This window comes from Ostrea edulis, chromosome 7, assembly GCF_947568905.1.
Source record: "Ostrea edulis chromosome 7, xbOstEdul1.1, whole genome shotgun sequence".
In the NCBI taxonomy this organism is placed as follows: domain Eukaryota; kingdom Metazoa; phylum Mollusca; class Bivalvia; order Ostreida; family Ostreidae; genus Ostrea; species Ostrea edulis.
This window is the reverse complement of record NC_079170.1, coordinates 66,851,639-66,923,727: the sequence shown is the minus strand read 5'-3', so window position 1 is coordinate 66,923,727 and position 72,089 is coordinate 66,851,639. Positions and strand designations below refer to the sequence as shown.

Sequence of the window (72,089 nt, the reverse complement as noted above, 5' to 3'; positions counted from 1 at the left end):
ACAGAAAAAACAGAGCTTTTTATTTCATTTTTCAGAGGTTTTTATTTTTTCAGAGCTATTAAATCTTGTTTATTTGATAGTGTACTAAGGTCATCAGCATTTTGTCTCATGATGCAATATTTTTCTACCAGCTGTTTTCAGAAAATCGGATTTTCTCATTTTAAAACGCCAGGTGTTGCAGAACGTCGTCACGTGTTGGACGGAGCGCGCGAAAGTTGTTTTCAGAAAATCAGTTTCTCTCTTTGTCTCTCACGCTACAACGCCAGGTGTTCATCGCGTCGTCAATAAATTATGTTCAATTGTTGTTTAGTACATTAACATGGAAGATATATCCTTACCAGAGATTAATATGGAAGAATACGATGAAAATATTTGGGAAAATTTAGTTGTAAGAAGACATCAGATGCGTAGAAAACGTAGATCTTGAAATTAGTGTTTCGAATATGTTTTAGATCGGTGGTCTAAATCGTACCAGCGATTTACTAATATACAATTTATGACTTTCCAGTTCTACACGCTGCTTGATGGAACTCGCAAAGTATCGTGTTTTATTCGACTGAAAAAAACACGTATCAGACGAAGTGTATGGTGTATGTTTTGGGTTGGAGGCCATCAAATGTGTGAAAGCCTCATGGATGTGATATTTCCGTGGACCAGAGCTCGGAAATAAGAAGATATCATCACCTGTGTGAACAACTATTTTAACTTTTACGATGTCAGTGAAACGTACGTATTTAGTGTGGGGAATTATTGAATTACAACGCCAGATGTTCTGTGCATGTCATTGAGCTTGGTAGTTATAAAAGCGGAGCCTAGTTGTCACACCTCATTCTATCTTCTGATATTCGCTAGATAACATGGCACAGATACAAGTCGACTTGAAGAAAGCTAAGGCTGACGATCAGAAGCCTGAAATAGGGAAGGCTTCGAGCTTTTATCTACCGCCTCAGAATCCTAAGGATCAAGGCCTGGGTTTTTTCCCCCGATTCACAGGATGCTACGGGACTGTAGTTGGGATTATACGATAATCCTCCCATTAGTAATGAAGATTCCCCCATGACCAGGGCTGATTTTGCGATGATTACGACCACACTGGACGGAATCGTCAACAGCATCAACGTGCTGGCCGATGAAATCGCCAATCACACCGCGGTGTTGATGAAAAAACTCGAGGAAGTAGTGGCCGCTAAATCCCGTAAGGACCCTACCAACAACGCCTGCTTCACCTGTGGGGAAACGGGGCATTGGTCACCTGATTGCCCGCAGAAAACCACCAAGAAAACTAAAGAACGCAACCCGTGCTACAAGTGTGGGCAAGTTGGGCATTGGATTGCGGACTGTCCAAAACAGCAGGACGTTCCCCGCGTAAACCCTCCACCCACAGAAGAACCACCCAAAACGAAGAGGAAAACCGCCGCTAAGAAATCCAAGTCCGTGTGAAAGACTGTATTAAAGTGTGCTTAAATGTGTGGACTTTATAAATTGTGTTTAATTGTGTGTAAATTGTTCATTTGATAAATGTGTTTATTTGTTCATTTAATAAATGTGTAAACTTCCAACCACTGTTCTTTAATTCTTTATTTGACAAAAAGGAATACACAAGGAATACACCAGGAATATCAACACGTTCACACGCTATCGCCCCATATATTCCCCGCCTACCCAACCTGACCTCCCCACCTGCCCAGCTTGATCGCACCAGGTGGCCTGCTGGCCACCTGCCCAGCTTGACCGCGCCAGGTGGCCTGCTGGCCACCTGCTTGACCCCACACTGACCCCTACACTCCTGTCAATACCGCTCAAATATGCACTCCGCTGAATCCCCTATCGGCCCGTACTCAAAACTGCACTCAGTTGACCCGTCTATCGAGAGGCGTTATACTACTTTGTCTCCATGTCACATTCTCCATTTTATTTTACATGTATATATGTTACCCCTCTTAGGAGGACAATATACATTTGTACACACACATGTACACTCCTGATTGATTTCAAAGAGACTGTTGCAATGTGATGGTGATATATAATCTTAGATAAAAATTACTTGTTCGGGTAGTAATGCAACAGTAATTCAAATGTACATTGATGTCTTACCCGAATGTTTTTATTTTGTTACAATATTCGTTTTTGATAAGAATTTTATGTCACATAGGTAATTTCTGGTGACCGGTCTCCTGAGTAAATTCAGGTAACAATTGAACATTTTGTAAGAAAAACGTATGCATAGTCAGGTAGAGGAAGAAGACCTTTATTAAAAATGTAGATGTCATAATCCATGGGGTAGGGTTTCTGACTCTGGGGCAAGACCAAACTCGGTATACATAGTGCGTATGTGTTAAAGGCATAGGGTTTATCTTTTATCTAAAAAATGACATCACAATATTTTGCAAGAAGAACTCCAAAAAAACAAAAAACAAATTTGTAGTATTAATTATGAGTTATCTATAGCAGCAGCGCTTTGAAATTGAAGTAATTTTAACGTTTTAGTCCTATATAGGATTTTTGTCTGGAGGACAATATATTGAAATAGTGCACCGCTGATTGGTGGCTACACAAAAACATAAGATATGCGAAATCAACAGGGTACCAGTTTAGGCAAATGAGAACAGGAATTTATTTTGTAATTACTATCGTTATCCAATGTGTTTGTAAACATTCTGAAGAACTTTGTGTGATTTTCTAGTTATGATTTTAAATTTCGCCACCTTTTTGGAACATGCAAAATTTCACCAATATCTTAGATCATATGCCTTTCAGGTAATTCCACCCCTCTAGAATTATAGGTTCAATCTTATATTTGATTAATAATTATCTTAGTAACAAATAAAAATGATAAGATAAGAATATTGCAGCATTGATCAAACGATTTATGAATTAGCACCCATATACCTGTTATTGATGTAAGAAAATTACAATTTTACTTAAATGCATTTCATTTTCACAAAAACTTGTTAAAACGATATAATGGTATTCATAACAATTTCATAAAACTGTTTCTTAAAAAAAATATACAATATGTTTGTGAAAAGTAAAGGATGTCTATGCCTTAAAAAATGATGAATAATTTAATGAAAAAAGAGTTTATCCCCTGGACTCGGTATTTCGAAATTCATACGTGACATTTGAAATATCTTATGGTTAACAATATTTTTTACAATAACTATTGAAAAAGACTTCAACAAAATGTACGTTCCCACCATGCATAAATCTTATCAAATCATTGACTTTGCGAAATCTTATGACATCACAGGGCGTGGAGCTACGTTACACAATTATAAAATATCTTTTTTAAGGTTGATATTAACTTGAAACTAAATTAATATGTGGTAGTCCTTCACAAAAATTGTAAATTTCATGATTTCCTGGACAAGGGTTTAGTTTCCAGAATGAGGCCAAAATCATAGTAGCAACCATTGTCTTTATTGTGATATGGTATATAACTAAATGCATGCTTATTAGAAGCAGAAAGGGATATACCGAAGTGGTGATTTACACAACTCCAGGGTTTTGACTGTACACAGCTCCAACGTAGTCATATTATTTAATGTTGTATACATAACGTCTCCATTCTGGTGAAATATTCTCGAGAGGGACGTTAAACAATACACAATCAACTATCTGGACTGTATAGGCACTTTCGGGGCATTTAAGTTTGAAGAACACATCTTGTTTTATTCTGTTTTGTATGTTACGATTTAGTCTAGGTATGCAGAACAGGATTTTTTCTCAAGATTTCCTAATCCCTGGGGCTAGTAAAACTTTTAACTAATTATCATGTACTCAATAAGGCCTGTGGGCCTTTTATTTCATGAAATGCATTAAATTCTGATTGATATGCCTTTTGTAATTTTTCATGAAATGGATAAAAATCCTGTATGTTTTATTAATATTTGACCAGCAACCATACTTGAAAATGATTTGTATGACATGGAAGTTTTTGTTACAACGTAACAATTATATAATGAATACATTTCAAGTTAACTTTTAAATGGTCTTTTATGTACTGTTTTGAAAGTAATTATTTTGTATAACAGTATTCGTGTACAGTGCAGAAGGTGGTTATTTAAATGAATGCGAATAACATGATCAAAGTTAATTAATACTGCTATGAATATTTGTTGGACTCTGTAAAGATTATCAATTAGTCAAAATTGCTACAGAAAAGCTGGTTGAATAGTTAAAGAGATTTATCAGAGGCAAATATTCTACAACGTTTTGTGGAAATTGAATGGATATGCATTGTCAGGTAGAATTTCAGTGATAGCAAACTTGAATAATTAAATCGTATTCCAAGATAGGTTGTCCCAAAAAACAGTACCCACACAAAGGTTATAGATGTTTGGAAAATTGACCGGTATTTCATCTGTGCTGAAAATCAATCACATGCAGTTTTTGCATAATTGTAGTTTAAATGCCGTCTCTCTAAAGTATTCAGCTGGTTTGGAAAATACTGTCCACCTTCTGGTGGAATTGTATAAATTTATATGAATATACAATATCTGCCCAAGGCCTACTGTGCATATGAAATATATTGTCTACCTAACGATGGAATTGTATAAAATTATATACAATGTTTGCCTAAGGACTACTACGGATATTGGAAAACTTAGGCAGACATCATAAATTCTATATATTTCATTCTTGGTATATCATCTTTAATTGATTTGAAAATTATAAATATGGTGATAGCTAAACAAAATGATCGAATGCATGGTGAAAAATGGTGAAGTTTATACATGGACTATATATGTCTGCCTAAGTATGATTTTATGGATGTACCTGCCTAATGCTGAAAGCATATATATATATATATATATATATATATATATATATATATATATAAGCACTAAAGTTCCAACAACACCGATACCTCAAAGTGTCGGATCCACAACATTGATACATGTACAAGGTCAAATACAAAAAATAATAAAAAAAAAACCCCACTAAAATGACCAACGACAAACGAAAAAAAAATAAACAATGTGGCCAATATCAACAGAGAATAATAACAAAAACTACATATAAATACATCTAGCACTACAACTACACTAATCTACAAACATATTTACAACGCAGACTACATGTGTTTGGTCTTTAGGCTTGCCAATCAGTATTAAAAGTGAAGCAAATTAGGACATGCCTTATTTGTTCAAAGAGCTGGTCCAAAATGTACGAAGTGATGAAAATAAACTTAATTAATCTTAAGTAGATAGAGTTAACCCAATTACGTTGACAAATAGTAAAGATAACTCGTACCCAGAGATATTCTATTTTAACTATGCATTAAGAATAAATAATTTATAAAAGATAATAATAAGTAAAAAATATCAACACACACACAAATAAAATAATTAAAAAAAATAAAAATAATGTATGTAAATGACGTAAGAAATGAACAAAATTTGAGAGAAAGATGATGCAAATAACAAGTTTGAATAAGTAAACAAAGTGTACCAGCTCCAAATAAAAACAAAGAATAAGCATCCTAGGAAATTTAATCAACATCAGACATTTCCGTACTGATCATGTCTAGGGTAAACGTGCAAAAACATAGAATCATGGAAACTGATAAAAGGGTTTTACATGTAACTAATCGGTTATGAAGATCAAAGTAATTAAAGGGGTGGGCTGATTGTAAACAGAATTGAAAAGCAAAAAAAATATGTTTAAAAATAGTCATAGTACCACTGTTAGGGACATGCTCAGACGTAGCTGACCTGTTTCTATATTCACATGAAGCAGAGTGTATTCAAAAACTTCTACGCGAGAAAAAAAAATCGCTCGCTGTGCCCTTCAATTCGACATTTAGATATATCCATGACGTTTTGTCTATTAACAATAATAGCTTTCATTCATATGAATTTGATATATCCCTGTGAGCTCGAAATAAAGGAAACCACAGAGTCGTCCACTTCTGCCTGATACTTAGATATTTTATTGAAAGTAAACATTAACGGCAAAGTGACAACTCAACTGTATTACAAACGGGATGATTTCAGCTTCTCCATCGTCAACTTCCCATATTTATGTAGCAATATTCTATTATCACCTGCATATGGTGTTTATATATATCAACTGATTCGATATGCAAGAGCTTTTTCTGCGTATAGTGTTTTTAAAAATCGAGATAAGCTACTGACACACAAGTTGATGGTAGAGGGGTTTCAACAGTCTCGATTGAAGTCAGCATTTCGCAAATTCTATGGTCGTTATAACGATCTAGTTCGTCAATACAACCTCGCATTGGGTCAAATGTAAAACTTATACGGTACCAATTTTGAATGCTGTCTGACGTGTTTCATACCGATTTGTAAGCCGTTCTTGGCATACTGATTTTAACTGCGGATAACTCGGTTTACCTGATCAAGAAATAGGGTTCACAGTAACACACACACAGAGAGGGGTCTGTACTTTCGTCAGATTTATATTAAAGGTGAAGACAACAGTGATCAATCTCTTAACTCCTATAATCAATTCAAAGTAGACAGTTGGACAAATATGTACCCCGGAGATAACAGAGGTGGGACGAGGTGCCTAGGAGAAATAATATGACATAATGTATAATATAGATATGTAATTAAGTGATATTGCAGTTAATCAACTATAAATCGATTGTATATTTTGTAGGCTATTTTGGAGGGATTTGCCATTGACTCGCTTATAAGTCGGTATAATTTTTTTCAAGAATCTCTTGGCAGTTTCAAACCAATGCACTAACATTTTCACTTCTGTTTCAATTAATATTTTGTGGAATGTGCTGATATTTATTAATTTTATGAACAAATCAATTTCAGTAAAATACACTTAAGATGAATAAAATCATTAAAATATGTAAATACTTGTACTTTATGTATATAATTCTAGAATACATGAATAATATAATATGTCCAGTCAACAGTAATCCTGATAATCATCGGAGTACAAAGTTGTTCAAAAATACTGTACATTATGCTGCCCAGAAAAATGTTAATCTTCTTAGGACTCGCCTATTAGTCGGATATAGAGTTTTGGACCAATTTTTAGCTCCCTAAAATCCGACTTATAGGCAAGTATATACGGTACGTGGTGTTTATAACATCTTCCAATCCCAAACCCAAGATTAATTTAGGTCATAATCAAATATCGTTCTGTTTTAATGTTACCTTCAAGTAAACATTTTGTCAACATCATTGTGCTCCAAATCATGATTAAACATTGAATTCCCCTTATTCTCATTTTGTCTGTATTGTAAATAATATGCTCATATTTTGTGTATATATCGAACACACTCCAAAGCCTGTTTGGAGCCTCTTATTACTGTGCTCTAATTGGAACCTCACTTCACTGGACTTTTAAACCGCCAGTCCGTGCTGAATTCAGTTTGCACAAGACAGTCTAGCAGGAAGGACTCCTTTATACTTCTCTGCATATCAGTTTAATATAATCAGCAAACTTTTTCCAGTTCTACACATAGCATATACGTAGTGCTGCATATGGTCCAACTTTTCTGAGGTCCCTCCCTGTGGTCTACTACAATTATCCTGATGTAGCCAGTGCATGCAGGACGTAAGAGTATACGACGTGGTTCTAAGAAGTCTGAATTTAATTAGATTGCGGTGCTTCCATTCGGAAGCTCCCCAGTGCAACATGTGAATCAATTTGCCAATGAAATTGGCTTATTCGGACTAATCAAGGTATCGCTTACCCGTTAATTATGTGTAACACTAATCAGTGGGGAAACAGTTTAAGTTGCCAACTGTATTTTGAACAACTAGATCTATTCTGGATTTCTTTATAAACGGATACTTTTCAAAATATATTTACTAATATGAATACATCATATCATTTCATTTGCTAAAACAATCATAACTACCTTTCGTTGTAAATGATTTTGACTTACCTAATTCTGCACTGGTACATCTCTCTGTCATACATATACGTACGTCATGGCGATCCATCCACAGACGATTGATGATTAATTGAAAATAAAAATGAAAATGGCCATACCCAACGGCCACGACGAAACATGCATACTCATTTCTTTTGAAGATACTATATCTGTAGTTTAATGCTTTTTGTGACCGATGCACGTGACCACATCGAATTTTCTCCTACAAGGTGAATAAAGCTATTAAAATCGTTAATTTTCCGGATTCCGAATATGTTTTAGGAGTACACACCATTACAACATACCTAGATCCGCCGATATGGTTGCATATATGTACACTTGGAATCACCAACTTCATTAATATTCATAAATTGTATTGATGATCAAACTTTATTTTTTAAGCAATTGATAGGGCCTGGTTATAATATCAAACGTTCCTAGCTCTTTCAACATATTCGTTTTACTTTCTCCCACACAGAAAAACCAAACGTCTGGATATGATGTCCTTGAAGTCGTTTACCAAAAGCGTGAAATTCATGGCCCTTTGGTATTAAAGGGGTTCGGTCTCTTGGTTGGGGTCATTATGGTCATATATTACTCTAAATATATATTGAATCTTAGATTTTTTTTCTCTAGTCAGAACTGTGAGACCAAATAAATGCATGGTTATAATGTCCATGAAGATCGCTACCCAAATTGTGAAAATCATAGCCCCTGGAGTAGGAGTTTAAGCCCTAGGTGGAGCAAAATAGCTCTTAGCCTCTTTAGCGAACATGTTTTAAACCTTGATCTATGTATAAGTGTTGATATTAAGGTGAGCGTTAAGCTCTGTGGATCTATTGCTTAAATTGTTGTTTTATTTTGCATACCTTTATATTTTTGTTCTTTCTTTTGTTCTTTGTGTTGTTGACAGATATCAGCACTGTTGAATGAACCTCTTTATGTAGATCATGTTAATAAACCTTGTATCTAAGCAAATTATGATAATTTTCTTGTAAATATTTAGTTTTCAACTGTTGATATTGTTAACCTCCTGATACTATTAAAGTTAATTTCTATTATATATTTCTATCAAAGGCATATGTGCATTATGCAAGCGAGATAAAGACAGCCCTCGTAACTTCTAAACTTTACAAAACTATTTGTAAAACAATAGTCGATGGGTTCAATGTTGAACTGACCATTGTGAATAACCTCTGTTCATCTAACCTAGAAGTTGTTACAAATGGTGTGCCCATAATAGTTATAAAATAGACAAATATGTTTTGTAAGGGAGGATGTCAAAATCCATTCTTCAGAGTAAAGACTTTAAAGACCCAATTTTAAGTTGACACCCCCAAATTGCAAGCTGTCTGTCAATCAAACATTTAACAATAAATCTCAGGTGGAGTGACATCTGCAGACACTGTGGTCTGTGGCTACCCCAGAGAGGTATTTTGATAACAATAACCGCCAGTATCTACAGGCATTCTTTAGATCTTGAGAAAGCCCAGTATACCTGAGTTTTGATAGCATTGACCTACCCACATATGCTATTTTCTTGTAATTCAGTTGTTTTTAAAAAAGCCACTGAACAATGAAATTTCAATATAATTGTAATTGTTTCCCCTCTATATACCTGTACATGTATTATAAATTACACAATCAGAAATCAAACAATAATTTGCACAGTAATTTCTGAAACTTGTAACCTATTGAAATAAGTTATGTCATCAATTTATGATACCTCTATATTTATACCAGAAATTATTTATTGAGTCAATGACAGAGCGAGAGAAAGAGGGGGTGGGTGTAGAATGTGTTTCAGCTACACTTAGGAATACAACCATTGTTCAAACACTATGACCACAGAAACTCTGCAGAGATCCCTGAGACAGGTCATATGTATATCAAAACTATAAAAAAAGCATGGACAGGTAAATTTCTACCATGTTCTGCATCTGTGTATTTCTTTGAGTGCCATGGGATATAGCAATTAACACCTTGGTAGACCCTGGCCGCTCTAGGTAAATAACATCTGTTTAGATTAGGCTCCGCCTACCTTTTCACCGACCGTACGGTCATGAGATGGGTCTTTAAAGACGTCGTACAATATAAATTGAAGCAAATGCAAGATGAACTGCAAAAAAGGTGCCTTAGAATTATTACATTACTCTCAGCAGTAGTTAGTGATAAGGAGCTGTTCGGGGAAGGCAACGGATTCATCCACGTTATGGTATCTGCCGCCATTGCATTGCATGGAAGAAACAAGGAAATGTCCCTTTTTCAGTGCATGACTGTACTTGTGTTAAATCATGGTGGATGAATTCAAAGGGTATGCATATTTAGGATATCAACAGTGTTATACATATACTAGATATTCGGGTTGAGATGCATCACAAATCTTCAGTACTCAATGCGTTTTAGCTAAAAAAGCAAGAGGATCAGATACGCTTTTCTGATCACCTGTTATCTGTTGTCTATCTAACTTCTTTTTTTCATTTTGAACTACTGCAGAACTAGTTGGCCCATTTCAACCAACCTTGATACAGCTTCCCACAATCGTCAGGATGGATATATAATAGCGGTCCACAATTTTAGGCTTTCAATACATTCTTTATAACAGACATTTGTTCCATTCTGACCTAGTGTAGACAATGTGTAAGCCATGCTACTGAAGTGAAATGATATACGTATCAAATGTTTTATAGGACATTCATAACCCCGTTTACCTAAACAGGATATAGGGCTCACGGCGGGTGTGACCGATCGACAGGGGATGCTTACTCCTACTAGGCACCTGATCCCATCTCTGATGTGTCAAGGGGTCCGTGTTTGCCAACTATCTATTTTGTATTGCTTGGAGGAGTTATGAGATTGAGCACTGTTCGTTATCTTCACCTTTCATGACCTTCAAAAACAGTCAAGACATTCGGGCTTTCCGACAGTTCCGTTAATAACTGGTCCAGACGAGAAATTGTAAACCAATTGAGGTGTTTCCTACAGAATTTTAAAAGAAATGGACGGTGGAAATCCCTTTCCGCTAAAGACGGATATGATTTGGAACATTTGCATATTCAATTGTCTGTAACTAAAAACCTTGGTATTTGAGGTGGGCTGTATACATTTTTCGTTTTCTCTTTATTTTCGATTTTTGCTGCACTCGCGCTGGCGAGCTCTTCCTATATTTGTATTCGAGTTTCCGTTTGTAAATAATCCCTGTTAGTTTGAAGAGGGGAATTGAAACATAAATATATTTGTAAAAAATATAGACAACACGTGGATTTATTTTGAATGTCGACATTTATATTTACAGATAATTCTTGATCGGTTGTAACAAGTTATTCGTGCATATCGAAGTTTACCTGTGTACAAATGTACATGTTTAAAGTAGTGAAATCATTTGAAAATTTGCCACACATCGTGTAACACTTCCACGCACCCATCCTTCTTTTAGTATTTTGTATATTCAACGTTGTTAATGATATTAACTTTTTCTACTATTAAATGTTGAATAAAGTGAAGATAAAGATCCATTTGTACATTTGAGTAAATTAGTAAAGCCTTTTGCACTTGCGCAGGAGAGCTGTTCCTATATTTTTGTTTGATTTGTAGTTTATGAATAATTTATGATCCTTTGAAAAGGGGAATTATACGTACTCATTTAAAAGATGATAACAACTCAATTGAATTAAGGCGTCCCATACAAAAATAAAGTAAAACAGATGCGTAAAATGGCCTTTCGTGTTTTATATGGAAAATATTTAATGGAAAATATCCGAGAACGAAACTACGTTTAAATCAATACTCAGTAGGCTTCCATATATTTTCATCGACGCATGTGTTTAACATCACGAGACTATCACGTGACATTATAAATTTAGACCAAACAAAAATTATTGTGATAATTACAAAGGTGCAACGATATCGCTTACATGAAGACCGACCCTTTTAATATTGAAAAACAGAGCCTCCTTTACATTAACTGAAAAGTTTTGGGAGGAAGTTCTCCAATAGAAGAAAGGAAGTTTAAAATGCATCTAATGCAGCATATTTCTTAATTTTCGAGAGTATACAATATCTTATTAGATGCGGAAAGGGGTTTCTTTTTGTGTCAGAAGTTGCTCTCAACAATTTTCTGATATATCAATGTAAAAAAAAATATGAATATATAAACATCAAGCACCACCATACACTGTCCATCGTTGCAGTTTTACATTTACTGCAGCTGGTTGCAATAATTATGTAAATTAAACGCAGTGCTAATCCGAATCAGGAGAATAAGTAGGGGCGATTTCAAGGTAACACTATAAAATGAACATCACCTTCGTGCAAACTAGATATGATAAATGCAAAGTGATTTGATATGAAAAAGAAATAATATATGATGCTTACTCCTCCTAGGCACCTGATCCCACCTCTGGTGTGTCCAGGGATCAGTGTTTGCCCAACTACCGATTTTATATTGCTTACAGGAGTTATGAGATTGATCACTTTTCGTTATCTTCACCTTGCATGATTATCTGATAAGCATTTGACAAGAACATTTTACATGTATACTGCTTATCACTTGATAACAGTAGTAAAAAACGACATACTATTATGACACTTTCCCCGCGATACAACCTTAAGAACTTGTACGTCATGACGTACGTTTTTATTGTGACGTCATATGGTGCGAAGTGCACTGAGGTACATTTATATACAGCACTGTAATTGTTCTCGGGAAGCCTTAACTGAACTAAGAATAGAAGGAACGGCAGTTGAGTTTGCATTAAATAGTGTCATATGCAGGAAAACTCGTCCTTAAAATAACTATTGAAACTAAATTCATATTTTTGTAAAAGAAATGACGCAAATAATATAAGTTTAGAATTTTAATTCTCTGTTAATTTAATAAGTGATGGAAACAGATGAATGCTATATTGACAAGTTTTTGTGCGATTAACAATTGATTAATCATAGAATCCATCTGGAATATCTAACTGGGCAGTGACATAGTCATAAGCTTTATTCATCATTTGCCACAAAGAATAAAGCGCTAAAAAATCTTTCATATCCACTGGTAATACGTCATCAGCATAATTGATCATCGGAAGAATATTTCCCATCGGCATATCCATAAACTCCTTTGCTCCTTCGCAGGTTTCTTTTACCATTCTATTCTTAAATATGGTGTTGATATTTTTAATTCCGAGGCGATCAATTTTATTCAAAAGCAGGAGCTGTGAAATATCTAGAACAAAAAAATGTATTAGTCTGTTAATTTTGTGCAAAATAATATACAAGCAAAATTGGATTATTCAATACAAACTTGCCACACACAAGTTGCTCTCAGTTCACAGTGTTTACGAACACACACACACACACACACACACACGCACGCACGCACGCACGCACGCACGCACACACGCACACACACACACGCACATACACCACAACACACACACAGATATATATATATATATATATATATATATATATATATTTACTATATATACATTCGTGTGTAATGTGTCAAACGGGGACAGGTGTTTCATATGAACAAACCGGGGACTTCTTTATATCTTAATCTATGCTATAGCAAAGTCCAAAATTGCCTTTACAAATGGTTCTTTATCATCAATTTGAATATAATTTGTTAATTTTCTTAATTTTAAGTAACGTAATTTTAACAACGCAAACGGGGGCATACCTTCACATTCATCAATATTCACACATTTTTGGTAAATCATTCTATCCAAATAGGGGCACTATACAATTGCTTTAAAATGAAAAGGTTTATCACTTTTGTACTAAATTAACTCTCATGGAAATTAAACTTGCTAAAATATGTTGATGAAGGGGAAACAATCTAGGGAAAAGCTGTGTAAATCTACCCAAGATATAATGCTTATATAGATAAAATAATTCACGGAAACGAGTAATTACTGTAATTACATGCTGTTGGTGTACTTGTTTGTTTTTATTTGAAAATAAATTAGAAAAAATAAGTATATAACTTAAAAGGATCTTGACTAAATTTATTTGCTGCACAATAATACTCCGTAACTATGCCTTTGAGCAGGTAATATAAAACTTATACGGTACCAAGTTTGATGCACCAGATGTGGATTTCGACAAATAATGTTTCATCAGTGATGCTCAACCTAAATGTTTGAAATCCGAAATAACAATGAAGTTTTAGAGATATTATAGGGAAAAACAGTGTGTCAAAAAGTGGAGTCGAATTCGTCAAAGGATAAGTACTATGCGTGAGGGAGATAATCCTTAAGAGCCATTCTCTGTAACCTCTTTAACATTTTATAAGGGGTCCGGCACGCACTGTCACCGATTTTTTTTTCAAATTTGGCACATCAACTTAATCTGGCATAAGTAATGTAAAACCATCATAATGTGGTTGCTATGCAACTCTGTTGCCATGGTAACAATTGAATACCATTGAGGTCAGTCACAAAAGAGTCAATTTTCACATGAAAGATGACATTTTTTTTTATTCAACTATGCTGGAATAAGCTGTTTGAGTTCTTAATTAATCATTATAAAATGATAATATATGGCATTTTTATTATTTAGCTTCATATTTAGTTAAAAGTTTGAATAATTCTGTTATATTTTCATTCTGTCTGGAAAAGAGGGATGTTTGATACATTCTGAAAAAGCTAATTTAGAGGCAAATTTTAATGATGGATAAAAATTCCCACATTCAGCTTGAAATCTATAAATCCTTGTATGACATACCGTAGATATAGTACTATCATATAACAATGAAACATGTTTGGGAACCTATCCTATAATATGTGTTTCCATGGAGATAAAATTATGCATTTCGTCATGATATGACAGCAGAGATGCATTTTTCAATGCAATTCAAAATACAATTTTCTCTGTATTCAAAGTATATAATCTTAATAACCGACTGCTACTGGTGTTAGATTTTAAATTGTAACAAGCTCAGTATGATAATTCATGTTGGTTGCCATGAAAACGAAAATTGGTATTTCGTTTTGAAATTCGAAATCCATGCAAAATAAATAGATTTTTAGACTCCCCCCCCCCCAAAAAAAAAAAAAAAAACTTTTAAAGACAGATTCAACTGAAATCAATGTTATAGTTGATAAACTAATAATACTGATAGATAATTCATATTACATCGTTGCTATGGTAAAAAAATATCACAAAACAACAAACTTGATGTTCACATTCTTTTCAAGTAAATCTCATTTTGTTATACATCATGCATAATATTCAATCATAAAAACTCTTCATTTGTAAAAGATAATAAATCAATGCATATATTTTTGTTGTTGTTTTTTTTCCAAATGTGCATGATTTCTTTTAGTGTGTTGTTCATGTATCACAAATTACATTGCATATCTTTAGAATTCATCAAAATAACTACCATATTTAAAAAATGCATATTTGAATAGTTCAGTTATTTCAAACTATCATGTACATTTTTTCACCTTGCCAATCGAATTAAGTGTGACATTGAAATTATATCATTGATCTTAAATATTGTTCAAGTTAAATAAACTAAATAGGATACATAAAATTGTAATTTATCATTGATTCATGAGAATCACCTCTCTCTCTCTCTCTCTCTCTCTCTCTCTCTCTCTCTCTCTCTCTCTCTCTCTCTTCTTTCTTTCTCTCTCTCTGCAGTTCAATATTAGCTCTGCTTTCTATGTATGTGCAAGAAATATTTTGCCAGTACATTGTATGAACTCTATTAAACTAACATTTCTTAATAATACTTGGCTTGACAATTTACATAATTACTTATGAGGAAGTATTTTGACCTTAACTCGTGACCTTGGTATTAGATTCAAAACAATTAAGGACCTCAATTTTCTAGGGTCAGGACGTTCATCACTGTCACTCGTGTCTTTTTAAACATAGCTATGTGAATTATATTTCAACATCATAAGAAGACCTTGCTTGTAACTGTCACATACCAATGATGGTCATATTGAGGTCATTTAGTATGCTGTGAAAGTAAATACCTTTAATATCTGACATCATTGGAACCACGGGTTGATTCATTGATTATCATTTAACGTCCCGCCGAAGAATGTTTCACTCATATGGAGACGTGACCAATGTCAGTGAGGGTTACATAATTTAGGCCTATACATGGCGCTTATATTACGGCCTTTGAGCAGTGGGTTCCGATGATGAATATTTCATAATCGTATCCTATTATAAATTGTATACCTTTATTTTAGAATCATATATTACAAAATAGACAAGATAAACACACGATCTTTTTTCTAATTATGTGCATATATAGTCATCATAGGTAATCGTCTTCTCAATGGCACAGAGACAACTAAAATATAATGTGATCTGCTGTCCTGATATAATTTCTTTCCGGTTAAATGAACCACATCCTTTCATATCCTTTGAGGCAACATAAGCATCGAACATACACTGATGCTTCTGACTTGGCCCCCACCAAAATGACAATAGGACACTTCCTACAAAATCAATAAATAATATTCATTTTAAGAGAAATACCAAGATGAATATATGCAAGTATATCAAAATCTTATGTCCCATCTAAAATGTATTACTTGTTCTCCCCATGGCATCTGCATCTACTACTACATGTAGCTGCAATATGTATTCCTTAAATTGTATGTTTGAATGAAATCTTATTCAAACCCTTTTCTTACGGTAGGTAATAACTTACTTACTCTAGATTTGGTTTTATCTAAACTCTAAGGTGATTATATAACCACAATTAATCAACGCATGGGTTAATTATATTATTCAAAACAGTGCGAATTGTTTTGCGGTGTTTTATCACTTGAGGATTTATACGACGTTTCTCAATAATATGTATCAATTGTCATGAATGTGCACTCTGTCTCGTTTCTACATAAAAAAAACATCGGGGTACGTCGTATTACCATGTCTGTTTTAGAGATAGCAAACCGGTACTCAGTATTTTGATAGTTTCTAATTGTTGCAATCAAAAGTTATGTATTACAGAAAGTTGTTTATATAAGGACAGTACAAATATGTTTTAGCAAAGAAGGGATCAAATCCAGGACCTCTGCATTACAAGATAGGTTATCCAATCGCTAAGCTACCCCGGCCGGTATATAAGTACATTAATATTACTACAATATAAAATTTGCATTTATTTCCGAAATCATACAATAGCTCTTTATATCGAGAAGATGGGGAAAAATCCAGAGAAAGTGTCAGAAATGTTGCTTGTATGTCCTCAATAAATACTTTTGTTTTGTTAGTGGCATGTGTAAAATCAAAACAAAATCAAGCTGAACAAACAAGAAAAAGAAATAAGAGTAAATCCCCATGCATAACATGTATAGTATAAGGTGTATCAGTATTGGCATTTCTACAATATTTCAATTCTGTTTAGTTAATTGAATTTATTCATAGAATTGATATTTTTTAAAAGTATCATCAAAAGTAAAGAATAATTATAACATGGATGTATAATAAAACTGAATAGTGTCCCCACCTCAATTCACCTTCTCAGTTGAGTATCCGTACATGGTAACCCCCCACCCCCGAATTAATACAAGTAGAAATTATTGATAAAATTCAATGTTATGACCCATTACTTTATTTCACGAAGGAGAGCTTATTCAATGTTTTGGCATGTATCAATCCAAAAAAAAAAAAAAAAAAAAAAATAGAAAAAAGAAAACAAAACGTATTAAATGGCTTAATCACAACAGGACGTCTCTTTTCTTTTATGTAATTATATGTATAATAACAAAAGGTCATGCATTTTTCAAATCAATAAATCTCTATGATTTTTTTATGATTATATTACTTCATTCTATTATAAAACAAATAATGATAACGATTTTGCATTTATTATCTCAATTTCATCCTAGTCATACGATCCCCTACAGAATAAAATGTGCTGCATTAGGCCTAACTAGATCTGAGTACTGCAATGTGTGACGCCACAGTCTTCATGATGACGTCATATCAATACAAATGAAGCAGCGGCGAGTTGAAGGGTGAATATTTAGCACGCACGTACACCATATGTGCCATGCTATGATAGACCTAGAGAAATTCATAATTGTACACAATGTCTATGAAAACATTTAACATCAAATAATTGTGATATATAATCAATTAATTCTAGGCTTGTGAATGGATTTCAAAGTAAATAGAATAATTACATGTACCTGTATTACTAGAACGCTGGTACTCGGAGATATGTCTCTCACACCTCCTTTCATGTGGGTGAGTCGAGAGAATATTTTGAATGCCACATGTCTTCGTCTAAACTTCTTTCAGCATGCAGTAAGACATTATCCTGCCATATTATTTGCGTTTCAATGTAATTTTACTGCCTTATCACATTGAAGAGTTTCAAAGGGGGATAACGATTGGTTACAAAATGCACCCACCCCCCTAAATCATTCACTTCAAATTGTATGAAATAGCCAGATTCCCAAAAGTTTTAGTTTAGATTTATGTAGAACATAGATTTGTTGTTTTAAAAACGTTTGTCACTTTATTTGAGATAGACACGAACAAAAGTTATTAAGACATAAAAACCATTGAATTTCAATACAATTTTACAGATTTGTTCAATTATAAGAAAACACTTAGGATTGTCCATTATTCATTTTTTTTTCTTTAATGAAAAATATGGGATCTGTTTTATAATCGAATCTGAAAATTAGAATTTTAAGACTATTCATAATGTTTTATATTCAACCTTTGTGCCAAAAACTACAAAATTGTAGAAAATAGCCAAACTTGATAAAATTGTACCTGTTTCCATAGCAACCATGATCACTATCTAATTTTTAAATATTTATTTTTTAAATATGCTATGTAGATGTTTCATTCAGGTGAGTTTCATGAAAATCGGTGACTATGCGTGCAGATTTCTTTTAAGTGGTTACAGAGAATGTCTCTTAATTTTGAAATGGATTTCTAAATTTTATAACAGCAATTAAATATACATCCGTATTTTCAAGCTAGTAACGAAGTACTTAGCTACTGGGCTGTAGAGACCCTCGGGGACTAACAGTCCACCAGCAGAGGCCTCGATCCAGGGGTCATAATGTAAAACTTATATTAGATATAGTAAAACGTTTCGATTTTTATTGCATTATGCAATAAACTGTATTTCTAGAAAAGAAAATGATAAATTTAAATAATTGAAATGTATGCATTTGAATTACCTTCATTTGCTCATATATGAAACTATTCGTTATGAACGTACCTGGACCATATTTCCGCGCATACATTTGATATCATCTTGATTACAGGTAATTAATGTAGATACAGAATATACAATACAATTCCTGTGATAACCCGTGGATATATGGCAGAAGTCTCGAAACCTGACAATTAATGAATCATGCATTGTGCTTTTTATCATCTTAAAGCCCCCAACCTCCCAATAAACTATGTATTTGAAAAAATGGGGTGAACGTAAATCAAAATCTTTAAAGTTTGAGTGTATCATTACTTCAACATCGGTCTATAATTACCGTATACTCAGATATATCTAAGATATATAGCTACGTGTATGAAATTTGCGACCAACTAGCAATTTGATTAAAATCTCGTGTTGAATGTTCATTAACTGTTTTTGAAAACAAACTTTAAACAAATGTTTTTAAGCTTGCATTTAATCTGTAATTTGGTACTTATGGACAATTATTTTTACAACAAAAACAACAAAAAACAACAACCTTATACAATTTTGCCTTTCCATGGTTATAATGTTAATCATTAATCTAAGTTTTAATATTATTTTATGCCCTTTTCTATGTATTCATTGTTCTTTATTTTAGTTTGGTTTATTGTTTTACATGTAAAGCGTTTTAGGGTAATTGGTTTACTTAGTTTAAGGGCTTTATAAATGTGCAATGATAATAATAATTTACAGTATTTCTATGTTGTCGCTACATGAAGTGTCGACAATGGATCGAGGAGCTGATCTCAATCAGATTGGACCAACTAGTGAATCTTGAACTTTAAAATAAATAAGGACTGTACACCTTTTGTCTATATACGTATTTGGTCAGTGTATACATGTTATCGAATTAGACTCCACTTTTTTGGCACGTTGTTTTTCGCTATAATAGCTCTAAAATTTCATTGTTATTTCGGATTTCAAACCTTTCGGTTGAACATCACTGAAGAGATATTATTTGTCGAAATGCGCATCTGATGCATCAAAATTGGTACCGTATAAGTTTTACATTATGACCCCTGGGTCGAGGCCTCTGCTGGTGGAATGTTAGTCCCCAAGGGTCTCTACAGCCCAGTAGCTAAGTACTTCGTTACTAGCTTGAAAATATGGATGGGCATTTAATTGCTGTTATAAAATTTAGAAATTCATTTCAAAATTAAGGATTATCTCCCTCATGCATAGCTCTTATCCTTAGACGAATTTGACTCCACTTTTTGGCACGCTGTTTTTCGCTATAATAGCTCTAAAACTCATTGTTATTTCGGATTTAAAACATTTCGGTTGAGCATCACTGAAGAGACATTATTTGTCGAAATGCGCATATGGCGCATTAAAATTGGTACCGTATCAGTTTTACATTATGACCTCTGGGTCGAGGCCTCTGCTGGTGGACTGTTAGTCCCTAAGGGTCTCTACAGCCCAGTAGCTAAGTACTTCGTTACTAGCTTGAAAATATGGATGTATATTTAATTGCAGTTATAAAATTTAGAAATTCATTTAAAAATTAAGGATTATCTCCCTCATGCATAGCTCTTATCCTTAGACGAATTTGACTCCACTTTTTTGGCACGCTGTTTTTCGCTATAATAGCTCTAAAACTTCATAGTTATTTCGGATTTCAAACATTTCGGTTGAACATCATTGAAGAGACATTATTTGTCGAGATGCGTATCTGGTTCATCAAAATTGGTACCTTATAAGTTTTACATCTGAAGTATACTAATAAGTATGCATCAACATATATACTGAAATCATATGCCAGGTCTAAGTAACACAATTCATCTTATAAAATTACTTTTACACTTTAAGAACAGTACTAAAGGTGATAATATTCCCAGAGAGAGAGAGAGAGAGAGAGAGAGAGAGAGAGAGAGAGAGAGAGAGAGAGAGAGAGAAAAGAGAGTAGAGAGAGAGAGAGAGAGAGAGAGAGAGAGAGAAGAGAAAAAGAGAGAGACTCGGCTCCTTCCCTACTTTTTTGAAATCTTTCCTTTTTTTTTCTTTTTTTTTTTTACATGTTAGAATTCTTTTTGATATGGCTGCAGGTATATTAATATATATTATATTTTACATTAAACAACTGGGAATAGTTTGCATTTCTATTTTACGTAAAAGAAATCGTGGGGACATTGGGTGTGTATATTTTACATAAAACAATACGGACATTTGATGGGTATATTTTACATAAAACAATGCTGACATTTGGTGTGTAGCAAAGACCTAGTACAGGATTTCCAAAATAGGCTGTCCCTGCTGATTCATTTCATTTCTGTATTGTGTATTTTGTATAGAAATATTGTTGCAGTTGAAACCGATTGATATGTAAATGTAATTGCGCTTCCTCAAACAGTGGCACGGTCAGGTTATTATTCTACATGAAACAAAAACGGAAATGCCACCTCTTTATATGTACATATATGGATTGGAACATGTATGACCCAAGTGACAAATTCAATGCTTCGGGCTCCGGTGAAGTGTATTAAATGTGTGTGTTCTTTAAACGTACATACATGATGCAATTTTTAAATTAGATTTTGATGAAGATATGGTAATAATGTATTATATGAGTTGAATAAAACACAAATCTACAGAATGTATACAAAAACCTACTGTTGTGGAGATATAAATGAAACTAGTTAAACATGTATCAATAAGCTTTGAATAATCTGAATTTAGGTTTTCTTTCTAGTCTCAACATGAAGAATTTTCTATGCATACAGAGTTGGGGGGGGGGGGGGGTAGGCCCTGCCTTAATTTGCAAATTCGTGTATAATTTTGATGTCTTTCTTGAGTTTTGACACGAAATTGTTTAAAATCTTTTGTTATAAAAAAACTTCGATAGTTTGTTTGAGTTTATCAACTGCATCCTATCACATCAGCACTGCATAACAATGTTTGTACTATGAAGAATATGCATAAAATGGTACTTGTACTGAAACCCTCGCTCTCTTATCTTTCTACTGATTTCCAGCGTTAGCTGATTAAGAAAAGATTGAATTAGATGAATAATTAACAAAGAGTAAATTAGAGGCCAATTCGATCAAGGATTCACCTATAAGAGATTTCAAATTTTATTCTATTTAAACAAGGACAGTGTATTAGAGTAGGCAATTCAAGAGGTACGGATAAGGGAGGTTGGGAATGCAGTGCATAACAATTATACAATGGACGGCAATTGTAACAATGCAAAAGTTCTAGAGCCCCCCTCTATTTGTTAATGCATACTTAAACGTTCACTCCTTACTAAAAAAATACTGCATTAGCTTCTGATAATGCCTTTTTATATTACAGTTTTGTTTTAATATATATAAGCTGTAAATTAAAAAAAAATCAGTATGACAGCCAGTTCGGTATTTCCTCCTCCCCAACATTATCATCGGACTATCGATCTTCCATTTAAAATAAAATGATGTAGTTCAGTCCGTCAGATAAGTTTTCAGCACTTATTTCTCTGTTCATGGAGATATACATTTGATATTTAGTACATTTAGAAGTATATGACCCTTAGTGATTTTGAGGTAACATGGTCCAAAATCAATACACTCTAGACATAACTCGATATTCCAAGGAACCCTTTGTTTGACAGTCATTAAACTTGGTACATCGAAAGAATTAGATTTTGCTTATTGATTTTGCAACACATTGTGAATTGTCAAATGGGACATAGTGATATATTGTCATATTTATATTTTGAGACTTATTTGCTTGGCAGACATCTAACTTACTATACTTGTACATCCTAAGGAGTACATTATGCTAGTTGATTTTGAGGTCACACGATCAAGGGTTAATCCACTCCGGACATGGTTAGATATTGTCCGCTCAATACGTTTGAATTGCTGTGGCACTACATCACAATTAAATGATACATCTGTGCAACCCTTTTCAATTTTGCGCCATGGGGGCATACATGTTTCTGAATCAGTTCTTGTTTACATTAGTACTGTTTAGCATTTCATATATTGTCAACCACGCTTAAGATTGTTAATGTTATTACGCGGTTATGCAAGGTGAAGATAACGAACAGTGATCAATCTCATAACTCCTATAAGCAATACAAAATAGATAGTTGGGCAAACACGAACCCCTGGACACACCAGTGGTGGGATCAGGTGCCTAGGAAGAGTAAGCATCCCCTGTTGACAGGTCACACCCGCCGTGAGCCCTACATCCTGATCAGGTAAACGGCGTTATCCGCAGTCAAAATCAGTGTGCCAAGAACGGCTTAACAATTGGTATGAAACATGTCAGACAGCATTTGACCCAATGCGAGGTTGTATTGACGAACTAGATCGTTATAACGTCCACAGAATTTGAGAAATGCTGACTTCAATCGAGACTATTGAAACCCCTGTACCATCAACTTGTTTGTCAGTAGCTTACCTCGATTTAAAAACTGACTATATGCAGAACAAGCTCTTGCATATCGAATCAGTTGAGATATATAAACACCATATCCAGGTGATAATGGGATATTACTACATAAATATGGGAAGTTGACGATGAAGAAACTGAAATCATTCCGTTTGTCATACAGTTGAGTTGTCACTTTGCCGTTAATGTCTATTTTCAATAAAATATCTAAGTATGAAGCAGAAGTGGACGACTCTGTGGTGTCCTTTATTTCGAGCTCACAGGGATATATCAAATCGACATATGAATGAAAGCTATTATTGTTAATAAACAAAACGTCATCGATATATCTAAATGTCAAATTGAAGGCCACAGCGAGAGATTTTTCTTCTCACGTAGAAGTGTTTAAATAAATTCTGCTTCATATGAATATAGAAACAGGTCAGCTAACAAAGGAGCGCAATTCATGCCCATGGGAATTCCAACATACTGTTGGAAGACCTGATCACCAAAGACCACGAAAATATTGTCAATGAGGAACTCTAGCATATTTTTTATTTCAACTTCAGAGTACTTGTGCGTGGAATCAGAGTGGTGATTAACAAAGTAAGTTTTTGAATGACTGATCACTAGATATGAAGATTTCCGTTTTCCGTTTTTGTTGAAGAAGCAGCTGTCTATGATGTCAAAAAGTCTATTCTTTAATTTATCGCGAGGGATGGTCGTGTATAGTGTTGAAAAGTCATAGGTTTTAATGTTATTGATTTGGGAAAACTTCTGCGATTTAAAGTTTACTAAAAGTTCTTTAGACTTTTTTAGAATCCGCATTTGATTAACACCACTTCTGGCATATGTAGTCGCACAGTAAGTTTGAAGTTTCTCCTTCACAGTTGTTAATATTTTCGTGAGGAGCAAAGATATGGACTTGGTAGAGCACTTATTGGATCCAGCTATGTATCTTTGTTTGTAAGGGTTTTTATGTAGTTTAAGAAACCAATATAGGTACGGTAACTCATATTGATGTGAGCCATTGACTGGGATATTAAATGTGTCTAAAACTGACGCATGGTTTTGAAGAATTTCATCTTTTGAAAGGGCAGTGGGAGTGTAAGTATGATTACCAAAAGTGGAATTAATGCCAAGTTCGTTTAAAATACAGTTGTAATAATGAGCCTTACAAACAAAGACAATGTTGTTATTAGCTCTGTCAGTTGGAACCAAAACATAGTCCTCGTGTAACCTATTCAATTATTTTATTACTTCTGGTTTACTAAACACAGAAGGATAAATGGTACGTACTTGTCTTTTCATATGTCTAGTGCGGGATTTCAATACCCCTCTTATGCTTTTAACCCATTCCTACAGTGTATCAAGTTCTTTTTTATATTTAGCCCATCGTCTGACATAATCTTTGACAGAATTCATAATAGAGATGAAGTTCTGTCGCCAATTAAAAGACCGAGGTTCTCTGTATTTAGCACCTTTTAGAATAAGTGATTTGAGGTCCTAATTTTCAACTATATCAACATCGCCAGTAATGGCATGTCGAGCTGGACTATAGTTGAAAGAAGATTAAGAACAAGAACATGTTGATTTATTACGTATAATATGGTCTATATCTACGCACTGCAAAGTTTGTTTAAAATTAAAAAGTTTGGATGCAATAGTAGAAGTATAGCTGTAGGAAATACAGGGTGTAGACTTGAACTTGAAATAAGTAGGAATACACGACTGAACCCTTTTATGACAAAGAATGTTGTTTATGTTGACGATATGTATTCCTTTGTAACATTGAGTTTAAGGAACTGGTGGCATGATTTGGAAGGAATATCATCCATGACCTGTGGTGGTTTAAAGAGCCTGTGATTGGCAACATGCACAATCATAGAGTTCAGGTGTTGAAAAATCCAAGTATAGACTAGCTGTGGCTTATTGAAATAACGTATGCAAAATTCTCAATAGAACAGAGTAAAGTTTTGTACGAATATGATGTGGACCGAGTTGTCTTTTGACGTAAGATAAAACTAAAACAAACGTGAAATCATTTATACTTGGTATTTTATATGAACGATGTCCATGACTGCGTTTCCGTTTTTGAGTATTAGGAGAGATTCTCATCACACCCACGCCATTTTCTGGTGAACTAGTCAAACCCACATCATATATATTATCACTGCATCTATATGGAAATACAGTGCCTAAGGTCGTGATCCAGTGAATTTCTCTTTGTCTGCACAAAGGGGTACTTAATGTTGGATTATTTGTGTAATGGAACCCCCCCCCCAAAAAAAAAACCTTACCCTCATAAACAAGATGAAGTGGTCCGGTGAATTATAACATGCTTTTCCTTAACGCCGAGTGTGAATTGACACCGTGGTTCATATTTCTAAGACTAATTTTGAAAGATCCCTCATTTTCAGTAGAATTTTCTATAAAATTTCCGGATATGAAGAAGATTGATTTTAATCATATCAATATCGGAAGGGAGACTTATTTGTTGCTCGAAACAAGATCGTGTCTAGCTATTATTGTTCTTTTTCTTACCGATTTGAGGGGTTGGTCTGTACAATTTGATATATCTCATATATATATTTCATTATCTAGAACTTCTGTTATGTATGTCTTCACAATAAACGCTATTGTCCATAAACCGCCGAGATTTTTTTTTCCATTTGTTGAAATTTCGTACCATGTTTAATTACTCTTTTTATTTACACAACTAGGATTTTCTTCTTATCCCACTTACATGGACATGACGTAATATTTTATTATGGCTTCATGGATATACGTTTACAATGAGTTGTTTAGCGTATTCTGTTGATTTGAAATAAAATATGAACGAACTTTAACAAAAGCAAATACTTTTGCATGCACCAACCAGATTTATATTTTGGATGCTTAATTATTCATTAATATTCTTCTTTCATTATCAATATGGTGTCGGTTGTTGGATGCAAACAATATGAATGTTTTAAAAATAAATAAATGCGGAAATCGACTGTTTTTTATACGCAAAGTCAATATTTTGCATGTTATAGAACTGAAGAAAGCTGTTCCACCATTTAACCCCATAAACCTTTACTTACTTTGCCATTTAATAAGTATATTCAATCAAACAATTAATGCTTTACCTAGTTTGCAATAACAATCTGCATATAAAAAATGCAGATATTGGCTGTCTTTTGAATCACGAAGGTGGATAAAAAATCTACCGCATGATTAATGGGAATTATTTTGCTTTCGTTTTTAAAGGTCACGGGAATATGTTTGGACATCCTGTCTTTTCAAAATAACATTATTTAAGAATAATTTAATCCTGGTCTCTGATTGGTCAATTTCCAATTGAGGAATGCAAGTTATTTTTGTATAACCTAGTTTGGTATGGGGACACACCCCCTGACAACCAGAAGCCGAAACTATTTTTCTCTCTCTCTAAATTTACATCGCATCACTGTTTTCAGCCTTCTATGGAATAGAAAGTCAACGTGTACAATAATATACTTCGATTTGATACTCATGCTGTTTTCTCATTGTCAATATTAGCATCTTCTTGTACACAAATCACTGTTGTAAAATATCTTTGTCTGTATGTATAAATTAAAAATAAGAAATTATATTCAAATTAATTATTTGCCAAGTAAGCATTGCCCTGTTCATTTTGAAATACATTTCTCACTGGAGAAAAGGGGGGGGGGGGGTTGTTGCATTGCTTGATCTGTCTTTCAACAAAGCAAACAACAATTCATACGTCACATGTTATCACATCACGTCAGACACATTGACCCGTGGATCGCAATTTGTCACTTGCTTACATATTTTCTTGTGTCAGATTTACTATTAGGGGTAACGTTGTATACAAGGGTAAGTTTTCATGTAGTAGAATTTTTCACAGAGTTAAAGCCGCAAATTATTGCATTTTTTTATATTTGAAGATTTATTTTGGGTAGGCATAAACAATGCTATTTCCCGTATTTTCTCAATCTGGCAGAGACCAGCGACTTCAAAGTCGATCTCTATATAAAGGGCAGCGAAATATGCACTGCATGCATAGTCTACATATAGTTTCTATCATGACAAACTTCATCATCGATACAATATTTCGATAAATGGCTAGGCTCCGTGGAACTAAGATTAAAGATGGCGACCTTCACATCGAGACGCTTCGTGTCGTTGCTAAGTGAATCATTGCGCAGCTCATTTGACTTGTATTTTTCCGACTTTTTGGATAAACGAAGGTTAGCATCTTTGTCTCTTGTATTGAATTATAAGGAATGACTTTAATTCTGGGGCAAGTTATACGAGTGTAACCTGGTTTGGGTCAGTTTACACTTTTTTATATTCCACTTCGCGGATTATAAAGTGTAAACTTTATGCCAATTTGTGCGACCGATTTTAGCCAATAACGTCCCCTGTCCTTATTTATGTATGAAGAGCTTGCTGAGATTGATGGTTTTTCTTTATCTTCACCCTTCATTGATAAAAATGTCTTAAAGAATTGTACAAATAAGTGTTGCACATTTTTGAGTCCGGACGAAATTCAACACCTTTTGCATCAGAGAAATCGTGATACGCTTTACCAAGTTTCATGTACAATCGCTGAAAATTTGAAGCTGGTATCTTTGATAGTTTTGACAACACTCCTTGACATAGCAACCCTTTGAAACGTGGAAAAACGTTAATATCCTACAGTCCCTGAAACGTTCTTCTTTCCCACTTGAACGGTGAGCGAACGGTGAACGCACGGTGAGCGAACGGTGACCGAACGCAGAGCGAACGGTGAACGCAATTTTGTGAATGGTGAGCGAACACAGAGCGCAAAGTGAACGGTGAACGAACGCTGAGCGCACGCTGAACGCAAAATGATCTATTTACTCGGAATGTTTCGGATTTTTTCCTGGGATTTTACTTATTTCATAATCAAGTAATAAAATACATGTACATGTATATTTCATCAATTTATAAAAAATGAAATCAACCGGAATCGTGAAACAGCATATTTTACAGTTCTGGATATATTCAATGTGATATATTTTTGAACAAGTACCGAGTATATATTTCATGAAATTATCGCAAATCGTACATTAATACACGAAACAGTCATACACAAACAACAGCAAATTTCGTATGTACATTGTGTATACCATTCCATGTACATATACATTAATGCATGGGTATAATATATATAGAATGCATGCGAAATGGAAAATATTATAGGCTACATGTGTAGTGACATCCAGAATTTACAGGTGTTCATGTATGGCTTTACGGGCTCGATCGTTTGGGATACCTGTAATTAACAAACACCCCCGAAAGGAGTCAAGATAGATGCAGTAAGCAAACAATACGGACAGTATACCCTGTGTCAACACTCAACACTCCTAACAATATTATATATTCCTACTTACATTTTGTGTCATTCATTTGTCGCAGCTACATCTACCCCAGGAAATAATCCTAGAATGTATGCATATGTAAGTACAAAACTTACTATCTTTATTATTAATGCGATAATAGATTGCAATATTTGTATATATTTGATGTAGATAAAACTGTTTATTGTTTGTGTTGAACTACCCGTAGAATGTTTAAAGGCTATTGCAGAAACGTACAAGATCAACAATTACATCTTTGCATTAAGGACAATTGTTACAAAAGTTTCAAATTTGGCAAGAGTAGTAAATATCAGTTTATTGACAATGTCTTTCATAGGCCTAAAATAGCTATATCAATTTGACATTCTCACACGTACATACGGTACAATGTACATTATGTAGCATCGTTTGTTTGTTTTTATTTTTCAAAGTATGGGGGGGGGGGTGACTTGTCTAAAGCTCGTGTCAAGCAATGCAAAATAATTATAATAATTTGTGCTTTTGCCCGAACTTGTAAATGCCAAATCGTCAACACAGGGGAAGAGGTTTTCATTACCTGAAACTGCCTTATTTTTTGTATTTGGGTTAATTTCATAACGTCAAACTCTAATATTCATATTCGTCTCTCATTTAGACTTTTTTTTAACAAAAGCTCAAATGAATCTTTTGGCATTCACAGTGGATACTCCTGACATTTTGCACTTCAAAATTAAATTTCTGATATAGTAAGAAAGTATCCTTCCAGTCTTACGTACACGTTCAATTTTCATTTTCACCTTGCTATCAAGATTTGTCCTTTCACTTTGGTGTGTCGAATGACAATGAAAAGACTGAACAATTAACGAACGGTGAGCGCACACTGAACGCTTTGTGAACGAACGGTGAGCGCACGCTGAACGGAAAACTGTGAACGGAGAGTGCACGGTGAACGCACGCTAAACGAACGATGAACGCACGCTGAACGAACGGTGAACGCACGCTGAAGGAACGGTGAACGAACGGTGAGCGAACTTGAAAATGGTAAAGTAGAACGTTTTAGGGACTGTACGTATTAAGTAACGTAATTAAAATAGAAAAAAATGAATATCGGGTTTAAATAGATATCTATCATCCCTCAAAATTGGAAGAACTTTGATCGACGCAGATCGGAAACATCACCTGCACAAATGCTGTAAGAGAAAAATGATAAGAAAAATACCTTACAAATGAAATAATGTCTTTTGTAGGAAACGGTAGACTTTTCAAACGGACAACCTGAATGATTTGAAAGAAATGGCTCTTCCTGTCCCCCCCCCCTCCCCATTTACGGTGCTCCACCCTTAAAACTTGATTTTATTGAATAGATCTTTAGACGATTTTCACTCCACTTTTTGGCACACTGCTTTTCCTATGCTAGCTCTAAAACTTCATTGCTATTTTGGATTTCAAACATTTCGGTTGATCATCACTGAAGAGACATTATTTGTCGAAATGCGCATCTGTTGCATCAAAATTGGTACCGTATACGTTTTACATCTTCTAATTATTTACAACTTTTGTTCTATATTGTTTAATAAAATACCGATAGTTTTCAACATATACACGTATGCGTTAGAGTAGACATTAATGACACATTGACAACTCAACTGTTTTGAAAAAGGAATGATTACAGCTTCTCCACCGTCAACTTTCCGCATTTATGTAGCAGTATCCCATTGTCACCTGCATAACTGCATATGGTGTTTATATCTCTCAACTGAATCGATACACAAGAGCTTGTTCTGCATATTGTCAGTTTTTAATCGAGACTAGCTACTGACATACAACTTTATGGTAGAGGGGTTTCACCAGCTGGATTGAAGTCAGCATTTCGTAAATCTTATAGTCGTTATAAAGATCTACTTCGTCAGTACAACCTCGCATTGGATCAAATGCTGTCTAACGTGTTTCATACCGATTGTTAGGCCGTTCTTGGTACACTGATTTCGACTACCTGATCAGGATATAGGGCTCACAGCGGGTGTGACCGGTCGACAGGGGATGCTTACTCCTAGGCACCTGATCCCACCCTTGGTGTGTCAAGGGGTCCGTGTTTGCCGAACTATTTATTTTGTATTGATTGCAGGAGTTATGTGATTGATCACTGTTCGTTATCTTCACGTTTCATCTATCGGGTCCAAGTAAATATATATCATGCCTGAAAAATTGACGAAAATTGAAACATGCATATCCGAGAAATCCGGTGCTAAGAATTTGTAAGAAAACTAATGTTAGGGAAAAAACCTTACCATAACAACAAGGCCTTCCAATCCAACGGAAGACCTTAATGAAAAACGGAGCAAAGAAAAAAAAAGACCCAAGTGATAGTAATACAGAACAAAAACTTACAATAACAAATATTTTTTTTATGACTATATAGCAATTGTTTGTGATCCTTTTACGCAATATATTAAAATTACAAATGATATGCAGAGTTTGATTTTAGGTAGTGTAATATCAGCCCCTATTGTGAAATAATTGTCAAAATTGTGTGTTTGTAATGTTCTTGTATTTATTTACATTTTTATGCTAAGTTTTTCCTAGAGTTACTTTTCTTTGCATCAACAAGAGTTATTTTTCCTGATAATGTGAACTAGTTATTTTTCTTTTTTTAAAAGAGTTAATGTTCCTTACTTCCTGTTTACTTGTTTTTGGTGTGACCCACACCACTAACCGTTCACTCTGAGCTCCTCAGATTTTCATCCTTATGCAGGCACACAGTGTAAGTACATTGTGATATTTGTGTATATCTATTGTTATATATATATATATATATATATATATATATATATATATATCATTACAATGTTTATTATTGGCTGTAATTAGGAATTTAGACTGTATCAGCATTTCTCTCATTCACTCTTAAAAGTATGGAAAACCATTATTGTCATAAACTTTATATGTATAAACGTACGGTTCTAACAATTTTCTATTGAAAGCCATTTGTGCTATAAATACATATTTTGGACTTATATTGTTATTTTTTTTTATACTTCTTCAGCCTTTATTATGATAATTACCAGTTTGTCATATGTTTCATTGTATTCAATAGCTATTACAGATGTTCTGTGAATCAATTAGCAATTACCAGTCTTTTACCACACTCACACACGCATACATGTACATTGTTTAGAACTAGCAACACGTCGAAAGGAATAAAGTCTCCTGAATTCCACTGACATCTTTGTGATTGAAGTTTTATACATGTACAGTATCATGGTTATACTATCTGCTAACGAATAGGCAGAATAGTGTGTTAAATGTGCATCATACTGTTGTTAATTTTCTTTTACAAAAAAATTCAAGTAACTGATAAAACACTAAATACATATCTTTTTCAGACACATTAAACATTTTTTTTCAAAACTCTGTACCAAATGTTAGTTGTGAAAGAATCAAGGTAAACACATTTCCATTTTTAGAACATGATGCGGGTGTCCGGGTAGCGTAGAGACAGCGCTCTCGCTTCTCACCGCTGCGACCTGAGTTCAATCCCCGTGATTGGCAGTGGTTGTATGTGAGAGGGTATGGTAATCGCCCGCTCGGACACGCGGGTTTCCCCTGGGTACTCCGGCTTCCTCCCACATAAATGACCCCCTAGCGCAAACATCCGTGCAGCAAAGGACCCCATTGGAAATAAGTTTTCGAGCTTTATTGGGTTATTCTTGGTATCTATGTATGTATGTTTGTATGTATGTATATACCGAATAAACATTTATTTATTTTATTTTACGAGTTATCTCGCTTTTCTCTTTTTAAGATTTGTAATTTTTTGTGATGGATATGACAAACACTTTTCATACAAGTATAGACATGCAATTCGTGTTTTTTCCCCTGAAATTTGTAATAAATGAAAATAATCTTTTTAAAAACTCAAGAGTTTCATTTTATTTGGAGTACTGAAAAATGACAGTGCCAATGGTAACCAAAAAGGCACTGTACACCGGTGCGATTACCAGATTTTAATAAAATTCTCAGAAAAGATTTAAAATGCATCGAAATGAATGAGCATGGCAACACAAAGTAAAACTAAAACCTAACATGAATAGGCATTTGCATGGTTTTTCCGTAGACATGCACTTGTTACCTTTAACTTGGAATTTTCCTGCGATTCCACTATTCAATGTTCGTTATAACGATATAATTTGCGAATACAACCTATCATTGGCTCAAACGTTGTCTGACGTGTTTCATATCAATTGTTAGATAATTATAGGTACACTGGTTTTGACTACGGATAACTACGCTTGCCTGATCAAGCAACAGTTCCCACCTCTGGTGTGTCTATGGGTCCGTGTTTGCCCAACTATATAGTTTGTATTGCTTATAGGAGTTATGAATTTGATCACTGATCGTTCTCTTCAACATTCATACACCAATCTCTCAATTTTGCCAGGGTCAAATTTTAATCGAAATTTATCTCCGTGTTTGGTTAAAATTTGACTCTTCCACAATTGGATGAAAGATAATCACATGACGCCCTGAATCTTTTAATATTACGTCTCCGTCCGAAAACGTGGTTGTAAAACATAGATCATTACATCTATCTAAATAAAATATTGCTTAATAGCCAAGACGGAGGTACTTTTCGGAAAATGGGATAACCTACACAGGAAAGGGAGTATTTTTAGGTGAAGGCATATCGAACAGCTGAAATATTCTGACACCAATGATTGGGGTAAGGTAGCGACAATGATATGTGGAGGGTTCGATTCCCTCCTAATTCTGCATTATTTTTAGGAATTGGTGATAGTATAGTGACTGATCATTATGTTAACCTTTTCACGTAAACAGTTTGATATCTGTACACTTCGCAGAGGTGTAATCAAAGTTCAGTACTCAATGTATGAAAGAAAGATGATGATATATATAATGCAGTTTAAGTATGAATGTGAACTCATTTCTTTTTTCTATTTCGTGAGATGAAAAATGTTAATATGGGTTTAGATGTAGTGCATACAGGCGATCTCTTACACTATTGTAAGGAGTATCGATCTTTAAAGGACATGGACACAGTTTTGTTCATTTGGAATTGATATAGTTTGGTATTGGATTTAAGATTCGTTAAAAAGTAGTGCAGAATATCAGTGAAACCCGACATCCAAAATCCTGTTTGTAAACATAGTTTCTATATAAATCTATTGTAACACGAATGCAGACTGTTTAAGAAATCATGTGAGATGGACAGTTCATTAACGTTTATATATCAAATTAGAGTATACGTACAATATAGAAAGTAGATACTTTCGATATAAACGGGTTTGTTTTCACTGAAACTGTCAACTTTTACGTAATGATTTATGTAACATGTAAACAGAAAGGAAGCCTTGTTCAGGTAATGAAAAAAATGTTGATGTTTACACGTATCAGAAACTTTCATATCGTTTACTAAAGTATTTTTCAACAAAATCGTATCCATGTCCCTTTGAATGTAATACACATACTCTCCCCCGATAAGTACATTCTCAATGTTTTCAACTGGTCAGCTGCTTTTGCATCTGCCAACATCTCCTTCGGGATATCCGCGGCAGCAACATACACAACACAATGCATTTTGTCTGACAACGATGGTTCCTTTCGAAATTTGTCATGATCTGTCGAAATAGATCTGGCAGGATCAAACTGAAAAAACAATGATTGTTTTATATAACATCTTATGTGTGATACTAAAATCCACTGTAGTATTTGACATAAACAGTTGTCCATATCGAAGCAATAGTAAAAATTATCATGTGCTGAAAATATATTTGTGTTCTAAAATTTACTCAAAGAATGTAAAGTTGTGATATCGACTTGCCTTATATCCACTTTTTATATTCCCTTCACATATCTTGATTATATCGTCATCGTGTATTCCATTTAGGGAATGTAGACCTCTACAGTCAAATAGTCGAACAGGGAGAAACCTCTCTTCATTTATCTTGAGTGGTTTTGCGCAAAACTGTGTCCAACATGAAAACAATTGTAAAATATCTTATAATAGTACACATACCTGCTAATATACGTGTATGGGTAACTATACAATTTTAATAATGTTTTTCAAAGTTCCGTAAAGTCAGTCATTTGAACAACGAATCAATAATTCATTTAGTTCATGCAGAACAGCAGTCAATCTCATAAATATTATGAAGAATACAAAAATAATGGGTAGGCTAAATATTGACCCTACGGCATACAAAATAGTGTGTAAAATTTGCTCCAGTGTTAGTTAACCTGTTTTTACATTCCTACGAGGCAGGCTATATTCTAAAGGACACAAGAGGAAGTAAACCTTCAGATGTAGCCTACATACTCACGTTCAGAGGCATCGATGACGTTCTATTTATTAACAATAACCATTGTCATTCAAATGTCGATTAGATAAATCATTCTGAACTCTAGATGAAGGGCGTCATGAAGTCCTCCACATTTGCGTTGTATGTAATAATTTTGTTGAAAATGAATATTAACAGGAAACTAACAACTCAACTTTCTGACAAATGGGCTGATTTCAGCTTCTCCATCGTCAACTTTCCATATAAATGTAGCAATTTCCCCCTATAACTTGGGAAGCAGGCTATTGATAAACAAGATGATGGTGTGGGGCTTTCAACACTCTCGTTTAACGTCAGTATTTCGAAAATTCTATAGTCGTTATAGTGATACAGTTTGGCAGTATGAGATTGATTACTGTTCGTTATCGTCACCTTTTATCATTGATTCAAACGCTGTTTAACGTGTTTCATACCGATTGTTAGGCTGTTCTTATCACATTGGTTTTGGCAACTGATAACTCCGTTTACTTGATCAAGATTTAAGGATCGCGGTGGCTGTGACCGTGATACAGGGGATGTTTACTTCTCCTAGGTACCTGATCCCACATCCGGGGTCCGTGTTTGTATTACTCTCTTAGTTTGTATTGCTTAAAGGAAAGATATTTGTCATTGTCCGTTATCTTCACCTTTCATGAATATATAGTTGATGACTGTCCCTTCCTTGTGAGTTGATACAGGTAAGCCTGGTTGTTCTAAGTTATGAATTGAACCTAAGTATTTAAGGACATACTCCATCGCGTCCTGTTTAAAAAACCACATTAAAGACCCATCACATGCGCATACACATAATTCAGAGTTTTAAAAATCTTCCAAAATGAAAAAGATATAGATGGTGTGTTCTATTTTTGCTTGTGAAGAATTTTTGACATACTTGAAATCACCCCCATGTTCCTCGATTTAAAAAAAAAAACAAACGATCGCGCATTCCTTCAATATATGAAAAATACTTTGAAAAGGTGATTAATCTGATACATGTGACCCCTACAAGAAATACAAAATCAAGAGCTGGGCAATTATGGAGTTGGAATTAGATATACATGAGGACGTACTCATATCCTGTTGATCGGTCACACTCTGTGAACCCTATATCTTGATAAGGTAGACGGAGTAATCCTTAGTCAAAATCAATAAGTAAAGAACAGATTAACTATGGGTATAAAACACTTCAGACAACATTTGATCAAATGACAGGTTGCATGGATATACTAGATTGTTATACTGCCGGTAGAATTTACAGCATGCTGAATTTAAACAAGACTCTTGAAACACCTGCAACATCATCTAGTTTGCCAGAAGCCTTCCCGATTTAAAATACTTCCTACAAAGAATGAGAAAGAAAGAGAGGGAGAGAGATAAAAAAAAAAAAGAGAGAGAGAGAGAGAGAGAGAGAGAGAGAGAGAGAGAGAGATGCCTGGTCAACGATGTTGAACTAGGGCCTACACCCATATCTTGAAATGAAGAAAATTCAAATGTTATCTCCGTTTACATTTTTTTTTATTTCATTCAGGAAGCTTACCTACATAAATGTATGTAATTATCACATAATGCAAATTTGCCCATGTCTTAATTCGTACTTCATCCCACTGATTCATTTTTATATTATGAATTAAGAGAAATGAGATATCTCTGACCCATTTTGTCTAATGTAAAATATGAACACAAAATATCCCCTATTGTTTCAGATAGAATGTACTCTATAACTCAACTTTTAAAAACTATTTTGGTTGCTTACTTGATATTATTTTGTATCATAACAACATGACAATAATGTGCTTCCGTATGACGTCATTGCATGACTGTCCTAAGCAGATCATAAATGTACCTTCATAGAAAATGAAACAGTAACACACTACCTCAATATTTAACCATTGGTATAACAAGTGATAATGACGATAACCCCCAAAATTACCGATATTCAGTTAAAAATGATTATTAGCAATTAAACACGAAACCATCTAGCCAATGTTTCACATTGTACACTATGCAGTTTTCTGTTTAAAAAAATCATAACAGACAATTCTACCAGACATTGCCGTGCATATTAGTTTATGACCTTGCATACGGTATATAAAATGTATGTAAAATTATGTGGCGTAGTATGTTACCTTTGCAGCTCTATTCAGTATGGGACAGATAGAAATCGGATTACCAAGCTAAAGTGAATGTTTTATCCGTTCAACGAAATTGACAATGAATCAAAAACAACATATACTATTTCTTCAGTGTTTCACAAATTCATGAACATTTCATACATCCCATGTCATATGATTTAAAAACTCTACAATTTCTCGATATTTATATGGTGCAATTTAAAAAAGAAGATATTTACATGTGTCAACGTCATTCGATGTATAGTTATGACGTCAACAGTTTATTTTCATATTGATTACACGACACCAGTATAGCGTCTCGTCTTTTTTTTTTTTTTTTTTTTTAGATCTTAGTAGCTGTATGGTTTATTTTATGCATAAATGATATGCGTAAATAAACTTTACATAAAAATGAAATCAGATTTGAATATATACATAGTGATATATTTATTTCAATTATGACGCGACATTGTTTCGCTGATTTTATCCCAGTACAGCTTAAAATACTAATGTACTAAAATTCCCGGGTCTCATCTCCATCACCCCTCTTTGTTTCACAGCTTCACGACAGATGAAGAAAAGGAAGAGTGATTAATCTCAAAAATCATTCCATTCGCTGACTCTATTAGTAAGTAACTTGTTTATTCCAAAACAATGTTCACTATTTCAAAGATTCAAATATAATCTCCAAAATTATAGATTTCTTCACAATTGTTCTCATCTTGGACATTATCTGAATTTCACACAATTTTCCTGGAAATATCTCAAAACTCTTACGTTCCTGGTAAAAATTAGACTGAATTATTTTATTCTCATGTGCATTATATTCAATTTTAGAAAAAAATTCAATAACTGGTAAAATTATAAGCTGAACGGTTTTTATATTCTTACAATTCATTCAAACACATCGGGAGGGAAAGAACGAATATCTTGCTGTGAAATTAAACTCGACAATTTTGTTTTCGTTTGTTTTTAGACAGAACATTTCAAGCACACTGATGTTTGTCCGTCCGTCTATCTGTCTGTTCGGATTTTCTGTTTCTAATTGCGTTTCTCTCTCACATATCATGCTCAAAGTTGGTATGTAGCATCTATGTAATAACTCCAGATAAGCTTGTCCATTTATTACAAAGAATATTGTTATATGGATGGTGAATAATTGAGGACCGTTGCGTATTCAAATGTGCATGAGACAAGGATTTTCAATTTCTTCAATACTTGAGAAAATTACCAATTGTTTATCTTAGTTCGATTTGAAGAAATATTAAATAGGGAGTATATGATTTGTTTGTTTTTACCTTCCAACGTTTCAAAATGGTAACCTTCTTTTTTTTGCAGAGTATTTGTATGGATATTGAAGATGTGCATGTGGCAGGGATTTTTATTGTCTTACGTTTTAAAAAAATATTGCAGGTTGCTAAACTTAGTCAGTGCTGAGATATTATTACAAAGAGAGTACCTGCTTCGTTACGTATTACAATGTATTATTGTAAGGCCATCCGTGTTTTCCCAACTATTTATATTGTCTTGCTTATAGGAGTTATGAGATTGATCATTGTTCACTATCTCCACCTTTCATAGTAATTTTGAGAAAGGATTACTCCCTTTGCCTGATGTGCCCTGTCAGCAGATGTTTACTCCTCCTAAGCTCCTGATCCTTTGGTCTATCCAAGGCTCCGTGTTTTGTACTATTTGTAAGATTGATGATGTTTTCCAAGCTATATATATTGCATTGCATATAGGAGTTATGAGATGTATCACTGTTCGTTATATCCACCTTTCATGATTATAGTCAACTTTCGTTATCTTCACATTTACATGCAAATGATGATAAAGGCGATGTATAGGCTATACTATCTGTTATCTCAAGAACCTTCAACTTTCTACTTACATCAGTTGTAACACCGCTAGACATTGGTTCCAATACTGCAACTTTTGTCACAATTCTATTCTCGTCTAGTAGAGCTGTTGCACAGGTATTTATGAACGACGATTTCCCAGAGGATGCTTGCCCGATAAGAAGAACATTCAGAAACTTCATGCTCTGTTGTATGGGGAAATTCAAAATCTTATCCCGAAATTCCTTTTTCTTCTATAATAAACACCAATGAATATTGCAATATAAATATAAGCGATCTAAAATCGAATAAAGAAACCCCAAAAAATAATGCAAATGAATGATAGGGTTAGAGTTGGGAAAATAGTAAGTATCGATTGCTTACCAGCTATATTCCGTTCTCTTTATAAGAGAATAATCCGAAATCAGAATAATTGTGAAAAACTGCCTAACACTTTGTAGAAAACAGCATTTGTTAAATATCGCATAGAAAATGAGTTCAAACACGATATACTGAACGTGAAGGATTATACAATCTAATTAAAGATTGTATAGGAATACAAATCATTATAACTACAGCATAATTTGCAAAAAAGTATACATCTAAAAGTTGGAGAAACATAATTTGTTTGTGTTTAGTAAACCAAAAACACTACATGATATTGGATAAACTAAGGGTTCAATGAATACCATGGCACATGTTTCAGATAAATAATTGTGGTAATACAAGCAATTCAAATCCCTTGACCACTTCATCTTGTCGATGAGGGTCAGGACTCCAGTCAGACAAACAATCCATTGCTAAGTACCCTTTCCGTAGACAACAAGAAGATAATTGGATCAGAACTCTCGGTACTACATTTATGTATAGGTGCAAAAACAATGTATATGATGTCTGCTGAAGCAGAGTTTATTAAAAAAAACTTCTACGTTGGCCTTCAATTCGACATTTAGGTATATCAACGACGTTTTATCAATCAACAATTCAATATATCCTTGTGAACTCGAAATAAAAGTCACCACATAATCATCCACTTCTACTACATACTTAGATATTGTATTAAACGTAGATATTGAAGGAAAACTGACAACTTACAATTCAAGTCTATGACAAAAGGAATTATTTCAGTTCTTTCATCGTCAACTTCTCATATTTATATAGCAATATTCCATCATCGACTCTATATGGTGTATATAGATATCTCAACTTATTCAATACGCAAAAGCTTGTTCTGTGAACGACCATTTTTTTTTAAATCGGGGAATGTTACTGACAAACAAATCAGTGGTACAGTGGTTTCAGCACTTTTGTTTACGTTCAGTATTTCTGATAACGATCTAGTTTGCCAATACAACCTATAACAAGGTCAGATGTATACCGACTGTAAGGCCGTTCTTTGCACACTGATTTTGGCTACATATAACTCTGTTTACCTGATGAAGATACATAGCTCACGGCGGATGTGAGCGGTCAATAGGGGATGCTTACTCCTCCCAGACACCTGACCCCACCTGGCATATCCAGTTATCCATGTATGCCCACATCTCTATTATGCATTGATTAAAGGAATTATGTGATTGATATTTGCTCGTTATCTTCACCTTTCATGATGAAGATCAGAACAGAGCGTATATGTTGTAACTTTGATAAAGTTCTGTATATCGGTTTTAGCTGAACTGGGTCATCATCTGACTGCTATTTGGAAATTTGCGAGAGCAAAAGTGCTTGCTTTATGACAAAAAAGTACTTAGGTTTTTAGTCTGTTTCCAAAATCTTACGTCTACAAAGAAAAAAACTCACACGTCCTCTCACCCGGAAGGGGCATAAAACATTTTAATGCAATCTAATCATTGGTTTCTTTGTCAATTAAATCTGATGTAGTTATAAAATTCTTTATATATCGTTTTAAACATTTTTATTTTCAACCGAAATCGCATATAATTACATATGGTGATAACATTTATAGTGATTATGATACATACATGTATCTATGTGTTCCCTCAATGTTATGGTACACTAATCCTTCTCAAAAAGTATTATATTTTTATTTTACCTTTAGTATATCATCATTTCCTCCTAAAATATCACGCCATGGTATTTCGTCAATTCTGTCTGGACCTGCAAATAACGATCTAGTTCGTCAATAAGACATATCATTGGGTCAAATGCTGTGTGACATGTTTTATACCGATTGTTAGGCCAATCTTGGCACAGTGATTTTGACTACGGATAACTCCGTTTACCTGATCAGGATATAGGGCTCACGACGGGTTTGACTGGTCGACAGGGGATGATTATTCTTTCTAGGCACCTGACTCCACCTCTGGTGTGTCCAGAGGTTCGTGTTTGCTCAGCTATTTACTTTGTATTGCTTATAGGAGTCATGAGATCGATCGCTGTTCGTTACCTTAACCTTTCATTCATGATACAATTACATTGTTATTGGAGAGTAGGTAGTATATCGATGACTTCTACCAAACACTTGCGTATGACTAAGATATCGAACTACCCAGTCTGAAGAATATCAACTGAAAATAAAATTATTTTAAGACTATTTATGACTAAAAAGTTTTCATTAAACTCAAATATCAATTTAGTTTCTAAACAAGGTGAAGATAACGTACATTGCTTGGGTTACCTTTGGAATTTAGATTGAAGTCCACTCTCAGTTTATGGTCGTGGTATTAATGAAAGTAAATCGAGATTTAGTGTGACAATACAACGCATCAATGGGTCATATGCTGTCTGACGTGTTTCATATGGAGTGTTAGACCGGATTTTTGCACACTGATTTTGACTACGAATAGCTCAGATTACATGATCTAGATATTAGATTCATGGCGGGTGTGACCGGTCGAAAGGGTATTCTTAATCCTAGGCACCTGATGCCAACTCTGGTGTTAACGGGGACGGAGATCACCGCTGTTGATGTGTCTTATTAAGAGGGTGATGTAGTATTGTATTTCAGGGTAACACGTCGTTATCACAAAATAAAACCTGATACTGACAGCTGGGGAAGGATTGGACAATGTTTAGAGCGTACTGAAGTATGGGAACTTCCTCGCATTTCCTTTTAAATCAATGTGATTTAGGGGGTCAACTTGACTTGTATACGGTTACTTGATTACAAAACCAGTGGCGTGAAAAAGAATTTGAGCGATGATTTCACAAATTAGCATGTTGCTATACTTCCTATCAAATTTGATTAACTGTTACCTAGAACGTTTTAAAAATTTCTAACCCATTTTTTAATGGATTACGTAAGCAATGTTTATAAACTGTTACAATCTTCACAGATACATGTTTTGATAACATAAACGGTCCGATCAATTGTACCTAACGGGGCCACATAGGGTAAAAACGAAATATGCATATTGTTCAGATCATCATTCTGAACAACTTTTGTTCTTTATTGCTTTTCAAAATATTTGTCGTTTTCGAGATACAAGGGGTAAAAAATTTATGGTTTTGGCCCTTGAAATCCCTTATTACGTAACATATGACCTAAATTTTTATATGAATAGATTTGGATTGTTGAGATAAACATTTTTTGTTCTTTGACTTATACCAAAATATGAACGATTTTTGAGATATTTGATCTAGACTTTGAGCCCTTCTAGATCCCTAATTTAAGGGGCTAGCCCCTAAATCGTGATATTTTCGAAAAGATCTCGTAAATGTGCACAACTTTTGTTCTACATGTCTTAACAAAATATTTGCAAGAAAAAAGATATTGGAGATCAAAGGTCAAAAATCGCCGAAATCGGCGAAAAATTTTGGCATCCATTTTTTCAGGTCCAGGCGAGCCTTTAGGCAAATCGCCTCCGGTAAAATCGAATCCCCCACAAATCTTCTAAAATGTTTACTCTATCTTGTGTAGAAATTTCAAGACTCTAGCTTCAAAACTAACGGAGGAGATGTGTGGACAACAAGGCCCTTCAAAAAGTCACTAAAAGAGAGATAACTCCTGACCGGAAGTGACGTCAAGCACGAAATTTTGCAAGCAAAGTCTCGTCACCAAAAGACATCTTTCCTGAAAATTTCGTGAAAATCGATCGAGAAATGGCTGAGAAAAACGCGTGTACTACCAAGGAAAATAATAATAATAATAATAATGAAGAAGAAGAACGCGAACAATAATAGTAAGGTCTTCCGCAGGAGACGGAAGACCTTAATAATAATAATAATAACGAAGAAGAAGAACGCGAACAATAATAGTAAGGTCTTCCGCAGGAGACGGAAGACCTTAATAAGAAACGGAGCAAAAACAATATGTCTCCGACACTTTGTGTTCGGAGACATAATAATAATAGAGGAAAAGAAACATAAGAATCACTATAAGGTCTTCCGTTGAGACGGAAGACCTTAACTAGAAACTTGTTGCCATGGCAACAAGAAGGTCTTCCGTTCTTTACGTGTCCAGTTGATAACCTTGAATTCTTCATTTGTTTTACGTTTTACTGTAGTGCCAAATTTATAAACTAATGCAGTGCAAATAAAACTTTCTTCTTCATTGGATAACCACTGATTGTACTCAATGGGTATCTTTTATCTGTTCTGTCACTGCAACAATAATTATATCCTTGCACTTCGTATGCTATTTCTTTCCCAAATGCAATGACTGTTTTATTCAGTTTTTAGGTTTTAATTCTTTGTGCATTTACCTTTTTCATTTTTAAAATACTCATATTTCATTTTTAGCAAAATAGATATGAAGATGAATCTCTAATGTTTTCATAATGAATCGATAAATCGTCTAGAATTACTTTAAATGCAAGAAAATTAATAGTTAGTAGTATTTGGCAGATTAGATGCGAACGTGAGCCCAATTATTTTGGGAACCTACATGATAATTCTAATTTACATAAGAACAGTGAAAATTACACATAATTTGGCCATTGAATAATACCAACCATGAAAGTAATGATAAAAACGTAGAAAAAATAATTTGAAAAAGTACAATTATTTTGGGGATCGAACCCGGGTCGAACACGCTAACCAGTGCGCTAGCGAGGACTGTTACTTCAAGAAGAAAATGACAGTATTAATACTATCGATATTAATTTGAATGCATGTAGAAGTACATATGTATGTGCCACTTATAAGGTATATAGATAAAGAAATAGGGGGAAAATTGCATTGATATCACAATATATATAATCGTTATACAACCTCAGTTACTCCTTTGTCCCGTGGAAATACAATATGAGAAAATTAATGGTTTGTAGTATTAAGCAGATTGAATGTGAACGGTAGATCAATGTTTTCGGAATAATAAGTTCTCTGTTATCAGAAAAGTTTTTTCTTCACTCATAACAAATGTACATGTATTACATGTACGTTATGCATTCCCTTTACATACTTCTGCATACATGAAGAATTATAAAATGTTGATATTGAGAAAATATCGAAATAACGCACGGAACAAATACAAGACATAATTTCAAGAATGACATCTCATTTTTAAGCTGGAAAAGTGGGAAAAAAATATTCGAGTAATTTGGGGATTGAACCCGGGTCGCCCGCATGAAAATCCACTACGCTAACCATTAAGCTAACGAGGACCTCACTTCAAAATGAAAATTACGAATATCTAGAGTTTGGTTTGATCAATTTAAAAACAAATATCATATTCAGCATTCTATAAAGAGTCTCTATTCATCTTACCTTTATCAAAGAAAAACATTAAAAAACAAAAAAAGTTGAAAAAATACATTTTTTAAATTCGCTTCCGGTAGCGACCGGAAGTGATGACGACGTACGGAATAGTGATTCTGCAAATCTATAGGTCATATTCTATCATCTCTAATAAATCTCCAGTTCATATCTTCAGCCCTTCCTGTAGATCACCCGCGGACAAAGTTCCATTTGAAAATCAGGAAATTGTCCATAACTGGGAACCGAAATGGAATATTCCCAATTTTTTGCGATAAACAAAGCTTATAATATAATGCATTTTTCCTGAAAGTTTCACTGAAAACCACTGTATGGTTTTCGAGAAAACTTCTGCACAGAATTTGGTCAAAAAAATAATAATAATAAGAAACAGTAGAATCACTATAAGGTCTTCCGTAGAGAACGGAAGACCTTAATAATAGAGGAAAAGAAACATAAGAATCACTATAAGGTCTTCCCTTGAGACGGAAGACCTTAATAACTAGATGCGATCTCGTTGCGAGCAACGAGTGGGTCTTCCGTCCAATTTTAGATGTGATGAGATAAGAATTTGAGTGAGATTTTCGGTTATAAATATTGATACAAAGATATTGTCTAGACGTACAATTTAGCTTCGGTAATGTTTTACAAATATTATCATTTAAGTGTTATAAATTAAAGACTCTCTGTCCCTCTTGGCCACTAAGTAAATGGGTCAGCCTTTTTTCGAGAAAAAAGTTAATAATGTTATTCACTGCGATACAAATTCGACTGATCAGGCGAGTCATGTCGCCCGGAGGTCTATTTCATTCTAGATATATCTCGCAAAACTGAACAAATTTTGTTCTAGATGTCTTATCAAAATTTTCTTGAAATAAAAGTTATTGATTGCGACATTTATCAGACTGTTTAGGCGAATCATAAGGCCCGTGGGCCTTTTTCTTGATATAGTTTGAAAGATCTTGCAAAACTGAACAAGTTTTGTTCTACATGTCTATTCAAAAAATTCTCATGATAAAAGTTAGCAATTGTGACACTAATCAAACTGTTCAGGCGAGCCATGAGGCCTGTTCGCCTTTTTCATGATGTTGTTCGAAAGATCTTGCAAAACTGAACAACGTTTGTTCTAGATGTCTTATTAAAAGTTTCTCGATAAAAATGTTATAGATTGCAACAATAACCCAACTGTTCAGGTGAGCCATAAGACCCGCAGGCCTATTTCTTAACATCGTTAGTTAACGCTTGCGAAACTGAACAACTTTTGTTCTGCATGTCTTATCAAAAGGTTCTCAAGAAAAAAGTTATTAATTGTGACACTAATCAAACTGTTCAGGCGAGCCATGAGGCCCGTTCCCCTTTTTCATGATGTTGTTCGAAAGATCTTGCAAAACTGAACAACTATTGTTCTAGATGTCTTATTTAAAGTTTCTTGATAAAAATGTTAAAGATTGCAACAATAACCCAACTGTTCAAGTGAGCCATGAGACCAGCAGGCCTATTTCTTAACATTGGTAGTTAACGCTTACGAAACTGAACAACTTTTGTTCTACATGTCTTATCAAAAGTTTCTGGAGAAAAAAGTTATTAATGTTATTAATTGCGATAAAAATTCGACTGGTCAGGCGAGCCATGACGCCCGGAGGCCTATTTTTTTATCATTACATAGATCTTGCAAAACTGAACAACTTTTATTCTACATGTCTTATCAAAAGTTTCCTGAGAAAAAAGTTAATCATTGTAACAGAAATTCAATGGTTCAGGCTAGCCATGGGGTCCATGGGCCCATTTCTTGATACAGTACGAAAGATCTCTTGAACTTGTACAACTTTTGTTATATATGTCTAGACAAAATTTTTACGAATAAAAAGTTCTGATTTAAAACGTGGGAAAAAAATTGGGCACTTTTCTAAACTCCATTTTCGACCCCTACCGAGCTTCCATACTAGGCACTTTCGGAAATTTTGAAAACCCAGGTGCACAACTACAACATGTCGTCTAACATCACTGAAAATTTCAGCACTCTAACTTATGTCGTTTTTGAATTTTTGTCCTGACAAAATGGTAATCTGAAAATTGATAAAAAGGGAGATAACTTCCAATCGGAAGTGATTTGTCAAAAATTGAGACAGCGGTAGAAACTTCAAATGACAACGCATCAACCCTGAAAATTGGATGCAAATCGATCCAGCCATCTCCGAGAAACCTTCTGCACAAAATGGGTAAGGAGAAAAAAAAAAGAATAATAACTAGATGCGATCTCGTTGCGAGCAACGAGTGGGTATTCCATCCAATATTAGATGTGATGAGATAAGAATTTGACTGAGATTTTTATTCATAAATAATGATACAAATATATTGTCTAGACGTACAATTTAGCTTCGGTAGTGTTTTACAAATATTGATAATTTTAGTGTTATAAATTAAAGACTCTCTGACCCTCTCGGTCACTAATTAAAGGGGTCAGCCTTTTTTGGAGAAAAAAGTTAATAACGTTATTTACTGCGATACAAATTCGACTGATCAGGTGAGTCATGTCGCCCGGAGGCCTAAATATTATATCATTCTAGACATATCTCGCAAAACTGAACAAATTTTGTTCTAGATGTCCTATGGAAATTTTCTTGAGAAAAAAAAGTTATTGATTGCGACATTTATCAGACTGTTAAGGCGAGTCATAAGGCCCATGGGCCTTTTTCTTGATGTAAAACTTATACGGTACCAATTTTGATGCACCAGATGCGCATTTCGACAAATAATGTCTCTTCAGTGATGCTCAACCGAAATGTTTGAAATTCGAAATAACTATCAAGTTTTAGATCTAAATATAGCCCAAAACAGCGTGCCAAACAAGTGGAACCAAAATTCGTCCAAGGATAAAAGCTATGCATGAGGGAGATAATCCTTAATTTTGAAATGAATTTCTAGATTTTATAACAGCAATTAAATATACATCCGTATTTTCAAGCTAGTAACGAAGTACTTAGCTACTGGGCTGTAGAGACCCTCGGGGACTAACAGTCCAACAGCAGAGGCCTCGACCCAGGGGTCATAATGTAAAACTTCTACGGTACCAATTTTGATACACCAGATGCGCATTTCGACAAATAATGTCTCTTCAGTGATGCTCAACCGAAGTGTTTGAAATCCGAAATCGTTTGAAAGATCTTGCGAAACTTGACAACTTTTGTTCTCCATGTCTTATCAAAAGATTCTTGAGAAAAATGTTAGCAATTGTGACACTAATCAAACTGTTCAGGCGAACCATGAGGCCCGTTCGCCTTTTTCATGATGTTGTTCGAAAAATCTTGCAAAACTGAACAACTTTTGTTCTAGATGTCTTATTAAAAGTTTCTTGACAAAAATGGTATAGATTGCAACAATAACCCAACTGTTCAGGTGAGCCATGAGACCCGCAGGCCTATTTCTTAACACCATTAGTTAACGCCTGCGAAACTGAACAACTTTTGTTCTACATGTCTTGTCAAAAGTTTCTCGAGAAAAAAATTATTAATGTTATTAATTGTGATTCAAATTCGACTGTTCATGCGAGCCATGACGCCTGGGGGCCTATTTTTTATATCATTAGATAGATCTTGCAATACTGAATAACTTTTATTCTACATGTCTTATCAAAAGTTTCGTGAGAAAAAAGTTAATCATTGTAACATAAATTTAATGGTTCAGGCGATCCATGAGGCCCATGGGCCCATTGCTTGATACGGCACGAAAGATCTTAATAAACTGTACAACTTTTGTTTTATATGTCCAAACAAAATATTTACGAGTAAAAAGTTATAATTTAAAACGTGGAAAAAAATTGGGCACTTTTTTAAACTCCATTTTCGACCCCTACCGAGCTTTCATACTAGGCACTTCCGGAAATTTTGAAAGCCCAGGTGCACAACTACAATATGTCGTCTAACATCACTGAAAATTTCAGCACTCTAGCTTTTGTAGTTTTTTAGTTTTTGTCCTGATAAAATGGTAATCTGAAAATCGATAAAAGGGGGATAACTTCCAACTGGAAGTGATTTTTCAAAAATAGAAACGGCGGTATAAACTTCAAAGGGCAACGCATCAACCCTGAAAATTTGAAGGAAATCGATCCAGCCATCTCCGAGACATTTTCTGCACAAAATCGGTAAGAAAAAAAAAAGAATAATAATAATAAGAAAAGTGAAAAATCAACAATAGAATAATAGAAGGGTCTTCTGCTGAAGACGGAAGACCTTAATAGTAAGAAGAAAAGTGAAAAACCAACAATAGAATAATAGAAGGGTCTTCCGCTGAAGACGGAAGACCCTAATAAGAAAAGTGAAAAATCAACAATAGAATAAGAGAAGGTTCTTCCGCTGAAGACGGAAGACCCTAATAAGAAAAGTGAAAAATCAACAATAGAATAATAGAAGGATCTTCCGCTGAAGACGGAAGACCCTAAAAAAAGTGAAAAAGAAACAATAGAATAATAGAAGGGTCTTCCGTTGGTAACGGAAGACCTTAATAAACAGTAGAATCCCTAGAAGGTCTTCCGTTGGTAACGGAAGACCTTAATAAACAGTAGAATCACTAGAAGGTATTCCGTTGGTAACGGAAGACCTTAATAAGAAGAAACAGTAAAAACAATACGTTCCCAAACTTTGTTTGGGGAACATAATAATAATGATAATAATACTAATAATATAATAATAATGTCCTTTATTTAAACAGGATAGCACAGTATTTTAAAAACTAGTTTACATTGTTGTCCTGAAAACATAAATACAGACAGCAGTGTTATACAGATACAATATCTACTAGTATACGAAGGTATGTTGTATGCATACATACATGTACGTTAGTTACATATTCAAAACTGAAGATGAAACTGAAAACACAATCAATAAATAAATAAACAAACAAAAATATTGTAAAACATAATTATGCAATGACTGTCTTAATATATAATAAGACCTTGCATTGAAAAAGAAATTCTCTCTCCCAATACGCAAAAAGGTTATTCTACTTATAGCCCGAATGATACACCATATATTTCAATTCGGCCATTTTTACACGCTGCACTTTTTTGCGCTGTTCGTGGAAGTTGCAGAGGATGTGTTTATCCCATTTCAACGTGAGTTTTAGAAATATGAATATATTTCACCTTTCATCGTTAAACTGTATAACCAAATGATGTTGTCTATATATATTTGTGTGTGAACTAATTGCATTTGAAACCGATATTTTAAAACACCCTTACAGTAGACTTGGATGGGTCCATGTGGCGATCTATCCACTGCACACTTAAAGAAATTGAATTTGGGAGGGGGATTGGGACAGTTTGCGTGGATGAAGACCACCACCCACCACCGCCACCACACACATGTACACAATTTAAGGTTTTGAAGATTGGACAATTTAAGCACAATTTCCTGTTGTTATTGTAGGCTGGATTATTAAATTAAGATATATTTATTGGCACAACACATGTCCAGTTTATTAATTGGCAAAACATATATAATATAGCATTCAGTCCGTCTGTCATAATTTAATTTTACTTGTATCACGCAATTTGATTTGTTGAGCACGCTGAAAAAAATATTTGTTTATATTGTATAAATGTAACTTGGCATTGGGACACATCTCCTTGACAACCAAGACGACACTATTTTTCCTTTTTTAATTTTACATTGGACAATGGAACACTGATAGGTTGATAGGCCTTCGAACTAGGCCATGAAATTGAAAATCAATGGAATTAAACATGCACAATTTATAAATACTGTACTGTCTTACCCCCCCCCCCAACAAAAAACAAAACGCACAGTCCTTGTTTACAAGTAAAGTTACATAAAAATAGAAAATAAAAAAACTCATGACATGTACAACGATATCATATGTGAAATAAAAACAAAACAAAACCGGTATATCGAGTATTTTCATTTGGGGGTTACTTGATCCGCCTATCGAAGCATAAAATGCGTCATGAATGTCTTACAACAGATGACGTCATGTCTCATCGATAACATGTGGATCGCTATCTATGAATTGCTTACATAATTTACTGTGTCGGATTTAACTGGCGGCAATGCTGCATGCTATGGTAAGTCATATTGTAGTTTAAATCTGTTATTTTGAATTCCTTTTTGCCTGACCAGGTCATGCTAATATTCAGCCCGAAACTTGGATGTACTGTAAATCAAAGAAGGACTTGCTCCCAATGTACGTAAAGTTAGGTTAAATAAAACAGTTATTTCGAATGTTGACAGTCTAATGCTGCGTAGTAACAATTTTGTAAAATAAATAGAGCAAAAATTATTCGATATGATATCAGTACCATACAAGAATACTTGCGTGAAGCCTGAATATTTTCCGATATCCCAAAGTGAAAGAAGACGCCACGCCATGTTCATTTCAGTCACTAGGCCTAACAGTTTCGGTAACTGTCGTTTCGTTCAATGATAATGTTTATGATAATAATGTAAAACTACCAAAATTGTACACAGTTTTTAAGCAACGATGCAATGAAGATGTATTGTGAACGACTTTAAAAGATGAAAACAACTAGATATTGAAAATGAACATCTATAGTAAAAGGGCAAAACAAGCTGCAACCGAAAACCATTATTAGGTGAGGGAATTTCCCTTGCTTTAAAAATAAACACCGAACTAAAATGACCTATGTACATATACATGACACGAAATAAAAAACGTACTTTCCTTCTCCATAAGATACTTAAACCAGCCATATTTTCTGTAAAATTCAAGTTTACCACGACCAGCGCATTATAACTGTAATATTTTTTCAGCAATCCGGAATATCGTTTTTTGAAAAATAAAAATAGTGCTCCTAGCTCGCCCTAAAATATTTTTGCATTTATGGTCAATTGAAAAGGTGTATATTATAAAAATACTTTAAATATTTTGGGCGAGATGAAACCAGTATGGCAAAACCTTTACAAAATAACCATTTTTTGGTGAAAAATGACAAAAATACGGTACCATATCCGGTTCTAGTATGTATACAGCTTTAGTTGTGCTCCTATTTTTAAAATCTAACATGTTTTTTTAAACCCCGGATTCTGATAAATATTTATAACACCAATACTCGTATTCAACATTTACTTTCATTTTTATATATTATAAGTGCCATATTTTGGGGTTTGTGAATCAGGTTCTTTCCTGTCGCCCGAAACTAAAGGACTCTCAACACCAGTATTAAATTTCACTTTTGGTTTGCACCACCAAATTCGCTTTTACGCTCTGAGCCTTTTTGTTCCGAAACACCAATTCCAGAATCTCTTACAATTACCGGTGTCGATGTTTGTTGATATTTGCTTTGTTTAATTCTTATACTTTCATCAGAAAGCTCTTTTATTTTTTTCTCTAAGTAACTTATTTATTTATCTATATCCTCCATGACGTTAAGTGTACTCAAACCTAGTTTGAAGCCTATAGTTTAAAACTTTCGTATGTAACACAATATCTAACAGAAGGGAAATACACCTCAAATGGTATGTCTGCAGTAATTTTGAGACCCGCATACGAAGTGTACTCCCTACTTAAGAATTAAAACTTACACAACATATATAAAATCTGCAACAAGGGATCTATCCCACCGTTGCCACCAATTTGTAATACGTTTCGGGTATTCTCATACCCCAAATATATACATAATTTTACTTGACCTACGCCTATTATTGATTCTTAAATAACTTAACTTTCTCTAGAATCAGTTAGAAATAAATTAGCCAGTATATACAAAGCAATGATTAACAATAATTCCGAAAAATATATGGGTTCTAAGATTCTGCTTCTGTGCTCTGATTATCTATTAGGTCAGCTACAGGTAAAGACTTTCTAAATACTTGTTGAACAAAAAATGTTTGAAATGTCATGACCTTTCTTACGATATCAAGCAAAAGGGGCTGACCCTTTAAATTAGGGGCCCAGAAGGGTCCAAAGGTTTATGAGAATATCTCAGAAACTATTAATATTGTGTAATAAGTCATTGAAGCGGAAATGTTCATCTAAACGAGCTTGTTCTTATCAAATCAAAAAGTAGGTCATATGTTACGTAATAAGGGATTTTAAGGGCCAAAATCATAAATAATTGACGCCTTATATCTTGAAAACGACAAATATTTTGAAAAGCATTATTGAACAAAAGTTGTTCAGAATGATAATCTAAACAATATGTACATTTCGTTTTTTCCCTATGTGGCCACGTTAGGGAGTTACAGTTTGGCCCCTAAATATTTCTTGTAGAGATAACTCGAGAACGGTAAAGAATTTCTAAATACTTGTTGAGCAAAAAATGTTTAAAATGACAAGGCCTTTCTTACGATATCAAGCAAAACGGGCTGGCCCTTTGAATTAGGGGTTCAGAAGGGTCCAAATGTTTTTGAGAATATCTCAGAAACTATTAATATTTTATAATAAGTTGTAGAAGCGGAAATGTTCATCTCAACGAGCTTGATCTTATCCAATCAAAAAGTAGGTCATATGTTACGTAATTAGAGATTTTAAGGGCCAAAATCGTAAATATTTGACGCCTCATATCTTTAAAACGACATATTTTTTGAAAAGCATTATTGAACAAAAGTTGTTCAATGTGTCATAACCTATCGATCAATATCAAAAAATGGGTCTGTGGGCCTCATGGCTCGCCTGTAGAGTCGATTTTTGTCGATATCAGTCGATTTCAAAAACTTGTAACTGGTAAATATTTTGTAAGGACATATTGAACAAAAGTTGTTCAGTTTATCGAGATCTATCGATTGATATCAAGAAATAGGCCTATGGTCCTAATGGCTCGCCTGTAGAGTCGATTTTTTGTCAATATCGGTCGATCTCAATAACTTTTTACAGGTAAATATTTTGTAAAGACATATAGAACTAAAGTTGTTGAGTCTATAGAGGGCTAACAAATGACATCAAGAAATAGGCCCGCGGGCCTTATGGCTCGCCTGGAGAGTCGAATTTCAAACGAATTTCACTGCAACTTTGCTTCAGAAGCTTATGATATGAAAAATTGATTATATCTAAAGTGTCTTAAAGTCGGAAACTAAATTGGGACTCATTTGTCTTTTTTTTTTTTTAACTCCGAGTGCATCAGCAAATCGGACGGAAGACCTACTCGTTGCTCGCAACGAGATCGTGTCTAGTTATTATTATTATTTTTTTTTCCCTTTCGTCTCCGAGATCGTTGGATGGATTTTCCTGAAACTTTCACAGATTATAAAGAACGATGGTACCTCGAGGCTTTTTTTTTTTCATTTTTTCAAAATTTACTTCCGGTCGCAAGATATGTCCAATTTCCGTCTTTCTACAAGATATCTTGTCCAGCGTTTTTCTCAGAAACGGTAAAAGATATAGTCACCAAATTTTCAGAGTTAATAGATCTCACTTTGTAAGCGTACAGTAGGGGGATAAGAATGTCGGCCGTCACTTCCGGTCGTCACCGGAAGTGATTAAAGGAATCATAAATTTCAAACTTTTTTCTTTCAAATTGAAACCTATTTCGGTTTACTAGGTCTCGTTCTAATTCTCAAAAAATGTTGACCCCACCGAAAGTTGAATCTCTAATTTTCGGTTATATCAAAGAAAGACTATTCATTCTCTCATTTTTCAGTGCCAAAAATCTCGGTCATGAAACTAGTTAATGAGTTGAGTTTTACATACATTATAGTCACTATAAATGTCTAGATGTGGCAGGGTGATCTTTATATCTAATTGAATTTTCTACATTTTTCAATACTAAGCTGTGCTATATTAATTGAATGAAATCGATTCACAACATTCTATTGGCCAGGTTGGTTGTAGGAATTCACTCACTCTAGCTAAAATCAGTTTAATAACTTTTTCTTCTATAAATAAGTTTCGCGGGCTTTTTCATCAGTGCGGGAAATTTGTTTTAGAGGGAGTAGACCTATACATGTAGCTGTCCGTTGTGCCACACCTTAAGGTATATATTTGAAATGTTTATTATTAACTGATTGATAATTATGTACGTTGAACTATTTTTTTTTATCAGTATATTTCTCTAATATGAAATGGCCGTTTTTTGATCAAGGACTATAAATTTTGTTACTTTTTGAAGTAAAGTAATAAAGTCGATCATATACATTTCATTGGAATATTTTGACTTCTTTAAAGGGAAATACGAATATGAATTTATGTAATTGTATATTTTGTTGCATATGTAATGTGGTGTGTGATTTGTTAATTTCAGATCTGCCATTGCTTTAGTTCCTAATAAATTTAATAAAACCTACGTCGCTTGGTTATATAGAGTAACGTCAAATATTTTTGTAAAATTCACTTCCGGTCGGCAAATACGGTTTATTAGCTGTTTTCGTTGTCCAGCGTTTTTCTTAGAAACGGTTAAAGATAGAGTCACCAAATTTTCAGAGTTAATAGATCTCACTTTGTAGGCGTGTAGTAGGGGGTTATGAATGTCGGCCGTCACTTCCGGTCGTCACCGGATGTGATTAAATGAATCATCAATTTTAAACTTGTTTCTTTCAAATTGAAACCTATATCGATTTACTAGGTCTTTGTTTTAATTCTCAGAAAAATGTTGACCCCACCGGAAGTTGAATCTCCAACTTCCGATTATATCAAAGACAGACTATTCATTCTCTCATGTTTCGGTGCCATAAATCTCGGTCATAAAACAAGTTAATGATTTGAATTTTACATATGTTATAGACACTATACATATCTAGAGTATTTTAAATATTTCTGTGAAATTCACTTCCTGTCGTGAGATAGGGGGTGGACATATTCAAACATTTTTTTTTCAGTTTCTCAATAATGAATATAGATAGACGCTTGAAACTTGTAGAGTTGATCAACGAACATTATTCCATTGTACACATACATTCAATTTTTTCGTCCGTCATTTCCGGTCTATACCGGAAGTATTTGAAAAAATGTCGATTTTCCGATTTCTTCGAGTGATTTCTCAGAGATGGCTGCATATATTTTCAGGAATAATGTCTTATGAAATGACCTTGCTATAATTATTTTTGTTTTTACAAAATTCACTTTCGGTCGGAAAATATGGCCGATTTTCTGTTTCTCAAAAGGAATTTTCTCCAGCATTTTTCTTGGAAAAGGTAAAATATAGGTTCATCAAATATTCAGGGATGATCAATCTCCGTTTGTAAGAGTGCAGTAGGGGGTTGAACATGTCGACCGTCACTTCCTGTCGTCACCGGAAGTGATGGAAAGAATCGCAAATTTTAAACTTTTTCTTTTAAACTGAAACCTATACTAGTTTATTAAGTCTCTTTCAAAGTGTCAAAAGAATGTTGACTCTGTCGATAGTCAAAACGACTATTTCCGGTTTCTTGATAAAATACCTTTTTACTTTTCGTCTCTTTGTCCCCATAAATCTCGCTTATAGTTGAAGTCTTTCATATGATTTTCACATGTCTTAATAAAAGTATCAACTTCTAAAGTTTTGATAATTTTGTTTTTGAAAATTGACTTCCGGTCGGTAGTAACCGATTACTTTTTCTTTCTTTAGTCTACTTCTTTTTGTTGAGAACTCTTTCAGATAGAGACGTGAAATTTTCAGGGAATATAGACAGTAAAGAGTCGCTGTCATTTATAGGAAAACGCATCTGAATAGTACTTCCGGTCGTCACCGGAAGTTACAAGACAGGAGTAAAAAATTCGACAATACACTTCTCATTGATTGTTAAGGCACATTTACTGATACATTTAAATGGTTTTCGTAGGAATAGAAAGCTCTTTACCGGAAGTGGTCTAACGGAAGACCTACTCATTACTAGTATTGAGTGTCTAGTTATTTTTTTCTTTTTTTTGACCAAATTTTTCTTGAAAACTATACAGTGGTTTTCAGTGAAACTTTCAGGAAAAATGCATTATATTACGAAAGTTGTTTATCACACAAAAAAAGAAGAAAAATTGGGAAAATTCCATTTCGGTTCCAAGTTATGGACAATTTCCTGAATTCAAATGGAACTTTGTCCACGGGTGATCTACAGGAAGGGCTAAAGATATGAAAGTAGAGACTTATTAGAGATGATAGAACATGACTTATAGATTTGCGTAAGCACTATTTCGTACGTCGTCATTACTTCCGGTCGCTACCGGAAGGGAATTTAAAAAATGGATTTTTTCAACTTTTTTGTTTTTTAATGTTTTTGTTTGATAAAGGTGAGATAAATAGAGACTCTTTATAGAATGCTGAATATGATATTTGTTTTTAAATTGATCAAACCAAACTCTAGATATTTGTAATGTTCTTTTTGAAGTGAGGTCCTCGCTAGCCTAATGGTTAACGTAGGGGGTTTTCATGCGGGCGACACGGGTTCAATCCCCCAGATTACTCGAATATTTTTTTCCCACTTTATAACAAATGAAGAATCTAAGGTTATCTACTGGACACAGAAATAACGGAAGACCTTCTTGTTGCCATGGCAACAAGTTTTTAGTTATTATTATTTATCTCCGGTATTTTAATTGTTCGGGAGTGTTCTCAGAAACTCTAAAAGGGATCGATATGCAACTTTCCAGGATAATAGTATAGCGTTTTTAGATGTACATAGTGATAGTCATTTTGTCTGCACGAGCATGCACACGCAGAATATTAAAGGGATCGATATGAAACCTAAATAGGATGATAGTATATCAATTGTACATATGAAGAATAATAGTAATGTTATCCGCACGTGCAAGCATGCGCGTACACGTGCATTGCAAAATTTGTACACTAACTTTGGAATTAGTCTAACTTTTTTGTTGTTCATTAAAATGGCTTGATATTCATATCATAGGTAGATATTGAGACCCTTAACTGATTTGCATGGTGAAAATTACCAATTTGCACGCGTATGCACGTGCGCTTCAATTTGATTGGATATTACTAAAAATGTTTGTAACTACCTTATTTATGAAGCGAATGAGATGATATCCACATCATAAGTAAACAATATTTGTATCTATATATTGGTGTAACAAAAAATTCAAACGCACACGCGCATGCACGTGCATCGTTTTTCAAATATTCATTTTTAAAGGACGATAACGTTTTGTTTTTCATCAAAATCTATTGATATTTAAGGTTTAGATGTGTCTTGGTACTCCTTACAAATTGCTGTGGTTAGAATTACTGCTCAGCACGTGCATGCATGTGTGCTGAATTCTGATTGGACGATTTTAAAATCGCTATAACTTCCTTATATTTGGTGGAAACGGTATGAAATTCATACTGTGGGTATATGATACAAATGCCTGTTAAACGTCATCAATAAATATTCGGAATCATACACGGGTGTGCGTGTATACACGTGCAACACTTTTTTTCATTTCTTGGTACTAAAATAACCATATTGAACGTACTAGATGTAATTAGAGGCTAAAACAAAATGAATTTTGCTATAGATTCACACGGACATCACTTTTTAATTGGGGGGGGGGGGACATATGTAACGGTCCCCATTACAATTAAAACTAGTTATTTTATTATTATTAAAACGTTACCACTTCCAATAATATATATCGTAAGACGAAATCTTAAAAAGTAGCGCAAAGTATAGGGTTTATTATATTAATAATATAAACCCAAAATTAGTGTTCTTTCACCAACTCAAAATATTAAAAAACCAGTACATTATAGGAAAAGAAAATGCGAGAGAATATTTCTAAGAAAAAAATTATTCACTTTGGACGTTACGCCAAATTTTGCTAAACATGGTTTTGGTCCTTTATTTAAAAAACTGTTTTATAATAGTCAACAAGCACACACATGTACATAGCCAGGTCTCCAAAAATGGAAAATGGAAATGCTTGGATATATTTTGGTAGGTGATTGAAATGGAATTCACAAATAAAATGCTGATAAAAAATATGTATTGGTTAAGAAAATTGACAATGTTGAAAGTACTATGGGCACAAACAACCCTTAGTACTTTGTGGCGTACTTTTTCATTGTGACGCAATATGGTGCGAAATGCACAGAGGTACATTTATAACAGCACTATGATTTTTCTCGGATAGCCTTAACTCAGCTTCGTACTTATTCTACTCACAAACTCTGCATCTCGAACCAACGGGGGTAAGCAAAATGATCGACTTGGAAAACAATTCACACCTCTAGCCTAGGAATGGAAGTTAGCGTTATTTCATATCATAAGTCGAATATCCACACAGTATGCAATGAACTGAATTCGGAATGGAGACATAAGAGAACGGCATCCTCAAAGTATTCAATCTCTAGGCACGTTTCCGGTGTCACTGTACTGTGTAGTATATACGCACTATCGCAGACCTGTCCGTGACACCCCACGTCTTACCCGACAATTGAATTATTAACGAAGCTAACAAAGACGATTTTCGTTGATCTATAGACATTCACACCTTTTCAGTCTTCCTATTAACCTACCAACTGTGAGATGCTCCGTTATTTATACTAAAACGATATTATTCGCACTAATCAATTAATTGATAAATTTGATATTTTAGATATAAAACAGCTATTTCGTGATTATTCTTTCATAATTTGTCGAAGTAGTGTCTTTATGTATATAAAAAGAGCATTGAAAATGCATATTTATAAAAGTTTTACGAGAATGGACACATTGTTACGATTTTGGAAAGCGAACTTAAGCCATGCTCAGCTGCATATGCAGCTATAATGCATACTCCTTTTAGCAATTATTTTATGAAATATTAACAAATTGACAATCAAATAATGAATAAAAATATGGATGGGCATATTGTGGTAGTTCATTTCGAAAATGTGTAGGGAAGACATTATATTGTACAGACGGACATATAGCAACAACTTGGAAAATAAATTGGCGGATATATAGTACACAGTTTGGTCCAAACTTGGGCGGATATATAGTGTAGGCAAACTCATTGTGCAGGCGAATATATAGGAATTCAACAACGATGTTAATCCCAAATGTTATTCTTATCCCAACATTTCGAAGTCTTAACTTGCTGGGTGCACATTCTCATCCCGATTGCCTACTACATGGATTCAATTTATTCAATAAACTACTATCAAAACAGTGGACCGCTGATCAGGTGATATATCTTACTTTGCATTCAAGAGCAACTCATTTTGAAAGTAAAGGTAACACAATTTGCATACATATTAAAATAAACGTTGAAAAAAGTTGGTGGAAGGTAGACATAATGTGTTAGACAATGTATAATATATTGTACATTTACATATGTAATATATCTTGAATATTGATCTTTTATAATGTTACCAAATATATTATTGAACATTACTAATTGAAAAGAAGTATTTTCCTCACATTGGATTGAAACTATTTGATTTTCAGATTCCCCTGAGTACATGTAGTTCATCCATTTTGGGCCTCAAACCAGGGATATACTAGAGGTATTTAACTTGTTTTCCCTTCATAGAAATGAAACTTTGAATAGATATATAGACCTATGGGGTCAAAATTCACGGACAGATATGTTTTGTTATGTTAAATATTTTTAATGAATTTATGATGATGAGGGTGGTAGGCGGTACTTAACACACTGATTTTGACTACGGAGTAAATGATGATGAAGAGATGTTCTAGCATGCCTTGTAGTAAATTGAAATTACCTGAAGTTGAATTCCCCATTGACACCACCTACAAATATAATAAAATTACTTAAAAATAAAAAGAACGTTTCAGTTTTGGTTTCCTACGTCATGAGTATTTTACAAAATACGAACCTTAACAGCGAATTAAGAACTCAATTCTATGACAGACGACGTGAATGCGTTATTTATCCAAAGGATCAGGTGGTAAATTAAAATATAAACCTTTGAAACACACACATTAAAAAGAGTAATTGAAATAAGTATGTCACCGATAAAGTGCGAAACGAAATATAAGAAAACAAAACAAAACTTACCGAAACGAAACTAAATCTGCCGAAACGAAACGAAACCTGCCTAAAGGATACAAAAGGAAATCTAACGAAACAGAGGTAAATTACTTTATTATACGAAGTCCTCGGTCATTACATGAAATATCTGCTGTGTTCCGTTCCGTTGTCCGTTTCAGCAACATCCCAAATACATAAAGATGTTTCTAGACCTACTCCATATCAATTATAATTCTTAACCGAACTGTAATCATATGATCAGTATCGGATTTAAAGGGACGAAACCGGAGGTTCCCCTATCTTAAAATTTTCAAATTTAAGGTAAATCACGGTCTCTTCTTCAGAAAAAAAAAACGATAAGGAAGGAATAGTTTCCCACTCTCAGAGAAATAAATGACAAACTATTTTACTTTATTGTGTTACTTTCATTGGGAGAGAAAGAAAATCTCTTAAAATTGTGTTATTTTTGTTTCGCATCATTAAAAATGACAGAAAACGACCACAAAGGAGATGTATTCCAAGCCCATTTAAATCTGTTAAATCCAGTAGCTTCATGTGGATTCGCCCATTAGACCAACAGGCAGTTCCATCGTTTAGGTTCAAATTACAAGTGCGCTTTCATAGTAAATTTGAACCAAAACGATTTAATTACCTGTGCCTGGACCCACTGGGGGCTTAAAGGCGCCTCCGTCTCTCTGCTTTATGAAGTTGCACCCCTAACTTCAATTGTTCGAACGGCCCTGATAATGTTATACTATACAATTTTTCAGTAATTGAAAGTACTCGCAACTAGGCATGTGAACATCCAAAACATTATAATTACAATTAGCGAGTTGGTTATAGAGTTTCGTTTCCTTGTGTTTCGATATATTTCCTTTTGTTTAGTTTCGGTATGTTTCGTTTCGTTTCGGCAGGTTTCGTTTCGGTAAATTTCGTTTCGTTGTGGTATATATTGTTTCGTTCCATTTCGTTATGATTTCATTTCGCACTTTACAGGTATATTGAGAATTCAGGCATCCGAAAATCACTTAAAAAGATAACTCCCGACTAAAAGTGACATTTCGCTTACAAATAAGCATGCAAATTATCGTTATCTTTACTGAAAATTTCATTAAATTCGATTGAGAAATGGGGCTGGGAAAATCGAGATTACAAATGAAAATAATAACGAGAGGAGATCACGTTGCAAACAACGCGTAGGTATTTTGTAAGACTAAAAACAGATGAGATGTAACGGTAGAGAAAACATTAAACGCGTTTGCATTTCTAGATAAAACACTTAAAACTTTGCTGGCCCCTTTATTGAAAGAGTGAGCCCATTTTCCCTTTAAATGAAAGGAAAGGTTTTTTCAATACTATTTTCAATGAGTATTCAAAAAATCTTCACGGTTTTCAATGTTTTTAAATAAGTATTTTATAGAGGTCGACTCTGTAGCTCCCTAATTAAATTAAATGCAAAGTACATATTATTAAGTATGGTTCCACGTAAAAATCAGGCAAAATCGCATTTTCGTGATAAGTCCATGTTCACGAAATTAACCCAAACTTAGCATACTAACTCACCGTAATATGTTTAGCAAATATACAAAGAAGTTTTGATTTATTTCGCCTTGTTCCAAAATTATGGACAGATAATTATGAACATGGAGAATTCACACTTAGTGCAAATCTATACAAAACACTACTTGTAATCCCTTTGAAATCTAAAAACAGCAAAGCGGGTATGAAAATATATCATTATATAACATTAAACAAATAATAAAGGCATGCTCTGAAATAAATATTTTTTTTCAAAGTTTCAATATAACATTTTAAAACCGCTCTGAATGTTTCGATTTTAATGCAATTTCGGTTATCGTTCTTGAATTTAACCTCGATGATCGCTAGGGGCGCTGCGTTGTCAACACACTAAGTGCGCGGAATATGGCGGATCCAAAACTGAATGCCGTGTAGGACAATATTCCGACAGAGTGTGATCTACCCTCAAGTCTCATCTAAAGGAAACGAATATATATATATAGCTTTGGAGAGTGTCAGAAATACATTGATGCATATGGCGTCACAGAAGATAGACCCTGTGTGGAGCAGCCGACAACAAAGACCGAGCAACATATCTTGTATGACATGTCACCAAGTCGGCGCATTCCGGTAATTTCAAATGGTGTGATTTACATATTTAATAAGTCAAAATTCGCAATATTTATTATTACTAGCATAAAAATCATAACGAATGTTGTATTATACAATGTAGCATTGTATGAGACGACTGTGTACAGATGCCACCCCCTCCCTTGTTTCAAAAAGTCATACTTTCAACAGTTACGCTATATGTTTTAGGCCTAGGCTAATCGACGGCATGTTTCATTTGTAATGGTCTGCAATAATAGCAGACATCTACGTATCCTCCACACAAATGCCTCCTGTCTCAGATAGAAATGTAGATTATATGCCTAACTGAGGATCAGTAGGAGTAGGTGTCATCTCAAAAGAGTGTGGTTTTATGTACTACATGTAGATTTCAGTCGAATTTGCATATAAAAATTTAAGACATGATATGACTTTGTGAGACGCAATGTTTAGTATATAATGTAATCCTTCTCTTTACATATCATACTTAGCTAAGTGGTTAGGTATCTGGATTCGCATGCTGGAGGTACCGGGTTCAAATCTCAGAAAGGTTGGGATTTTTTCCTTCAATTTATTTTATATACACATCATTTTTTTTCCCTTCAAGGTATTCTATAATTATAAATACACACAATTTTTTAAATATTATTTCATATGCACAACATCCTTTCTTTTAGTGGTCACCATTCAACTCTTGACAAATCAGAATTCATATTTTAAAAACATATGCATACTATTAGACATATCAAAGAAAATATTTAGGGTTTGTAGTTTTTTAAAGAATTCCATTTTATTGTCAAACAATTCATAATGTTAATTATAAATCTTCATATCAATCAATAAGTTGAGTCTCCTTGACATTTTTATTAGATATCTATTATATTACTATTTAAAGTCTGCCTCAATTTGATATGGTCATGGGGACTGGTCAATGCATGAGTTCTTGAATTTATATATCTAATAATAATATATAAATATAACAAAGATCAAGTCATTTAGCTAATGTATATTTCTTTAAAGTTTTCATACCAGCATCATGCAGTGTCATTACCATCACTACATGCATTGGAAACCTCTGTGGTAAATACATGTAGCACATATGTACCAATGAATCTACAGTGTAAATGTTTTATAAACCTCAAACTTGGTAGAGCAGTATTATATAATAATCCTGATATACAAGCACTATATGACCCCTTCTGATAATGAGGTCAAAGTCAACCAACCCCCAACCCACCATTATAGGAAAATATTGGTCACTCAGAAACCAGACTCAAAACCTGATACAGCTGTTGCCCTGACTAGTACCTGAACCTACTTGTCACTGATTTAGAATATTTGGAACACCTTCTCAATGCCATATACAAGTTTCTTTAAGCATTTCTTGTTTTCAAAAGTTTTATATGCTGTTTTAGTATTTTATTCTTTCTAACTACATGTATAATTTAAATATCAATGTGTACTATGATTACTAGGCTCTGAGGTGTGTACTTTAATTGAAAGTTTTATGATATAAAATGTTCAAACATTTTCAAAAACTAGAGAAATATATATTATATATTGAGGAGAGAAAAATAAGTAAATTCTTGTGTCCTGAAAATTAATGTCTATCTTATTGTATTGTAGGTCTCTGCAAAACCCAAGGACATACTTAAAGTGGTAACAGGAAGAAAATCAATCAAACCAAGTGAAAGTACAAGACACTATTACAAAAGGAAAGCAAAGGAGTCCAAAAATTCAATGTTGAACATCAAGACAGTCTAAAATATTGAATCCAAACAAAATATCAAAACTTTATGAAGAAATAAATTGTCAAATAAACATGAAAGCATTCTTATATATGGTGTTTATTCAAATTATTTCAACTGAAATTCCTAATGTACCTAAATTCGAAAAGGAAACAACTTATGAAAAACTTAAACACCAATGGGTTGAATTGTGTAATGAAGTTGTGTTGACATGCAAAAATACATGTATAATGTGATGCATCATAGAATAGCTCAAATGGTCTATTTTATGCAATTTTTGGGCTCTTCACTCACCCCTTTCTGGATGGAGAAGGTAAATACACGAGTCACAACCCCTCCATTCCCACCCTTATATTTTTTTCTGGATCTGCCTCCGTTTTGTAAATATGTTCGTAACAAATATATTTCTGTGCTCATTTGTTCCTTTATCATGTTTATGCCTTGTTTGGGGTTACACTTTTAAAAAAGTATGATTTTGAAATAACATTTTTAAGCTTCAAAGAACTCTTCCATGTACATTTTTCAGTATACAGTTTATAAAGGATCTAAACTTACAAGTTGCAACTGTTAAAAAATCGTATAGATAATGGAATCTATTGATGAAATAATTAAGAATTCATTTTCAATTCACTTTACAGACACTAATATCTACATGGATTATGTAAAACAGTTGTTTTGTCATCTGAAAGCAACATGTAATCATACTTGGTAAAAGATAGTGCCATAGACATGATAAATGAGTCAACTTACATTTTTTAAACTACATTATTGAAATTTAAAACAATCCCATTTCTACATTACATGTATTTTCATAAAATTGTATGAAGTCAATATAAACTGTCCAAATTTTACAATATTAATGACACAAATGTCTGCAGTTTCTGTTCTCATTTTTATTTTTTCCTGAACAAACATATATATTATATGACTGTAAAAACGTACATTTCACTAAATGTTTTTGTTCCACTCTTACAAAGGATTCATAAGGAAATCATGTGCTAAAAAGTTTATTTTAAAATTTGAGCCCTCTCAGGTTTCTAGAATTGTTAGCCAAAGTTTTAAATGTCGAGATGCTTTGTAATAAATGTTTTAAATTTCATATTACACAGAGAAAAAATGAATTCAAAATGATTTTTCAAATAAAAGATATTTTCAATGAATTATTTAGGGTAAAATACAAAAGTTGATAAATTATATCTTAATGTTTTATCATAGGATTCCCTTGAACGTTTTTCTAAAGATATACGTTTTAAAAGAGCATGGACATTCATTCTCTTTATACTTGGGACTATAATGCCAATCTCTTGTCATTCGAGTAACCTACAACGTACGTCGTTGACCAGCCTCACAAGAGTTGTTGATAGGTGAATTTCAAAATGAAAAACAATTGCCAACCAAGCATTTTTTCTTTAATCTGTTAATTACCCACACACTCACAACTATCCAGCCAAAAATACTTGCAAGTTAAACTCGCCATTCAGTGCAAAATATCCTATAAAGACCGGTCTAATAAGTTGTTTACAATAACCTGAGGAAATCTGAAAGAAATGGGTTAATAATAAACGGACTTTCGATCCCGACCCAAAATGCTATGCATCGTTTCTTGCATTTACATCTCTAGACATATCAATATGGTATGTAAACACATAAAGAAGATCATTTTAGATATTTATAAATATGATAATTACTAGAAGACGACAGAAAAGTATACTTGTTGAATAGTTTGTAAGTAGAAGAAAACTTAAAAAAGATGAAAATATATTATTTTCCCGCCATTTTTCACAATCTTCATATATATTTTTCCGAGTACAGTAAAAACTTTCAAAAAAAATATTGAGTAAAAATTATTCAATAGCATGTACTTTATCCGTCTAATTATAAAACTCTTTTGAAAGTGTTTGCTGTTTCGAGAAAAATGGTCTTAAAGTTGGAATGTTTTTCCGTTAGAAAATCCTTTCGTTAACTGCAGCAACGGTTACCATGGTAACACATAACAAATACTCACTGTGACAACAGAAATTCGTAAACAGTAGCCTTCTTCTTCATTTTATATAAGCCATTTGAAAATGTATGATCTTTTCATTTAACAAAACCCCTAAGAATATATAGCATTTTTATGACTCAATTTTGGTTAAAACATGGGTATTCTATTTTTAGTAACACAGCTCTGTGAAGGTGCGTCATATGAAAAAAATATTATCACCGAATGATTTCCTATAAACAATGTTACTATATATATAAGTATCGGCTCGATCCCTGACGGTCGACTTATCACCCTCCGCCTGATTTTTACATGGAACCATACTTAAGAACATTATTCTGAACAACGCAAGATTCAGGGGTCTAATGGTTGACTCTTTTTGGCCCCTTTGGATTCCTAATTGCGTTACATATGACCAAAACAAGGATTAATGTAAACAGTAATTGTCAGAATGAACATCTCATGTTTTAAGATTCTATACAAAATGTTGATGGCTTAGAAATCATCTGCTTCAGGCTTTGATCCCCTCTAGATCCCCTTTTTCTAGGATCATCTGATTTCTTTTTTTTTTTCTCCTATGGATGGAAAGGTGCGACCGTTTTATTCTATATATCTATATGTCTAAACTTCTCAATTTCTCCCAGAGTTACAGTATTTTCGCTGTATCCTGTATCTTTCAATCTGAATTTCTTCAGCATTTGTCCCCATGTATATGCTAGGCGTAATGCTAACACCCTCATGGTGCACATTTTTTTTCCGATACGCACCCTGCTACATTCGCAATATACAATGACATATTCCATTCATTTCTAAGACATGTATGTAATCCCTTACCAAATGATACTTCAAATAAAGGGTATCTCTATCTTAAATCAAATATGACCAGTACTTTCGTGGGAAACTGCCCCTTACTATCGTGAAGCTTATAGTTTGCTTTAAAACGTAAACCAATTATTCTTAATTAATATTTGTAATTTTTAAAAATGTTATTGACATCGCAATCTTTAGTGGAAAACTTCCAGGTATCTTCTGCTAGCGACAATTTACTGGGAAATCCAGACATGCATTGAAAAGATGCTGATGGTGAGGACACAGGGGCACCTGATCCAAGAACTGTGATATTTCATTCGGAGAGACAACCTGGCATTTAATTGGTTTTACTCTTTGGGTTGAATATAAGGTTAAATCCGTATACATTTGGTTAACATTCAAATACATCCAGATAATACACTTACTAATGGAATCATGACATTATGGTACACAGATATGCGTGTACCGTTTTACTGTTTATGTTCTAATTCGTTACACTCAATCGAACATAAATAATTTATACTATAAATAAACACAGTGTGTGGGTACAGAAGCGTTCTCAAGAGTGCAGTTTATTGACATCAGAAATCAAATATTATATATAATATCTTCTTAGAAAAATTACATCTTCTGTTCTCTACAATGAGAAAATAAGATCGGTAATAAAACAATTCATAAATGCTTTGTGGGTGGGTGGGTGGGTGGGTGTCATGTCAAAACGCACAGGAAGAGAGCCTTCGAATGGGGCCAATTCCTTACTTGCAAAATCACGAGAAGTCGTGCTTCTCTAATTTAAATACCTGTATAACAGGTAACAGAAACTTAAATAGTAACCGATGAAATTTGGTTTCCGGTAAATATATAAACAAAACACGTGTTCGATATACACACGTGTAACTATAACTACAATCAATACATTTATCGTTACTACATATAACATGTAATACAAAAAACAAAAGAGAATGAATACAGAAAATCATTATTCAGTTTCTAGTTATAAGGTGTGATAAGTGTTTTAAATGCTGACAAATAAGGTATGATGGCAAACACTGATTATTTGCAATTTCCTGTCAGATATGGGACCCAATTGTTCAGAGAACTGCAGATTTTACGAAGCTGTTTTTGACAGAAGGTTTGGTTTTCCCCATCTATTTTACTATCAGTCATTATGCTGAGATGACCTTATCTAGGGGGAAGGATTGTCATATGTTCCCAAGGAAGTTTGAAGCCTGTCACTGAAGAGGACCTGCGCAGGTACTACTAGTTTTAACGTACCGATATTGTGACAGGGATTTCCAGTTTATAACGAATAATAAAATGCATTTTGATAAGATTACCTTTACCAAAATTAATCTGGCTGTGCATTTAACACATTTACTAAATGTTTTCTACAAGAACAACTGATAAAATTTCATAAGTAATTATACGCATAATTTTCAGAGGGTCTTGGTTATAGAAAACATTGACGAGCCAATTGAATATTCAAAAGCTCTGAGAATACATCATTATGTGGGGTTAAGTATAAAGAACTTTTGTTTTTTTCCAGATTGTCGGGCATTATCTTATGCATGTCTGCTGAGAGGTTCCAGTCGATATACAGATATCGGAACAACCCAGCATCAAGAATTATGTCTAGAAATAGGTTTTTGAATATAAGAAGAACATTTTTTATTAAATATAATGCAAGTACATTTAAATTTAGTGATTGAATATAAGTACTCGAGCATCCCTATACATTGAACATGGGGAGGAAAAATAGGCAGTACTTTTTCATAAAATTTGATATAATATTAGTGTTGTTGCTTAGCAACCAAATATATTTGAATGCAAAAAATCGATTATTATAGATTTTAACAGTAAATATCTTTGTTCCAATTTTGCAATATTTATACTATTTAGTGGAACATAATGACAAAACGTCATATTAGAAAATGATAAATGCGTGTATAAAGTACAAAACTTCCATTTTATGACTTTTGGCCTTAATTCTCTTCATTATATATTTTGTTAAAAACCTTTTAGAATGATTAAGATCTAGTCAAAGATTATATTTTTAAACTAATGTTACATTTACTAATTATCTTGCAATGTAATTTATGTTTAAATTGTGGCAAATGGATGTAGAAAGGCAATTTATGGTCAAAATTATACCATGCGTGTTGTTACTTAGCAACCAAAAATATTTGTTTGTCAATAAAATTGATTAATTTGATTGTGATGTCTTTGTAGCATTTTAAAAGACACATTAGCTCATACATTTAGCATTTCTACTTTGGACTCGAATGATGGGATAGCATGACAAACTTTATAGAAAAAAATGTTCCCTGTCCAATTTTTAACAAAAGTATATGTCACATGCCTACTTAGAATGGTGATACATGCTGATGTAACTCGATTTAAAAATATTGTCATTCAGTATTTGAAAACCTCTAAAATGTACCGATAGAGAACTAGCTAACTCATATTTAAGAGATATGATCAGGTGTAAGTACAATGCTATCAATTTAATTCTGCCCATGACCGTAACGGTGAGGTTTCCTTAAGGTACCAACACGTTTCGCGAGACATGACTCCGTTTTGAAGTTCACTTCTTATACGATGTTTATCTCACTTAAATATATCTTCATTATTTCCAACTTTTCTTTTATATGAGACAGCACAAATCCTAGTAAAGTACCACAAATTCCGACCTATATGCACAAAGCTCATACCCACATCAGAGCGGGCCCGTACCAAGTATTCCATGTCTTATCCGAAAGACACCACAATGGTTACCTGGAGTGCAAAGCTGTATTTCTTGTCATCCTTATTGCGATAGTTATCACCGTTGTCATTTTAATTGCTTATTAAACATACCCAAATAAATATTTCATGATGATTAGTTTTGAATTGAAGTACATACAATTATAATCACTGTGTGTTTCTATAGTAGATTCTATAAAGATTAGCCAGTTTGGGTATGATTAGTATTTTTTTCTTAATTTGTAAGTAATTATACACTACGGATCATTATGAACGGCGGATATATAACATTCTTCTACACGATGGGTTACAGATAAACGGTTCTAGAGGGAAAAGTCGACATATCTTGAAAGGTACGTGTAAGTGAGCGGACTTCCCTAATATTGAACCACTTAGTTGTATGTTACTGCCATAATATTATGTGTGGTCAAACCCTGCTCTGGATTTGGTATCGTTTAGGTACAAGTGTTCGTATATCCCTGCTTGTCGCTGCGCAAGATCAGGTATGAGGACATCTCTGTCTGTCTTGTGGTTGAGCTCTGGTGTGCGGATATTCCTGCCAGTGTCTCTGATTAGAACCGGTATTTATATAGTAATAGGTGTGCTGGCATCCCTGCGCAAGGGCAGGTGTGGGGACACCCCTGCTTGTTCTTGTGGAAGTGCGCTGGTGTGTGGAGTTCCCTGCCAGTGCACTTGTTCGCTACCAGTTAATATATCCTATATAGGCACAGTACAACTGATTAAGTCTGCGCATTGTACATATTTGCAGCATACCATGGCTCTCAGTTTCCATCACGGGTACCAGCCCGCGCACTGGTATTAAACTGATAATAATAAGCATCGTTACTATCATTCCAAGATGGCGGAAGGAAATTCCGGTAAGACCACGTTTACTTATATCTATTTGTATTGTTTATTTGCGAATGATATATCATTAGAAACTGGTTCGCGTATTTCTAAATAACGCACAGTTTTTGCAATGCTATCTTGGCCAATTTCCTTATATAACATTTAACAAAATATTGTAATGACCATCAAACTTTTGAGAATTATTCATCCATGACGCACTTCTTACGTAATCAATGATCAATTAGATCTAACATCAGTAGTTGTAAAACGTTCTTTGAATCATACAACTGTGCTTCTATAATACATAACAACCTCTGTTTAGCTTTTCAAATGCTTAGAAAAGTCTTCTACTTCTGACACATTTCCGTCCGTTTCCAAGGGTTAGTCCTTATAACTTGATATCGTTGTATATCCTTTAGACAATAGGAGATGTCCCACTAAAGGAAAGAAGGATGGTGGTATTTAAACATATTAATGACTACATCAATAAGAAAGTAAAGCCCCGTATGCGTAACACGGACGCAGTTTAACAAAGATTGATGCGAGGTATAAATATCTAAGTGTTGCGTGATTGGCTATACTAAAGAGTGAAATTGTTTGGATTTGAAGAAATATTATAGACTTTTAAATGGATTATTGGGATGCAAAATTGTTTTATTCAGATATTGTTACCTGATACCAAGCAAGGGGGTCTGTTTTTGTGGTCAGTACGCATGTTTACGCTATGCTTCTGGAAAGGATACACAACAATCAATCAATCTAATTAAAATCAAATCCTAGAATACGCTCACAATCGCTGACATTAGGATCTCACATAGCCCCATATGGGGTCATATGCACATGACTTTCGCTTGGAATATTCGTGAGAACTGTCAGGCAGATTGCGTCATACAGATAATGGTGGTTATTTAGCCGCTCCCTGGCACTTCGTAAACCAATTGTAATATCTCTCCCAAGAAGTTTAGTCTACACTGCAATATTGTATATTATCGCATAACGAATTTTAAACTTTAGCATAAAATGCCTAATACATTCCGTTCTTACAAACAACAAAAAGTACGATGTAAAATACACCCAAATCGAATTAATTGTTAATTCCGATATATGTATGAATAGGAATGGGTACGATTTGAATAGTTTTCAAGATGGTTTACTTAAATAACGCGATGAATATAACGCCAGTCGGCGTAAACGGTGGATTGTGACGTCGCATCTAGCTGCGGTGAGTTTTCTTTCAAACCAAACAATCGCAGTCATTTTCCTTGAATTGTGAATACCG

General features: G+C 34.0%; 1 protein-coding gene across 1 annotated transcript; it reads right to left on the bottom strand.

Moving 5' to 3' along the window:
• Positions 1-12,735: 12,735 nt before the first annotated feature.
• Positions 12,736-39,289, bottom strand: LOC130048434 (interferon-induced protein 44-like). The gene is made up of 4 exons (XM_056145142.1): positions 39,097-39,289; positions 34,599-34,742; positions 34,246-34,423; positions 12,736-13,082 (listed from the first exon to the last, which is right to left on the bottom strand). Exons 1-4 carry the CDS (start codon positions 39,244-39,246, stop codon positions 12,802-12,804), a joined length of 753 nt encoding a protein of 250 aa, XP_056001117.1. The 5' UTR covers positions 39,247-39,289; the 3' UTR covers positions 12,736-12,801.
• Positions 39,290-72,089: the final 32,800 nt, after the last annotated feature.

Excerpts from the sequence above, each read along its gene's own strand:
- LOC130048434 (XM_056145142.1), bottom strand. The coding sequence starts at position 39,246 with ATGAAGTTTCTGAATGTTCTTCTTATCGGGCAAGCATCCTCTGGGAAA. Across the intron at positions 34,424-34,598 it reads ATATAAAAAGTGGATATAAG|TTTGATCCTGCCAGATCTAT; the intron begins GCAAGTCGATAT and ends TTGTTTTTTCAG. Across the intron at positions 13,083-34,245 it reads AATGTACTTATCGGGGGAGA|ATATTTCACAGCTCCTGCTT; the intron begins GTATGTGTATTA and ends TTTTTGTTCTAG.